Source organism: Balaenoptera physalus, assembly GCF_965194825.1.
Source record: "Balaenoptera physalus genome assembly, chromosome: X".
Lineage (NCBI taxonomy): Eukaryota > Metazoa > Chordata > Mammalia > Artiodactyla > Balaenopteridae > Balaenoptera > Balaenoptera physalus.
The window spans coordinates 121,785,594-121,857,682 of NC_138903.1; the positions used below are offsets into that span (position 1 = coordinate 121,785,594).

Genomic DNA, 72,089 nt, shown 5'->3' on the forward strand with positions numbered 1-72,089 from the left:
TCCGCGTCTTACTCTTCCGCCATCTTGCCCCTCCTCCCCAAGTTCCTGTTTTTAAAATTAAAAATAGAAATAAATATACATGTGCATACATAGAAATGCATATATATGTATGAATATTGAAGTAATATGTGCTTGTAAAAAATTGTGATAAAGAAGTATTAAAAAGAAGAAAGTAAAATTTGTCCATAATTTCCCCACCCACAGATAACTACCACTCATATTTTGGTGAATATGCTTAAATAATTTTTCTATGTTTGTGAGTGTACACATACCTTTTTAAAAATTACAGTGGGATGATACTAATATTGTTTGGTGACTTAAAAAAAATCTTAATAGCATATTGCAGGTATTTTCCATGTCAGTAAATATAGATCTATTTCAAAAGAGAAGAAAATTTATGAATGAATAACTATAGATCCATGTCAGCATTTTTGACAACAGCTTCGTGGCCCATTGTATGGGTAAACTGTCCTTTGTTTAACCACTCCTCTCTTGACAGGCCCAATTCCTTTTTGCTACTTTGTACAGATTTTCCTGCTTGGCTTGTGCTGGTTCTGGAGAGCTGTTGTTCTTATCTCTTCCCAGATTCACATTCAGTGGGGTCACGTGGTAGCTTGAAATCACCCATGGTGGGTGTATTTACACCACGGAAATTGGCGAATGTTCCATCTAGGAGATGTTTTACTTTGTTTTGTTTTCTCTCTCTCTGTGGGAGAACTGATTTACTAGCACATCGTACAGAGCTCCTCAGTTCACTCCCTGGCTGCACTTTGCCTAGCTCAGCTGGCCTGATGAAGGGGGATGGATGGGAGAAAAGGAACTGACAACAAATCATCAGTAACAACCAGTTCTCAAACGCTGATAACATAGATCCATTTGTGGCTAATGATCCTATCACAAAGTACAGGCATTGTATCTTAACAATGATGTGTAAATAAATAATAATAAGGTTTTGGAAGCTAAGTGTTTTGGCAAATAAATTAAAGCTGTGTTATCTGTTAACCTGGTAACAAGTTTCAGATTGAATAGATTACAGATGAGTACCAAAGCCAGCAATAAGATGAGTCTCAAAGAAGACCACAACTGGTGTTTTGGCTTTTCAGGGATTTTTGTTGTTTCTGTCAGGGAAAGAATGCTTGCCAGTAGAATGTCTCCTGTGATCTCCTTGTTTGTTCTGTTTATTGTGGGACTTTAAACCTGTAGGTGTGATGCCAAGGATTAGGGGCGGCACTTCTTGATTCTTTTCTGGTCAGGGTAGGATTTATCAGATTCTAGTTTTCAGAAAGAGTGAAAAAGAGGGCCAAAGAAATATGGGACTTAATACCCTTAGGGGTGGCATAGACATGTCACTTCACTGCAGCATGTTTTGCTTTCTACCTTGACAAAGTAGCAAGGGTAGAGTGTATAGGACACCTCATTAATCTGAGGGTGGCTACCGGCATCCGTTCCTGTCTCTCTGTCCCTGACACCACACAGTACCTTGAGTGCCTCAGAAACTGTGCTCTACCACATTCCGTTTCCCCCCACCCATTACCTTTAGCCCGTAGTGTGGTGGTGAAGAGTGTAGGCTCCGGAGTCTGATAGATTTTGGTGGTAAAGAGTGTTGGTTTTGGAGCCTGACAGGTCTGGGTTCAAAGCCCAGCCCTGCCACTTACACACTATGTGACCCTGGGCATGTTTCATAAAATCCACCCTCTGCCTCAGTTTCTTCAGCTATAAAATGGGGATGATAATGTGCCTGATTTGGAGTTTTGTTGTGAGACTCAATTGGGATGATACCTATGAAATGCTTGTTACAGTGCCTGGCATTTAGGACAAGTTTACTATCATCATGATTTTCCTGGATTGGTCTAGCTCTCTCCGGAAATTTTACGGAAATGCTATCAAAAGGACCCCCTGGGCTTCCCTAGTGGCACAGTGGTTGAGAATCCGCCTGCTAATGCAGGGGACACGGGTTCGAGCCCTGGTCTGGGAAGATCCCACATGCCGCGGAGCAACTGGGCCCGTGAGCCACAATTACTGAGCCTGCGCGTCTGGAGCCTGTGCCCCGCAATGGGAGGGGCCGCGATAGTGAGAGGCCCGTGCACTGCGATAAAGAGTGGCCCCCGCTTGCCACAACTAGAGAAAGCCCTCGCACAGAAACGAAGACCCAACACAGCCATAAATAAATAAATTAATAATTTAAAAAAAAAAGGACCCCCTGACTACTCTCCTGTGCCCTTCTCTCAGTGATCTTTAAAATGGTCAAGCCCCTACTCTGATAAAACTCATCTGCTGAACACAGTACACACTGTCTAGTTCATCTCAGCTTCAGCTTTTTCTCATGAAACAGCTCCTGAAAATTTTCTCTGTCCTCCTCCTTCCAATCCTGTCTCCTCCAGGGAGCCTTCCCTGATCACACCAGCCCGCAGTGCTTGCATATACCCACATAGCTGATGTTCTTCAGCAATTCAACTCCTTTTTCATCTCAGGATCATTCACTTGGCCCTAACTTGTGACAGGTCCGAAGCTGTTACAACAGAATTGCCATCTAACCCCTGTGTCATGTGATAACTGCTCCGGATTCCTAAGACACAGCAGCAAGTCCCACATCAATCCAGCTGTGCACTGGGAATAGGGTTGCCAGATTTAGCAAATAAGAGTACAGGATTCCCAGTAAATTTGAATTTCACATAAGCAATAAATAATATTTTAGTATGCATATATCCCAACTACTGTGTGTACTTATACTAAAAACTATTTATTGTTTATCTGAAATTCCAATTTAAGTGGGCGTCCCATATTTATTTGGCAGCCCTAATTGGGATTGAGGAGAAAGGCTCTGAGAAGGCAAAAGAGCTGTGACAAATCCTGGGCATGCAGGTACTCTGAGATAATTGACTCATTTAACCAATACCTCTTAACCCACTTTGTCATCAGGTTTCTCTGCCACCAGGGCCAATGTGTACAGTTGTGCGTTGGGCGCTCACAGCATCGTTTTGTCTCGGGGGCACCATGCATTCTGTTGACATTAAGATTTATTTATTTATTTATTTATAAATACCCATTTCCTGGCAGATGGCAGTCAAGTGTTTTACTCTAAAAAATCAACTTAGCTTGACAATTTTTTTGACAAATGGAATTAATCCCCTTGAGGGAGGGGCATCATTTTCTAGTTTACACCAAGGTGTCATATGGCCAGGGGTGACCCTGTATCCATCGCAGATTAACCATAAAATGTGCTGCAGCATTTTTCAAACCATGGGTTGTGACCCATGAATGAGTTGGGAAATCATTTCAGTGGGTCACAAGCAATATTAGTAATAGTAATATGATGATGACGATGATGATGGAATAGAATATCAGAATGTGCTCCATGTAACGGGTCGTCATTGGAAGTTTTGATTCTATTATATATTTGTGTCTACTGGATAAAAATATATTTCTGATTGTGTCTCACTATCAAAAAGGTTTGAAAGGCAGTAGTGATGTGGCGGTAAAGACCTTGGAATCTTGAGACCAGCAGGTCAGTGTCCAAATCCTGGTTCTGCTACAGGCTTGCCATGTAACCTTCAGCAAATAACTTGACCCTTCTGGGCCTTGATTACCCCATCTGTAGTTTGGGGATAATAATTGTACCTGCCTCAAGGGTTGCTCTGAGGATTTAATTAATTAATCCATTCAAAGCACTTCTCACAGGGCCTGGCATGTAGCAGGGGATCAATGCAGTTTTTGCTGTTATTATCAGTGATTAGTCGAGAGCTGAGAGGGTTGGAAGAGACAGGCTCATTAACTGTGGGTGAGCAGTGACAGCTGACAGCCAGATGTGCAAAGAAAGAGAATTCAGAATAATGCAAAAGCAGACGAGGTACAATGAAAGATATTCATATTGATGACCCTGAGTCATCAGGAAAAGGTTAAATTATGCCCAGAATGTTCCACTGAATAAAACAAATTTGTAATACATGTAGAAGGCTTTCCAGTGAGAATGATCTGAACAAACAGGATGAACACTTAACTGAAAATATCAGTTAATTGGACAGTTAATTTATGTGGAAGTTCTGCCTCCACTCCAAGTCCAGATAAATGAGATAATCCAGTCCTGTATTTCTCCTATAAGCAAGTCATGACTCGCAGCTCGGTTGCAGGCTCTCTGAGGGCACAGACTGAATTTTGCTTTCCTTCTGAATCCCCCACAGAGTCATCATGGGGCCAAGCACACAGCTGTTGGTCCTAGGCTCCCCATTCCCTAGGCTAAAAAGTGGGGACAGCCTCCCACCCCATATAGCAGGGCACTTCTGCAAACTGGACCAGGTACTAGCCCACAGCAGTGTGCGTGCAGGGGTGGTGGTCTTCCCTTCACCTTGCTCCTAGCTAGCTTTGGGAAATGAGAGATGGGAGCAGGGGTGGTAAGTTTGCAACCCTTCTCTGTCATAGGCATGTTGCTGCTTGCTAATACTTGTCAGATGCTCACCTGTGTGTGTGCCTCTGTGTGTGTGTGTGTGTGTGTGTGTGTGTGTATGTGAGAATGAGGGGGGGGGAATGTATTACGACTTCAGAGCTTTATTAGACTGGCCATTCATAATTCTTCTGAGTATGAAGACCACTTTTTATTTTATTTTTTTATTTTAAAATTTAAAAAATTTATTGAAGTAGAGTTGATTTACAACATTTGTGTTAGTTTCTGCTGTACAGCAAAGTGATTCAGTTATACACATGTACATTCTTTTCTGTATTCTTTTCCATTATGGTTTATTACAGGATATTTAATATAGTTCCCTGTGCTATACAGTAGGACCTTGTTGTTTTTCTATTTTATATATAGCACTTTGTATCTGCTAATCCCAAACTCCTAATTTATCCACCTCTCCTTTCCCCTTCGGTAACCATAAGTTTGTTTTCTATGTCTGTGAGTTTGTTTCTGTTTTGTAAATAAGTTATTTGTATCATATTTTAGATTCCACATATAAATGATATCATGATATTTTGAAGACCCCTTTTAAAATAATGACCATTTTTATTGAGTAAATCAAACAGCTAATCTTGAGAAACCCTTGATAAAAAAATTTTTAAAAATGGGTCAAAAATCCCTTCCAAAAACATTTTGGGTTTGTGGCACAGCAATGCAATATTCACTTAGAAAGCCCAAGGTTTCTCTCAAAGTATGGACATGTGTGAAAACCCTTTCCTAATGTTTGCAATTTCATGAGGTATCTTGTCCCATTCCATCCTCCTAACTGCCACATTGGTAATAGCTGTGCTCTTAGAATTTGGTGATTGAGAAAAAATACATGAATTCAACAGCACTTTAAATGAATCGATCATAACTACATCTATCTACATTTAAAAATATAGCCCAGGTAGGAGCAAGACACATTATTTCAATATATTGCTCTGATCGCTCCCTGCACTCTTTCTTCTTTGCAGTTGCACAACCTATAATTATTTTGCTTATTCGTTTGTGAACTAGTGTAACGCCTGTCTCCCCTACTACACTGTGAGCTACACAGGGACCACTTCAATTTCTGCTCACTTTTGTTTCTCCCAGGCTCAGCACAGTACTTGGGACCTACCTGGTAGATGGTCATTAAATATTTGCTAAATGTGGGCTTGGATGACAACGGTTGCTAATGCAGCTTCTGGGCTTTTCTGTGGTTCTGGCGGAACAAATTAGAACTGAGCTTGCCTACATTCTCCAGAAGGCAAGAGACAACACCATCACAGGTGAAACTGCACACACGTGGGTGTCAAACATTGTGCATACACTGCCTTTATTCAACAAATACAGGCACAATGTCTAAGTGGGAGGGAGATCGAGCAGGGCGCCTAAGCTAGACGCAGGGGTGAGGAGATGACTGAGCCAACATCAAGAGGGTGTGTGTGAGGGTTTTCTGGGCAGAGGGGGCTGCGCGAACCCTGGGCCTGAAATGGGAAAGCGGGGCACACGTGCTAGAGGGGCCGAGGGAAGGCTGGCTGCGTGCCTACCGAGGAGACGCCTGGTTACTCACTGGCTTCCGAGAGAGCTTGTAGGTCTTGAGATACAACACTGAATTTTTATTTCTTCTTTTGAATATAATATGTGCATATGGCACAAGATTCAAAAGGAATAACGGGGAAACAGTGAAGAGTGTATCTCCCTCCCCGCCAGTCAATCCTGCTGCCGCGGACCCGGTTCTCTCCCTTCTGCCACTCATTCTTAAGCGAACATTTCCCCTGAGGGAAGTTTTCAGGTTCCACTGGTGCAAAATAAATGCATAATAAATAAGTAAACAAATAAATGGTTTTCTACTTTTCACTCCACTTGAGATATACACCAGTAAACATTGTACTGACCATCCTATCTCACTTCTTTGTGTGTGTTTGTGTGTGTGTGTGCACGCACACAATTTTACCTAAATGGGAGTACAGAATACAGGTTTTCACTGTGGACACCTTTATTTGAAAAATGTGCAGTCTTTTTTCCTTACACTCCATAGCACTCCCACAAAGGTAACAGATTTGAATAACCCAGTACATACCTTTCCATGCCTCCCTCCATGCTTGCATAATTATGTAGAATTTACGTTTCACAGAGATAAGGGATGTTTCAGACATTTTACTTTACAGCAGTGGCAGCCTAGTATATATGCTACCACATCTTGCTTTTCTCACTTAACAATACACCATGGAAACCACCTGGTTCTGTTAAATGTTAGTATAAAAGGCCATGGTTTGGATATGCAATTCACAAACATTCCGTCCATTTCCAGTGCTTTTATTTCTGTGGACTAGATTCCCAAGAGTGGCATTGCTGGGTTGAAGTGTATCTATATTTTTAATTTTAGTAGATAATACCAGATTCCTCTCCAGAGGAGTTGTAAGGATTTATTTTTCCACCAGCAATATATGAGTACACTTTCTCCAACATTTCAGCATTCACTTTGGTAAAAAACAAATTTAGGATGACCCTTCAATTTGTTATCAGCTATTTGTTGGCTCAAATTGTGAAATATTTTGAACACTGAAAATACTTGAGTACACTCAACTTCTAAGCCAGAGCCCTGGCATAGGAAAATGCTTTGACTTTATCCATTTTACCTTAGTGCAGTGTGGGCTAGTAATCAACATGATAGCTACCAGTTGCTAAGAGCTTCCGTGGCATCCAGCTTTAACTAAGCACTCTCTCATTTAAACCTTAGAACTATTAGGAAACACTTATTCCTTCCATTTTACAAATGAAGAGACTTAGGCACAGAGAAGTTGAGAAACTTACCAAAGGTTACACAGCCAGGCAGTGACAGAATGAGTCTGTTTAAGTGCAGCTTGGGACTCTCAACTACAGTGTCATTAGACTTTGATTGGTGTGTATACCTTTGGGCTACTGGAGGTTGAAGCTAGACCTGATATTTGTAGAGGTGCACCTTTGCCCTTTATAGAGACAGTGAAGAGTTAACTGGGGATACATCCAAGGTCCCAAGCACAGCATGTTTGGACCAGGCCAACTGGATGTGGGTTACTCTGTCTTGCAGACCGTGAGAAGGTCAAGTCCCTCCTGAGGGGCACAGAGCATCCCTCAGCCAAGGAAGATCATGGTCCCAGGATGAGAGGCTGGAGTCAAAGTGTGCAGCCAGCATTGGGAAGCTGGATTTTTATCTCCTGTCCCCGGGCAGAATTTCTATCATTCAGAAACTGGAAGTCTTTCCTTAGGTGCTCTTCCTTCATGGCCACTTTGTTGCCAGAATTTTTCCAGCCTATCTCAGCAAAACAAGGCAGGCTTCTGCGGGAGAAGTCTTGGAGCAACCAATCTCCAGGCCTTGAGTACGTTTTCATCCCTGCAGCTCTGTTTCTGTGCCATCAGGACCAGATCAGGATGCATTCTTTAATGTCATTGTGATAGCACAAGTACTAATGCAAATAGATTCGCAGAGGCCATTAACTTCCTTGGCACAGAATCCCAGCCAGATCTTCCTCATGAGAGAATGTGAAGGACACATTACAATTCTACCCCAAGAGATACTTACAAAGAGTTAATCAGATGCAGATTGGTTCATCAAATAAAGGGAATCACTGATATTAATGCTTTGGCTGGAAATTATGTCACCTTGAAAGGGTAATCAAAGTAACTATCATTTATTGAGCATCCAGTATATGGCAGGTGATTTACACACATTATCTCATTTGATTTTTACCACAACCCTAATGAGGTAGGTACCATTACTGTGCCCATTTTGCAGATGAACCAGTTGGGGCTTGGGGAGGCTAAGTGGCTTTCTGTCTGAGATCTTAGTGAGTAAGTGGTAGAAGCTGGGATTGGAAACCAGGAGTGTCTTAGCCTTCCTTAGCCTCCCCCTCTACCCCCTATCCTACTCAGGCTTCTGAAGCCATCCCTTTACTTGGACAACTGTGTCTAAGCATCATCAGACATTCATAATGACAACAGTTTCCATTTATTGAAGACCTATGATGAGCTAGGCACTTCATATCTATCCTATCCACTCTGCATGACTCCAAAACCTGTGCTTTTTGTTCTTTATTCTCCACTGCTCCATCTCTAGAAGTTTCCCTCTGTAGAACAAAATTATGTGATTCATATTATTTGCAAAGATGACTGTTTTCACCTAGCCCATCACATATGGGTCTTGTGTCTGAGTCTTGTGAAGTACAAAACATAGTTAGCCATTACCTCTTGTCTGTCAGCCCTAAGCAACATTATAGAAAGTAGACTGACAGATCTGTTGACCAAAGTCCTCAAGGGAGATTCTTCATGTAGTGAAATGTAGTAATGACCATGGAACAACTTAGAGTGTAGTGGTGGGAAGTGGGAAGAAACTTGATTTTCAAGACACAGCCTCTAAAAGTCCCAGCTCTCCCATTTGTCAGCTGTGTGCCCTTGCATAAAGGAAGGTACAAAATCCTTATGAGCTCACACAAATATGAGATGATCAGAATGGGAATACGCATGTTCTCAACCAGCCTTTTTCATAGCAGAGTCAAGGGCTAAGGCCCCCCCCCCCAAACCTTGTCTTTAAGGTGAGGTTTAACCTCACCCTCTTGTATCTACTAAGCTCTATTTCTCCTTGCCTATTCTGCCTGAAATGCCCATCAATTCGTTAGTTGTACTCAGTCCTGACTGAATATTTGAATCACGTGGGGAACTTTGAGAACAAGCTGTCATTCATTAAGCACCCAGTAAGTGACAGGTGATTTATATACATTATCTCATTGATCCTCATCATAATCCTAATGAGGTAGATACCATCCTTGTGCCCATTTTACAGATTAGTCAAATGGGGCTTGTCCTCTCCCCTAGAAAATTTGATTTAATTGACCTGGGGTCTCAGAATTTTAAAAAAGCTTCCTAGGTTATTTTAATGGTAGGCAGGTGTGACAGATCCTAACTGAGAGACCGGTGGGTCCTGTTATGGACTGAATATTTGCATCTCTTCTAAATTGTTGAATTTGTGTCACTACTAAATATGTTGAAGCCCTAACCTCCAATGTGATGGTATTTGGCATTGAGTCTTCGGGAGGTAATTAGGATTAGATGAGGTCTTGAGTGTGGGACCCTCACAATGGGATTAGTCCCCTTATAAGAAGAAGAGAGCCACCCCCCTTTCTCTCTCTTTCTCAATCTCTCTCTCTCACGCACATACACACGCACATACTTGTGTTGACCAAAATCATAATTACAGATTTAAAAATAAAATGACAGGTTCAAGATGCTGAGTAAATCTCAAACAAGATAAGCCCAATGAAATTGACACCAAGGTACATTATAGTCAAATTTCTGAAAACTAAAGACAAAGTATCTTGAAAGCAGTGAGAGAGAAAAAGTACCTTCACTATAAGGAAAAGCAACTTTAATAACAGTGGATTTCTTATCAGAAACTCTGGAGGACAAAAGGATGTAGCATAGCATTTTTCAAGTGCTGAAAGAAAAATACTGTCGATCAAGGATTTACACTGAGAAAAATTATCCTTCATGAATGAAGGGAAAATCAAGACATTTTCAGATGAAAGAAAACTAAGAACATTTGTTGCCAGCATATCCTCTAAAAGAATGGCTAAAGAAAGTTTTCTAAACAGAAAAGAAGTGATGAAAGAAAGTATCTTGGAATGTTAGGAAGGAAGAAAAAACAACAGAAGAGTAAAAATATAGGTAAATAAAATACATTTTCTTTATCTTGAGTTTTCTAAATTATATTTATTTGATGGTTGAAGCAAAAATTATAACACTGTCTAGTATGGTTGTCAATGTATGTAGAAGGAATATTTAAGATAACCCTATTATAACTAGGGGAGGATGAAGTGACATAATGGGAAGTAAGTTTTCTGTACTTTGTTTGAACTAGTAAAATGATGATACCAGTAGACTGTGATAAGTTATGTATATAAAACATGATACCTAGAGCAATCACTTAAAAATCTATATAAATAGATACACTCAAAAACTCAAAATAAATCAAAATGGAATTCTAAAACATGCTCAAGTAACCCATTGGAATGCAGGGGGAAAAATAGAGAAAAGAAAAACCGAGAGAATAAACAGAAAACCGAAAATAGTATGGCAGACTTAAGCCTTAATGTATCAATAGTTACATTAAATGTAAATGATCTAAATAAATCAATTAAAAGACAAAGATTGGTAGAGTGGATTAAAAAAATACAACCCAACGATATACTGTTTATATGAAACTCACTTCAAATTCAATAATGTAAGTAGGTTGAAAGCAAAAGGATAGACAAAGATATATGATGCAAATGTGAATTTTTAAAAAGCAAGAGTGAATATATTAATATTTTATAAAGTAGATTTCTAAGCAAAATTTCTAAGGATAAAGAGGGTCACTGCATAATGAGAAAAGCATCAGTCTAGCAAGAAGACATAGCAAATGTGTATTCACCAAACAGTAGAGCTACAGCATATATGGATCAAAAACTGATAGACTGACAGACAATATTAAATGCTGGCAAGGATGTAGACAAACAGGAACTCTCATTTCATTATTGGTGGGAATACAACATGATACTGCCACTTTAGAAGGCAGTTTGGCAATTACTGGGCTGGCCAAAAAGTTCGTTCGGGATTTTTGTAGCATCTTATGGAAAACCCAAATGAACTTTTTGGACAACCCAATACTTACAAAACTAATGTACTCTTATGATACAATCCAGCAATTGAACACTTGATATGTAACCAAAGGAACTGAAAACTTACATCCACACAAAAATCTATACGTGGATGTTTATAGCAGCTTTATTCATAATTGCCAAAAGTTGGGAGCAACCAAGATGTCCTTCAGTAGGTGAATGGATAAATAAACTGTGGTGCACCCAGACAATGGAATATTATTCACTGCTTAAAAAAATGAGTTATCAAGCTATGAAAAAACATGGAGGAAACTTAAATGCCTATTACTAAGTAAAGAAACCAGTCTGAAAAGGCCACATAGGCTACATACTGTATGATTCCAGCCATATGACAATCTGAAAAAGGAAACAGTAAAAAGATCAGTGGTTGCCAGAGATTAACAGGGAGGGATGGATGAAAAGATGGAGCACAGAGGATTCTTAGCACAGTGGAACTGCTTTGTATGATACTGTGATGGTGGAAGCATGTCATTACATGTTTGTCCAAACCCATAGAATGTATAATGCCAAGAGTGAATACTAATGTAAACTATGGACTTTGGGTGATGATGATGTGTCACTGTAGGTTCATCAGTTATAACAAATGTACCATTCTGATGGGGGATGTTGATAATGGGGACGACTATACATGTATAAGGACAGGAATATATGGGAAATCTCTGTACCTTTAATTCAATTTTGCTGTAAACCTAAGATTACTCCAAAAATTACAATCTTTAAAAAACTGGGACTGAAACAAAAAGTAGGCAAATACACAGTTACAGTTAGAGACTTCAACACCTGTCTGTCAACAACTGATAGAAAAACCAGACAGAAAATCAGCAAGGGTACTGAAGAACTCAACAATACCATCAACCAACAGTATTTCATCAGTATTTGCAGAACACTCCACCCAACAAAAGCAGAAGACACATTCTTTTCATGTGCCCATGGAACATTATACCATGATTGACTTATCCTGGGCCACAAAACAAACCTGAAATAAATAATTTCTGTATCAAATCATAGTGTGTGTTCTCTAACCACAAGAGAATCAAACTAGAAATCAATACCAGAAAGACAACAGGAAAATCTCCAAACACTTGGAAACTAAACAACGTATTTCTAAATAATCTATGGGTCAAAGAGGACATCTCAAGGGAAATAAAAAATGCATTGAACTGAATGAAAATGGAAATGTAATATATCAAAATTTATGGGACAAAGTTAAAGCAGTGCTGAGAGAGAAATTTATAGCACTAAATGTACACATTAGAAAAGAAGAAAAGTCTCAAACCAATCATTTAAGTTCTCACCTTGAGAATCTTTTTTTTATTTTTTATTTGTTTTTAATTTAGGCCATGCTGTGTGACACGTGGGATCTTAGTTCTCCCACCAGGGATCGAACCTGTGCCCCCTGCAGTGGAAGTGTGGAATCTTAACCACTGGACCACCAGGGAAATCCCTCACCTTGAGAATCCTAAAAGAGTAAAATCAATCCAAAAAAACCTGATGGAAGGGAATAATGAAGATAAGGGCAGAAGTAAATGAAATTGAAAAACAGAAAAACGATAAAATCAATGAAGCAAACAGCTGGTTCTTTGACAAGGTCAATAAAATTGATGAATCTTTTGCACGACTGACCAAGAAAAAAAAAAAGAGAGAGAGAAGACAAAAAATTAGAATCAGGAATGAAAGGGGGGACATCACTATAAAACCTGCAGACATCAAAAAGATAATTCAGAATAATACAATTACAAATGCATACATTTGACAAGATGAAATGGACCAAGTCCTCAAAAAACACAAACTATCACAACTTTCACCCAACATGAAATAGATAACGTGAATAGTCTTATAATTATTAAGGAGATTGGATTCATAATTTAAAGTGCACACACAAAATCTCCAGAGTCAGATGGTTTCACTTGAGAATTCTACTTTGCATATAAGAAAAATCAATAGCAATTCCTCACAATCTCTTCCAGAAATAGAAGGAAACACTTCTCAAATCATTATATGAAGCTAGTAGTACTCTATATCAAAATCAGACCAAAAACAAAAAGATAAAGAAAAATACAGACTGTTATCCCTCCTGAAAATAGATGCAAAAATTCTTAACAGGGCATTGTGAAATAGAATCCAGCAATATATAAAAAGAATTAAACACCTTAACTAAGTAGATTTTATCCCAGGGATTCAAAAATGGTTCAACATCCAAAAATCAATTAATGTAATCCATTACTTCAACAGGCCAAAGAAGAAAAATCACAAGATCATATAAGTTGATATAAAAAAGCATTTCACAGAATTCAACCCATTTATGATAAAAACTCTCAACAAATAAAGAATAAGGGGCAACTTCTTTAACTTGATAAAGAACATCTGCAAATCTCTAGCTAATATCAGACTTAATAATGAAAGGGAGACTGCTTTCCCCCAAAGATGGGAATAAGACAAGGATGTCTGCTTTCAACACTCTTACTCAACATAGTACTGGAAGACCCATCCAACTCAGTAATGCCAGAACAGAAAATATATGGCATACATATTGGAAAAGAAAAATAAACTATCCTTGTTTGTAGTTGATGTGATGATCTACACAGAAAATTTCAAGGACTCTACATAAAATCTCCTAGAAGTAAAAACTGAGTTCAACAAGTCACAGGATCAAGATAAACTTACAGAAGGTCAGCAAGATGGCAGAATAGGAAGGCCTGGACCCTCCTCTCCGTGGGTCTACTGATTCAACAGCAATAGATGGATCAATTCCCTTTGTGAGAAATCTAGAAACTAGTTGAGAGGCTCCTGCACTTCAGGCAAGTGAAAAACCAGCCACATCAAAACTGGTAGGAAAATTTGAGACACCTGCTCACAACAGTCCTCACACCAGGTACAGCAACATAGGATTGGGAGGACACCCTCAGCTCCCAGCTTCTTCCTGGGGAGGGAAAGAGCTAGACTATGTATCAAATGTTCCAACTTTTCTAGGTGCTGCCCTAGGGACTGGCTTCTCTCTCACATGTCTTGGGACACTGACAGGGCTTGATGTTCACGAAACCCCTGGGGGCTACAGAGAAGAAAGGCAGTGGTTTGAACTGTTGTGTGGGCACTTGCCACAGCTCCTCACCCAGTGCAACACAGAGCAAGTAGGCAAAAAACTCCTGTTTCTCTCTGGGGAGAGAAAGAGTTGGTCCACACAGCTAACATTCTAACTTTTCCAGGTGCTGCCTAAGAGGCTGACTCCTGTTTCTACTGTCTTGAAGTGCTGACTGGACTCAGCATATATTAGACCCCAGGAGGTTACAGCAAACAATGGTAGCATTTTGGACTAGGGTGTGGGCCCTCACCGCAGCTCCTGCCCCTGGCTCAGTGCAGAGTGAGCAGGTGGAAAAAAACATTTCCCGGCTTCTCCCATGTGTTGGAAAGAGTTGCACAGCATATCTAACATTTCAGTTTTTCCAGGTGCTTCCTGAAGGACTGGCTTCTATTCCACCTTTCTCAGAGTGCTCAGGGACCTGGCATATGCAAGACCACTGGGAACAACAGATAACAGAGACAACCTTTTGAATTAGCATGCAGGAACTCAGCACAGTTCTCCCCCACCCCAATTAGCACTGAGCACGTGGGAAAAACCCCACAGCTCCCAGCTTCTCCCTGGGGAGGGAAAAAGTTGCCCTGCACATCAGTCATTACAACTTTCCTGGTGGATGCCTGAGTGACTGGCTTCTGTCTCACCTGTCTCAGAGCAATGACAGGACCTAGTGTATTCTAGATGCCCAGCAGTCACTGACAACAAAGGCTGCTTTGAACTAGCATGCAAGTACTTGCCACAGCCCTTCTACCCTGTCCAGTACAGAGCAAGTGAGAGAAAAACCCCTGTTACCAGCTTCTCAATGAGGAGGGAAAGAGTTAGAGTGCACATTCAAAGTTCCAACTCCTCTGAGTGCTACCCAGGGGACTGGCTTTTGTCTCACTGTCTTGGAGCACTGATGGGACAGACCTGGCATACTCTAGATGCCTGGAGGTGGGGGAATACTAAGAACAAAGATGGTGGTTTGGTTTGGACTAGCACAAAGTTCTGAGGGACTCACAGACTATCTGACCAGGCTGATTGGTAAAGGCTTTCTTCTGTATGTGGCCAATCCATGAAGACTGAGAGAAGTGGTGGTTTTTTCTAATGTGTAGATATCAACACAAAGAGTCAAGGAAAAGGTGGAGGTGATCCAAACAAAGAAACTAGGTAACACTCCAGAAACTGACCCTAATGAAACAGAGTTATATAAATTACCTGACAGAGAGTTCAAAATAAGTCATAAAAATGCTCAATTAAGAAGAGCAATGTATATACAAAATGATAATTTCAACAAAGAGAAAGTTTAAAAAGAACCAAATACAAATCTTGGACCTGAAGAGTACAATAACTAAACTTAAAAATTCACTAAAGGAGTTCAACAGCAGAGTAGATCAAGCAGAAGAAAGAATTAGCAAACTTGAAGACAGGTAATTTGATGTTATCCATACAGAGCAGCAAAAAGAAAGGAGAATGAAGAAAGTTTAAGGAATTATGGGTCACCATCAATTGGGCCAATATATGCATTATGGGACTCTGAGGAGGAGAAGAGAGAAAGGATCAAAAAGTTTATTTAAAGAAATAATGGCTGAAATCTTCCCAAATCTGGAGAAAGAAATGAAGACTCAGATCCAGGAAGTCCAAAAACTTTTAACTAAGATGAATCCAAAGAAAACCACATTGAGACACATATAATCAAATTGCCAAAAATACAAAGAGAATTTTTAAAGCAGTAAGAGGAAAGTGACTTGTCATGAACAAGGGAACTCTTACAAGTCTATCAGTGGACTTCTCATCAGAAATCTTGCAGGCCAGATAGGAGTGGGAAGATATATACAAAATTCTGAGAGAAAAAAGAAAAGCATACCAACCAAGAATACTATACCCAGGAAAACAGTTATTCAAAAAAGAAAGAGGGAGGAAGCCTTTCTCAGACAGACAAAAGCTGAGGGAGTTGATTACCAGTAGATCTGCCTTACAAAAAAATGCTAAAGGGAGTTCAAATTGAAATGAAATGATGCTACATGATAGCATGTGAAAATATAAAACTTATTTGTAAAGTTAAATATACAAACAAATACAGAATACTGTATTGCTATAACAGTGGTGGGTAAGTCACTTGTAATTCTAGTATAAAAGTTAAAAGGCAAAACTATTAAAACAACACTAACTATAAAATATGTTAATAGATACACAATGTAAATAGCTGTAAATTGTAATACTGATAACATAAAGTGTGGAGAGAGCGTAAAAGTGTAAAGTTTCTGTATATGATTGAAATTAAGGTGTTTTCAGCTTAAAATAAACTGTTATTAATATATTTTATGTAAGCCCCATGGTAACCACAGAAAAACACCTATAGAAGTTGCACAAAAGAAAAAAAGAATCAAAGAATATCAATACAAAAAATTAATGAAAGTTGAAGACAGCAAGAGAGGAAAAGAGGGACAAAAGAACTATAAGACAGAGAACAACCAAGTGAACATAGATTTTCCCTTATCAATAATTATTTTTTTAAACATCTTTATTGGAGTATAATTGCTTTACAATGGTGTATTAGTTTCTGCTTTATAACAAAGTGAATCAGTTATACATATACATATGTTCCCATATCTCTTCCCTCTTGCGTCTCCCTCCCTCCCACCTCCCTATCCCACCCCTTTAGGTGGTCACAAAGCACCGAGCTGATCTCCCTGTGCTATGCGGCTGCTTCCCACTAGCTATCTATTTTATGTTTGGTAGTGTATATATGTCCATGCCACTCTCTCACTTTGTCCCAGCTTACCCTTCCCCCTCCCCGTATCCTCAAGTCCATTCTCTAGTAGGTCTGCATCTTTACTCCCGTCTTGCCCCTAGGTTCTTCTGACCATTTTCTTTTTTTAAAAAAATATATTGTAGATATATTGAAAGCAGTCTTAAAGCTCTGAGAAGAAAATTCAGAATACCTGCACTTGGGAAAAAATAATCTACTATCACTTCAGAGAAGGAAGACAGTAACCAAGACACAGCAGAATGACTAAGCTAGGCCCTAAGCAGTTTTCTGAATGAATACAAGATTGCTTCTCATTAATTTTTTTTAACAGTTTACCCTTCCCCCTCCACTTAGTGTTTAAACAGCAATCTGGAAGCAAATAACACAGAGAAGCATACACATACACACTCACAATAAGAGAAAAAGGAAAACAAATGTATGTATAAAAAAAATGAAAGTGAGTAACCAAATCAATAAACAAATCTACCAATGATAATAAGCTCTAAATACTAAACTAAGACAAACATAAAACCAGAAACAAATTAGATGCAGAAAGGAAACCCCAAGTCTACAGTTGCTCACAAAATCCACCTCCTCAATTTGGGATGATTTGTTGTCTATTCAGGTATTCCACAGATGCAGGGTCCATCAAGTTGATTGCAGAGCTTTAATCCGCTGCTTCTGAGGCTGCTGGGAGAGACTTCCCTTTCTCTTCTTTGTTCGCACAGCTCCCGGGGTTCAGCTTTGGATTGGCCCCGCCTCTGTGTGTAGGTCGCCTGAGGGCGTCTGTTCTTTGCTCACACAGGACGGGGTTAAAGGAGCAGCTGCTTCGGGGGCTCTGGCTCACTCAGGCCGGGGGGAGGGAGGGGTACGGATGTGGGGCGAGCCTGCGGCGGCAGAGGCTGGCGTGACGTTGCACCAGCCTGAGGCGCGCCGTGCGTTCTCCCGGGGAAGTTGTCCCTGGCTCACGGGACCCTGGCAGTGGCGGGCTGCACCGGCTCCCGGGAAGGAGGTGTGGAGAGTGACGTGTGCTCGCACACAGGCTTCTTGGTGGCGGCAGCAGCAGCCTTAGCATCTCATGCCCGTCTCTGGGGCCCGCGCTGATAGGCTCACGCCCGTCTCTGGAGCCCCTTTAAGCGGCGCTGTTAATCCCCTCTCCTCGCGCACCAGGAAACAAAGAGGCAAAAAAATGTCTCTTGCCTCTTCGGCAGCTCCAGACCTTTTCCCAGACTCCCTCCCGGCTAGCCGTGGCGCACTAGCCCCTTCAGGCTGTGTTCACGCCGCCAACCCCAGTCCTCTCCCTGGGATCCGACCTCCGAAGCCCGAGCCTCAGCTCCCAGCCCCGCCCGCCCCGGCGGCTGAGCAGACAAGCCTCTCGGGCTGGTGGGTGCTGGTCGGTACCGCTCCTCTGTGCGGGAGTCTCTCCGCTTTGCCCTCTGCACCCCTGTGGCTGCGCTCTCCTCCGTGGCTCTGAAGCTTCCCCCCTCTGCCGCCCGCAGTCTCCGCCTGCGAAGGGGCTTCCTAGTGTGTGGAAACCTTTCCTCCTTCACAGCTCCCTCCCACTGGTGCAGGCCCCGTCCCTATTCTTTTGTCTCTGATTTTTCTTTTTTTTTTTTTGCCCTACCCAGGTACGTGGGGAGTTTCTTGCCTTTTGGGAGGTCTGACGTCTTCTGCCAGCATTCAGTAGGTGTTCTGTAGGAGTTGTTCCACATGTAGATGTATTTCTGATGTATTTGTGGGGAGGAAGGTGATCTCCACGTCTTACTCTTCCGCCATCTTGAAGCTCTTCCTCAATAATTACTTTAAATGTAAACAATGAATTAATCAACCAAAAGCCATAGAGTGGCTGAATGGATGAAAAAAATAAGAGTGGGGTTATGGGTTTCTGGGAGGAAGACTGCAGAGGTACAGTGCCATTCTTATCAAATCATACCAAAGGTATATACTATTAATATGACTTATCACTGTTGATGATGACCTTAAATCTCGCTAAGGGAGTGTTTGTCAGGTTTCTCCACTGTAAAGTTACTCTTTATTTTCCCTTTCCATACTGTACTTGAAAGGAAGTCATAATGCACAGCTCATACTCAAGGAATAGGGATTTATGCTCTACCTCATTGAGGGTGGAGTATCTACATAAATTATTTGGAATTTTCTGCATTGGATGTTTATTTCTTCTTCTCCATTTAATTATTTATTCATTGATTTATAGCAACATGGACTCACTGACTATTTTTTGTTCTTGAGCATATAATTCAACATACTTTATTTTGTTGCTCTAAGTATTCCAGCTTTGGCCATTGGGAGCATTTTCTATTGTTGTTTGCATACCTTTAACATATCCTTTTCCTTCCTTCCTTCCTCCCTCCCTTCCTTCCTCCCTTCCTTTAATATAGGTATGTATTGTAAAATGGTTACCACAATAAGGCTAGTTAACACCTCTATCACCTCACACAATTACTTTTTTTTTTTTAATGGTAAGAACATTTTAGATCAGTCTCAGTAACCTTCAGGTATACAATACAGTATTCTTAACTGTAGTCACCATGCTGCACATTAGATCCCAAGAACTTAATCATCTTAAAACAGGAAGTTTGTACCTTTTGACCAAAATCTTTCCATTTCCCCCACCCCACAGCCCCTGGGAACTACCAATCTACTCTCTGTTGTTATGAGTTCAACTATTTTAGAGCCTACATATAAGTGAGATCATACAGTATTCATTTTTGACTGTCTGACTTATTTCACTTAGTATCAATATAATGCCCATATGTTTTCATAAATGGCAAGATTTCCTTTTTTATGGCTGAATAATATTCCATTGTGGAATATACCACATTTTCTTTATCCATTCATTTCTTTGCAGGTACTTAGTTCGCTTCCATGTCTTGGATATTGGGAATAATGCTGCAATGAACATGGGGGTGCAGATATCTCTTTGAGGTGGTGATTTCATTTTTTTGGATATATACCTAGAAGTAGAATTGATGAATCATATGGAAGTTCTAGTTTTAATTTTTTGAAGAACTTTCATACTGTTTTCCATAGTGGCTATACCATTTTAATTTTCAACCAATAGTGCACAGGGTTCTCTTTTCTCCACATCCTTGCCAACACTTTTTATCTCTTGTTATTTTGATATTAGCCATTCTAACAGGTGTGAGATGACATATCATTAAGGGTTTTTTTTTGGTATTTTATTTTCTCCTTCCAGTTTTATTGAGGTATAGTTAACACACAGCACTGTATAAGTTGAAAGAGTACAATGTAATGATAATGTAATGATTTGATTTACATAATAATGAAATGATTACCACAGTAAGTTTAGTGACCATCCATCATCTCATATAGATACATTAAAGAAACAGAAAAAAGTTTTTTTCCTCATGATGAGAACTCTTAGGAATTACTCTCTCACCAACATTAATGTATAACATACAGCAGTGTTCATTATCTTTAATATGTTGTACATTATGTCCCTAGTACTTATTTATCTTATAACTGAAAGTTATATCATTATGGTTTTGATTTGCATTTCCCTGAATATTAGTGATGTTGAGCACTTTTTCATGTACTGTTGGTGATTTGTATGTCTTCTTTGGAAAAATGTCTATTCAGGTTCATGCCCATTTTAAAAATTAGATAATTAGGTTCTTTGCTATTGAGTTGTATGTATTCCTTATGTATTTTGGATATTAAACTCATCAGATAAATGATTTGCAAATATTTTATCCTATTCTGTAGGTTGTGCCTTCACTTTTTTGTTTGTTTCTTTTGCTGTACAGAAGAGTTTCAGTTTTATGTTGTCCCACTTCTTTGTATTTTATTTTGTTGCTTATGCTTTTGTTGTCCTATTCAAAAAATCATTTCCAAGACCAATGTCAAGGAGCTTTTCCCCTATGTTTTCTTCTAAGAGTTTTATGGTGTTAGGTATGACATTTAAGTCTTTAACTCATTTTTGAGTTGATTTTTGTGAATAGTGTAAGTTAGGGGTCCAATTTCATTCTTTTGCATGTGAATATCCAGTTTTTCCAACACTCTTTATTGAAGAGACTATCTTTTTTCCATTGAGTATTCTTGGCTCCCTTGTCAAAAATTGACTATGCATGTGTGGGTTTATTTCTGTACTATCTATTCTGTTCCATTGGTCTGTGTGTCTATTTTTATGACAGTACCATACTGTTTTAATTACAATAGCTTGGTAATACAGTTTGAAATCAGGAAGCGTGATTCCTCCATCTTTGTTCTTTCTCAGGATTGCTTTGGGTATTCTCAATCTTTTATGGCTCCATACAAATATTTTCCATTTCTGTGAAAAATGCTCTCAGAATTTTGATAGAAATTGCATTGAATTTATAGATGGCTTGGGTGATATGTACATTTTGACAATATTAATTCTTCCCATCCATGAACACAAGATATCTATTATTTGTGTCTTCAGTTTCTTCCAACAATGTCTTATAGTTTTCAGTGTACAGGTCTTTCACCTCCTTGGTTAAATTTATTCCTAAGTTTTTTACTATTTTTGATGCTATTCTGAAAGGGATTGCTTTCTTTATTTCTTTTTTCAGATATTTCATTGTTAGTGTATAGAAATGCAACTGACTTCTGTATGTTGATTTGTATCCTGAATTCATTGATTAGTTCAAATTTTGTTGTTGGTGGTGTCTTTAGGATTTTCTAAATGTCAGATCATGTTATCTGCAAACAGAAACTTGTTTTTTAACTTTTAAGCTAGATTTGAAAGTGATTTATATACCACCATTGTTACATTAGAGAACTTGAATTTGACTATATATTTACCTTTATCATGAATTTTACATATTCATATTTTTTACCTTGTTAATTAGCATCCTTTCATTTCTTCTTGAAGAACTCCCTTTAGCATTTCTTGTAAGGCAGATCTAGTGGTGATGGGAAATTCCCTTGGCTTTTCTTTGTTTGAGAAAGTCTTTATCTTTCTATTTCTGAAGGACAGCTTCTTATTCTTAGCTAATAGTTTTTTTTTTCTTTTAGCATTTTGAATCTATCATCCCAATCTCCCCTGACCTTTAAGGTTTCTGCTGAGAAATCTGCTGATAGTTTTATGGGGGCTCCCTTGTATTTTTGGTCACTTTTTCTTGCTGCTTTCAAATTTTCTCTTTGTCTTTGACTTGCGACAATTTAATTAAGATGTGTTTTGGTGTAGCCTTTTTGAGTGCAACCTATTTAGGGATCTTTGGGCCTTGTGAATTTGGATGTCCATTTCTCGCCCCACATTTTTGATGTTTTCAACCATTACATTTTTTCTTCAGTTTTATTGAGATATAATTGAAATACAGCACTGCATGAGTTTAAGGTGTACAGCATAATGATTTGACTTACATATGTCATGTAATGATTACCACAAGTTTAGTGAACATCCATCATCTCATAAAAATACAACATTAAATAAATAGAAAAAACAGTTTTTTCCTTATGATGAGAACTCTTAGAATTTACTCTCTTCACAACTTTCGTATATAATGTGCAGCAGTGTTAACTATATTTATCATGTTGTACAATACATCCCTATTTTTAAAAATAGTCTTTCTGTCCCTTTCTCTCTCTCTCTTCTTCTCTGGAATTCCCAAAATTCATGTTTCTCTTGATGGTGTCCCATAAGTCCCATAGGGTTTACTTCACTCTTTTTCATTCTTTTTCTTTTTGTTCCTCTGACTGGATAATTTCAGATGACCTATTTTTGAGTCCATTGATTCTTTCTTCTGCTTGGTCAAGTCTGCTGTTGAAGCTGTCCACTGAATTCTTCGGTTCAGTCATTGTATTCTTCAATTCTTCAGCTCTAGATTTTCTGTGTTTTTTTTTTTTGATGGCTTCTACTTCTTTGTGGATCATCATTTTGTTCAGGCATTGTTTTCCTAATTTTGTTTAGTTATCTTTTGTGTTCTTGTAGTTTGCTGAACTTCCTTAAGTTTAGGATAATTATTCCGAATTCTTTGTCAGACAATTCATAGATCTCCACTTCTTTAGGGTCAGTTATTGGATCTTTATTAGTTTCCTTTGATGGTGTCATGTTTACCTGATTCTTCATGATCCTTGTCTCCTTATGTTGGTATCTGTGCATTTGAGGAAGTGGTCTCTTCTTCCAGATGTTACAGGATCATTTCAGTAGGGAAATAACTTCACCAGTCAGCTTACCTTAGGTTCTGGATGGGTCATCTGGCAGCATCTGCAGGAAGGTGGGGTTTTCTGTCAAGGTCTCTGGTTGGATGAGGCTGGTTCCTGTGATCTGAGGTCAGGTGGTGGCTGCTGGTTGGGCTCTAAGGTCACATGTGCCTGCTGGCTGGGCTCTGCCTTCAAGTGGGGCTGCTTGCTGGTTTCCCTGGTTGGGCCTGGTTGCTGGCTGGGCTCTGCAGTCATGCAGGGCAACTAGTTGGACTCTGCAGTCACCTCTGATTGACTGGAGTTGCAGGCTGTGTTTCCTGACAGGGTAGTTCTGCGGGCACCATGGTCAGATGGGGCTGCAGACAGGGTTCTGTGATTGGATGGGGTCTCAGTCTGTGATCTGCAATCAAATGGGGCCACATGCTGTGCCCTGCATTTGGGCAGGTCCTCAGGCTGGGCTCTGCAATCAAGCAGGTAGCTAGCTATGCCCCACTGTTGGTTGAGTTTGCAGTCTGAGCTCCCTGGTTAGGTGGGGCCTCCAGTTGTACCTAGAAGTTGGGTGGTGCTGGAGACTCTGTTCCATGGTTGGGTGGGGCTGCTTTCCAGGCTTCCTGGTTAGGTGGGGGCATAGGCTTTGCTCAGCAATTGAGCAAGCTTTGCTGCTGGATGGGCCTGTAGGCTGGGCTCTGAGGCTGTCAAGGGTCACTGTTTGGACTCCCTGCTCAGGTGGAGTGAGAGATTACGATCTGCAGTTCATTGTGGCTTTTGGCTTGGCTCTCTGCCCAAGTGGGGCTGTAGGATGAGCTTTGCAGCTGCCCAGCATCTCTAGCCAGTCTCCCTGGTCAGGAAGGCCCAGAGACTCTGCTTAGCAGTTGTGCATGGCTGCTGTCTTGCCTTCCTGCCCAAGTAGGGTTATAGGATGGGCTCTATGGCTGCTTGGGGGGTTTGGCCAGGCTTCCTGGTTGGGCAGGACTGGAGGCTATGCTCTGCAGTTGTATGCAGCTTCGGGATTGGCTCTCTGCCAATCCAGAGCAGAGCTGTAGGATGAGCTCTATGGCTGGTACGGACAGTTAGCTTGGGACCCAAACCAGGCAAAAGTGCCAAATGAGCACTCTGGCCAATTATAGACAGTGGTTTGGCTCTACAAATAGGCAAAGCTACTGGCTGAGATTTCTGCATAGGTGCTTCTTGTGGGAACATAGTCCATCAAGATCCATGGGCTTGTTCCTGTAAGCCCCACCCCCTTCTCCATCTCTGATCCCCAGTGATCCCTGTGAAGAGAGAGCCATTTGGGTCTCCTGGGGTGCATCCTGCAATGCTGGGCAGCTGGATGTCCACTTTGGGCTCTCTTTTTCCTAGTGGAGAAATCATAGGCCCAGGGGATCCCTCTTGGTGCAGTACTGTGCCATCCTGGGGAGGGGCAATGCAGTCAAAATGAATTTGCTCCTCTTACCCATCTAATACAGCCCTTCTTGGTTTCTGTGGCCAAAGGGGTTCTTCAGGCTCACCTCTGGGTTCTGAGATTTTCATAAAGGTATCTTTGCTATGGATAGTTGCTATTTGGTCTTCTTGTGAGGGGGACTGAAGTCAGAAATGACCTATTCTGCCATCTTGATCTCTTCCTTTCTTTCTTCCTTGTTTCCTTGTGCTTACAAGATACTCCAGTCTCATCTTAAATGTTTCCTTTTCCAGTTCTAGAATTAGCCATTTCTCCAAGAAGCCCTCGTTCCTTATATTGGAGAATGGTATTAGAAACCAAGATCTGCATGCTGGATATGCTTTTTGCTACTAGGACATTATTCTTCTAGGCTCTCTGAGCTAACAGAGCAAGGAAACACATGTGTATATAGTAACCCATGTATATACACATATGTATAAATATTTCTATATGTAACTTGCCACTTTCTGCTAAAATTTTGAACTTTAGGTACATCAAACTGCTCTAATCTCACCCTAAACTTACCCTGCTGGTTGTCACCTCTGGGCCCTTGTTTATGCTGTTACCTTGATTTGCCTCCTCTAGGAAGTATTCCCTGACATCTCCAATTTAGGTTACGTGATCTTCCTCTGTGCTTCCACGGCACACATGCATTCCTTTATCACTGCACTACTGTGCAATATTTGAATGACACTGCCTCTTTCCTCAATAGATTTTGAGCTCCTTGTGGGAAGCGAATGGGCCTGATCGATTATTACGTATGCAGCACTTGTCTCAGGGTTTGTGTGTTCACCATCTCACACAAAGGAAGGTGGATGATTAGAATTTTGTTAATGGATTGATTCCTTCAAACAAGGAATTGCATTTATTTGAATTAAATGGTTACTATATTTAAATATCTGAGGTGGAGAGTTGTTTTGGCATTGCTTAACTGGGATCTAATTAGAGAATCCTGACTTTCAATATCAACAGAGGCAATGTAAAGTTAAAATTAGTCTCAAAGGAAAGAGAATCCATTGCATAGTATTCCAGTTTCCCTCCTTCTCGTGCCCTGCTACACATCTAGCTAACAAACAACCAACCCAATTCCTCCCTGATGCCAGCAGTCAGCCCTAAATGTTTCTCTCTCCTATGCCAGGTCTTGGAGAAGCCTTTGCCTCATTATTAAGAAAAAAGAGATCCTTACCCTCTTTCCAGAAACTCTGCGTTGGGCTTTGCAAGGAGTTCCAATTACTTTGCCCTTTTTACATCTTCATGGAAATAGAGCTTAGCATTATTTTCTCTAACTTTAATCAGTTCTGTAAAGATTAATACCAATTAATGCAGCAATATTCTCTTATCTGTCATGCTGAATGTTGACTAGACAAAATAGGAGATGGCTCCAGCCAGGCATTTTTGGTTGGAAGCATTCTGTTCTGAGGCTCCTTGACTAAGGTGAAGCAGGCTGTGCAATCATCTGCTTTGATGACGAGCCTGGGGCTGACCTGGGTCAGGGACTTTGATACGTGCCCACTTTCTAGCAGCAACATCAGGCGATAAGCCTCTCTAAAGATGCTGGCAAGGATTTCCCCTCAAGTTAGCTTGGCATAATTATATTTTTTCAAACCAAAACATATTGGAGCTATTTTAACTCTGATGTTAATGTTTCCAGAAATAATACTGAGAAGAGTGTTTTGAAAACCTGCTTTTTGGAGAGTTTTATGTCTTACATAACTGATGTGACCAATTTATAATACAAAAGACTTCAGCAATCAAATGGTACCAACAGATTTTCCTCTAGCAGTTCCCTGTGTGAACCTTTTGTGAGAACTGATGAACAATAGATTACTATGTAGGAATCAATAGTACTAATGAGCAAGAATCAGTTTATTCTTATTTTTAGTAGAATCAAAAGAGAACTCTCCTGATCTTAAAGGAAATGCTTTCAGCTTTACACCATTGAGTATGATGTTAGCTGTGGGTTTGTCATAAATGGCCTTTATTATGTTGAGGTATGTTCCTTCTATGCCCACTTTCTGGAGAGTTTTTATCATAAATGGGTGTTGAACTTTATAAAAAGCGTTTTCTGCATCTATCGAGATGATCATATGGTTTTTATTCTTCAGTTTGTTAATGTGGTATATCACATTGATTGATTTGTGGATATCCTTGCATCTGGGATAAATCCCACTTGATCCTGGTGTATGATCCTTTTAATGTAATGTTGAATTTGGTTTGCTAATATTTTGTTGAGGATTTTTGCATCTATGTTCGCCAGTGGTATTGGCCTGTTATTTTCTTTTTGTGTTTTATCTTTGTCTGGTTTTGGTATCAGAGTGATGCTGGCCTCATAGAATGAGTTTGGAACTGTATCTTCCTCTGCAATTTTTTGGAATCATTTGAGAAGGATAGGTGTTAACTCTTCTGTAAATGTTTGGTAGAATTCACCTGTAAAGCCATTTGGTCCTGGACTTTTGTTTGCTGGGAGTTTTAAAATTCCTGATTCAATTTCATTACTGGTAATTGGTCTGTTCATTTTTTCTATTTCTTCCTGGTTCAGTCCTGGGAGATTGTACCTTTCAGAGAATTTGTCCATTTCTTCTAGGTTGTCCATTTTATTGGCATATAGTTGCTTGTAGTAGTCTCTCATGATCCTTTGTATTTCTGTAGTGTCAGTTGTGACTTCTCCTTTGTCATTTCTAATTTTATTGATTTGAGTCCTCTCTTTTTCTTGATGAGTCTGGCTAAAGGTTTATCAATTTTGTTTATCTTCTCAGAGAACCAGCTTTTAGTTTCATTGACCTTTTCTATTGTTTTTTTAGTCTCTATTTCATTTATTTCTGCTCTGATTTTTATGATTTCTTTCCTTCTACTAACTTTGGGTTTCGTTTGTTCTTCTTTCTCTAGTGCCTTTAAGTGTAAGATTAGGTTGTATATTTGAGATTTTTCTTGTTTCCTGAGGTAAGCTTGTATCACTATAAACTTCCCTCTTAGAACTGCTTTTGCTGAGTCTCATAGGTTTTGGATTGTCATGTTTTTGTTTTCATTTGTCTCCAGGAAGTTTTTGGTTTCCTCTTTGATTTCTTCAGTGACCCATTGGTTATTTAATAGTGTACTGTTTACCCTCCATATGTTTGTGTTTTTGCAGTTTTTTTCTTGTAGTTGATTTCTAGTCTCATAGTGTTGTGGTCGAAACAAGACAAGGAAGTCCACTCTCGTTTTTATTCAACACAGTTTTGGAAGTCCTAGCCACAGCAATCAGACAAGAGAAAAAATAAAAGGAATCCAAATTGGAAAGGAAGTTGTAAAGCTGTCACTGTTTGCAGATGACATGATACTATACATAGAAAATTCTAAAGACGTCACCAGAAAATTACTAGAGTTCATCAATAAACTCAGTAAAGTTACAGGATTCAAAATTAATACACAGAAATCTGTTGCATTTCTACACACTAACAACAAACTATCAGAAAGAGAAATTAAGGAAACACTCCCATTTACCATTGCACCAAAAAGAATAAAATACCTAGGAATAAACCTACCTAAGGAGGTAAAAGGGCTGCACTCAGAAGCTATAAGACACTGATGAAAGAAATTGAAGACGATGCAAACAGATGGAAAGTTATACCATGTACTTGGAGTGGAATAATTAATATTGTTAAAAATGACCATACTGGGACTTCCCTGGTGGTACAGTGGTCAAGACTCTGTGCTTCCACTGCAGGGGGCACAGGTTTGACCCCTGGTCAGGGAACTAACATCCTGCATGCCTCGTGGTGCAGCCAAATTTAAAAAAATGATCATACTACCCAAGGCAATCTACAGATTCAATGTAATCCCTATCAAAATACCAATGGCATTTTTCACAGAGTGAGAATACATAATTTTAAAATTTGTATGGAAACACAAAAGACCCCAAATAGCCAAAACAGTCTTGAGAAAGAAGAACAGAGCTAGAGGAATCATGTGTCCTGACTTCAGACTATACTACAAAGCTGCCATAATCAAAACAGTACAGTACTAGCACAAAAACAGACACATAGATCAATGGACCTGGATAGAGAGTTCAGAAATAAACCCACACACTTATGGCCAATTAATCTGTGACAAAAGAGGTGAGAATATACAGTGGAGAAAAGACAGTCTCTTCAGTAAGTGGTGCTGGGAAAACTGGACAGCTTCCTGTAAAGAATGAAATTAGAACATTCTCTAACACCATATACACATACATTTAGTCAAAATGGGCTAAAGACCTAAATGTAAGAGCAGAAACTATAAAACTCCTAGAGGAAAACATACGCAAAACACTCTTGGATATAAATCGTAGCAATATTTTTTTGGATCCATCTCCTAAAGCAAAGGAAACAAAAGCAGAAATAAACAAATGGGACCTAGTTAAACTTAAAAGTTTTTGCACAGCAAAGGAAACCATCAACAAAACGAAAAGACAACCTATAGAATGGGAGAAGATATTTGCAAATCATATGACCAATAAGGGGTTAATACCCAACATATATAAACAGCTCATACAACACAATATCAAAAAAACAAACGGCCCAATTAAAAAATGGGCAGAAGACCTAAATAGACATTTTTCCAAAGAGGACATGCAGATGGCCATCAGGCACATGAAAAGATGCTCAACATCACTAATCATCAGGGAAATGCAAATGAAAACCACAATGAGATATCACCTCACACCTGTCAGAATGGCTATCATAAAAAAGAATGCAAATAACAAGGTTGGCAAGGATGTGGAGGAAAGGGAACCCTCGTACACCATTGGTGGGAATGTAAGTTGGTGCAGCCACTGTGGAAAACAGTTTGGAGGTTTCTCAAAAACCTAAAAATAGAACTACCAAATGACCCAGCAATTCCACTCCTGGGTATATATCCCCCTCCCCCCAAAAAAAACCCAAAAAGCACTAATTTGAAAAGACACATGCACCCCAGTGTTCATAGCAGCAGTATTTTACAATTGCCAAGGTATGGAAGCAACCTAAGTGTCCATCAACAGATGAATGGATAAAGAAGATGTGGTATATATGTGCAATGGAATACTACCCAGCCATAAAAAAGAATGAAATTTTGCCATTTGCACAGCATGGATGGACTTGGAGGGCATTATGCTAAGTGATGTAAGTCAGAGAAAGTCAAATAGTTTATGATATCACTTATATGTGGAATCTAAAAAGTACAACAAACTAGTGAATATAGCAAAAAAGAAGCAGAGTCACAGATATAGAAAACAAATCGGGGGGAGAGGGAAGGAGGGATGAACAATATAGATGTAGGGGGGAAAAGGGTTATGGGATTATTTGAAATCATGTGTGTGAAATTTTTAAAAATTGTAAAGCACTATAGAGTTTAAAGACTCTTTCATTCAATAAAAAAAGATATGATGTGAGTTCATTAAAATGCTAATTAAATCTAATCCTAAATTAGAAAAAGAGAGAACTCTCTTCTGAAGGATTTACAAATCTATAAATTATATACCAAAATCAGCCAATGAGTTGTTGATAAATGACTGGTACTCAGTAACTCTGTCACGGCAGGACCTATTTATTATGGGGGAGGAATATCCACCTCCAGTATTTTGCCTTCAAAAGCTACATTTAAACTCCTTTATGAAACAACTCCAGTTGAGGAAAACAGATTGGTATAAGTGTTGATTGTGTTTTGCAACTGGCTGTCAAAATTTGACCCTTATGGGAATGCAGAGAAAACTAGCTTTTTAAATAAAGCACCAAAATCTGTAAGCTTCTGCAGGCCATCAGTTGATTCTTATATGAATAGGCTGAGAGGAAGGTTACTCAACCCACACGGACTAAGGCAGGTTGCGAATTTACAGGAAATTAGGTGCTGCGTGTGCGTGTGTGGATGTGCGCGTGTGCACGCGCACGCGCGTTGGGCAAGAAGGAATGGAAAATAATTGCAGCAAATTCCTTTACTTGAGCTTCTCTTCTTAGACCCTCCAAACATTATCTCACCATATTCTGCTTTCCATGGCTTTACTGTACTTGTATTGTTCTCTGCTCATGTCCCAGTTCTAGGCCAGGCCCGATTCTCAACAACTTCATTGGACAACTATGATAATAGTTACGTGTATATTGAGCAATGTACATGTGTCGAACTCTATGGTAGACACTTTACACACATGATAACATTTATTCTTCATCACAAATTGTAAGATTGGTGGAGAGTGTTAGGGGATGATTTGGAGAAATGAGCAAGAACCAGATCAGATAGGGACTTGTTGGCCATAACAGGAGTTTAGGTTTTATTATGAATGTGAATGGACATCATTGGAGGGTTTTGAGCCAAGGAATGATACAGTCTGATTTACACCATAAAGTGAATCCTCTGGATGTCTGATAGAGTATTGACTGAATGGGGTCAGGAGCAGAAGCATGGAAATCAGTAAGGAGGTTATTGAAATGATCCAGACAAAAGAGAATGGTATCTTTGACCACAGAGATAATGATGGAAGTGGTACGAAGTGCCTGGATTCTGGATATATTGTGAAGAAGAAAGAGTTGACAGTTCTTGCTGTTGGGTTGGATGTAGGGTGGTGAGTGAAAGAGGTTTAAGGATGACTCCAACGTTTTTTTGCCTGAGAAACTGAGTAAACACTGGTGCCATTTATTATGATGAGGAACACTGGGGGAAGATTTGGAGTGAGAGTAAAAATCAAGAGTTTAACTTTTTAGGCACATAAAGTTTGAAATGCTTATCAGACACCTAGAGGAGAAGTCAGGTAGGTAGCTGGATGTATGAATCTAGAGCTCAGGAAAATTTAACTGCTACACTTCCTCTCAGTGCCAGGGGCTAGAACATTATAGGAAGCTATTAGCCTAGGGTGGTAGGAAGACCAGCGATCAACTTTTGTTATGAGGAACTAAATCAAGCTGCCACTGGCTGTGCTATATCTTCAATATCACTATATGACAGAAATCTTTAAAATCTATAATAAGACCTGGTTCTGCACTACAGTCTTGGGAGCCCTGTAGGAGCAACACAAAATGCCAGTAAAAGGAAGCATGGAACCTATAAATTGTGGGAGAGGAATACAATTATATTCTATTCAAAATGAGCCTCCACACCAAAATTTCAAAACATATGAAAAAATCTACACTGAGAAATATCACAATGGAAATAAACAATCAGAATGTGAATTCATTCAGGATGAAATGATTTAATGGTAAGGTCTACCAAAGATTTTTTTAAAGTATGTTGATGATGCTCAAAGAGGTATACAAACAATTTTCATCAAAAATATCAGGAAATTATGAAACAAGCAGAAACTAAATAAATGAAAATGAGACCCAATGGATATGAAAGAACCAGTTAGAAATCTTGGAAAGGAAAATAAAGTCATTTAAATGCAAATTCAAGAGAGTATAAACTTGGGATTGGACATATAGAGAAAATAGCAAAGTGAAAGACAGTACTGAGGAATTCCAAATGTAGTGTGGAAAGAGAAGGATATTTTTAAAATATAATATAACAGTGAAGAGAGATTGAGAAGCTTCAACAAATATCCTGCAGGAGTTCCTGAAGTGGTGAAGAGGATTTCAGCGAAATAGTATTTGCTGATACAATAACACAAAAATTCCAGTACTGAAGAAACACCTGAGTCCTCAGTTCTGGAGTATACTTTGAGTATTGAGCAGTATAAATGAAAATAAATACACAGCTATACACATCAAAGTAAAACTGTAGAATATGAAAGATTAAGATAATACTTTAAAAAGTACCAGAAAAATTGATTACTTATGAAGGAATGGCAATTAGACTCAGAGTAAAATAAAGCGTTACCTTCAAAGTGCTAAAGAAAAGTAATTCTCAAGAGTGAAGGTAGAATAAAATAATTTTTAGGTATGCAAAGACTGAGTAAGTTGAGAGCCCAGAAACCATCACTTCACTAAAGGAACTCTTAAAATAAATACTTACCAAGAATAAAGGGAATGTTTAGGATACAGAAAAATGAGAAAAAAAATGATTGAGAAAAAATCAAAAAGAGTATTTCATGACATGAAAATTATATGAAATACAAATTTTAGTGTCCATAAGTAAAGTTTTATTAGAACATAGATACACTCATTCATTTAAGTATTTTCTGGTTGCTTTCACCTACCACAGAGTTGAGTAGCTGTGATGAAGACTGTACAGCCAGCAACACATAAAATATTTATTATCTGTTCCTTTACAGAAGAAATTTGTCAACTCCTGCTCTGTTCTGTTCCATCTATTTGCTTGTCTTTATGCCAATACCACACTGTCTTGATTACTGCAATTTTATAAGAAGTCCTAAAATGAGCCAGTGTAGCTTATTCAACTTTGCTCTTCTTCTAGAAGATCATTTTGGCTATTCTAGGCCATTCACATATTCATATAAATTTTTGAATCAGCTGTTCTATGAATATGAGAGCCTGATACTATTTTACTGCGATGGTGTTTAATTTATAAATCAATATGGGGAGTTTACCAGTGTTGAGACTTTCAATCTGTAAACATGTTACAACTCTCCCCTCATTTAGGTTAATTTAATTTCTGTCTGCAATGCTTTTTAAATTTTCAATACACAGCTCTTATACAATTTTTGTTAAATTAATTCCTAAGTAAGCGTGTTTGTGTGTGTGTATTTTTTAGTCAAGTGCAGTAGTAAGAAGGGGGGAAAGAGTACAACAAGGAGTTCAATCTCTAACTGACTATGAACAATCAATTGAGATAACTTACTACCTTTGGACCAGTCTGTATTTTATATTTTGGTGCTGTTGTAAATGGAGTTGTCTTTAAATTTAATTTGTGATTTTTTGCCAGTATTTAAATTATATGGAAATGAAATTGATTATTATATATGGAACTTGCATCCTGTGACCTTTTAAATTTTACTTATTGGTTCTAGTAGTTGTTTTGTAGTTTCCTTTAATTTTCTACCTAAACAATCATGTTGTCTGTGAGTAAATACAATTCTACTTCTTTTCTTTGCCACTTATAATTTTTATTGCCTTATTATACTAGGCTATACCTTCCAATGCTGAACATGATTGACAAAAATTGACCTCTTTGCATTGCTCCTGATCTTAGAGGGAATGTAGTAACTATTTCACCATTAATTATACTATTGGTTATAGAATTTCTTGTTGACCTCCTTTATCATAATTAAGAAAGTTCCCTTTCACTTCTCATTTGTTGAGAAGTTTTTAATGAATAGGTATTGAATTTTGTCAAATACATTTTCAGCACCTTTCTAACCATATGTTTTTCACCTCTATTCTATTAATGTGGTGAAATACATGAACTGATTTTTAAATATTGCAACAAACTTGCATTCTTGCAATAAACTCCATTTGGTCAAGATGTATAATTTAAAAAAAATAAATTGTTGTATTTGATTTGTTAAGATTTTTTGCATCAATTTTCATGAGTGATTTTGGACTATAGTTTTCCTCTTTTTGTAATTTCTTTGTCAGACTTAAACATCAAGGTCATGCCGGCCTCATAAAAGCAGTTTGGAGGAACTTCCGCCTCTATTTTCTGAAAAAGTTTAAGATTGGCATTTTTTTTTCCTTCAGTATTTGGTAGTATTCACCAGTGAAGCCATCCACTTTTGGAACTTCCTTGTGAGAAGGTTTTGCATTTCAAATTAATTTTGATATTTGCATTATTCAAAATTCTAGTGTTGGGTTGGTTTTGGTAAATTGTTTTTCAAAGAATTTTTCCATTTCATCTAAATTGTTAAATTTGTTAGCCTGAATTTGTGCATAATATTCCATTCATAGTTTTTAAATGTCTGTATCATGTGTAGTGGTGCCACCTCTATAATTCCTAAAACTGGTAACTTGTGTTTTGTGTCTTTTTTTTTTTCTTGATTACTTCTAGCTTAGCTTTTTTTTTTTAAATTTATTTATTTATTTTATTTATGGCTGTGTTTGGGTCTTCGTTTCTGTGTGAGGGCTTTCTCTAGTTGCGACAAGTGGGGGCCACTCTTCATCACGGTGCGCGGGCCTCGCACTATCGTGGCCTCTCTTGGTGCGGAGCACAGGCTCCAGATGCGCAGGCTCAGCAATTGTGGCTCACGGGCCTAGTCGCTCCGCGGCATGTGGGATCCTCCCAGACCAGGGCTCGAACCCGTGTCCCCTGCATTGGCAGGCAGAGTCTCAACCACTGTGCCACCAGGGAAGCCCCACTCTAGCTTAGCTTTTATCAATTTTATTAATTAAAAAAAAAAACTACTTTGGGCTTTCTTGATTTTTCTATATTGTTTTGTCATTTTCTATTTCATTGATTTCTGCTCCTTGTCTTTATTATTTTTTTTTCTATTTAACTTGGATTTCGTTTGCTCTTCTTTTTATAGCTTCTTAAAGTGGAATCTTATATAATTCATTTTAAACCTTTTGTCTTTTCTAATATAAAAATACAACTATAAATTTCTTACTTAGGACTACTTTAGCTGCAACTCACAAAATTTGATACCTTGTGTTTTCTTATGCAGTTTGATTTATCTTCTAATTTCACTTGTCATTTCTTTTTTAACCATGAATTATTTAGAAGCATGTTGCTAATTCCCAAATATTTGCAGATCTTCTGGGTATGCTTTCTTTTTAATGGAAGTATAGTTGATGTACAGTATTATATAAATTACAGGTGTATAATATAGTGATTCACAACTTTAAAGGTTATGCTCCACTTATAGTTATTATAAAATATTGGCTATATTCCATGTGTTGTACAATATATCCTCATAGCTTATTTTATACCTAATAGTTTGTGCCTCTTAATCTCCTACCCTTATGTTGCCCCTCCCCCTTTCCCTTTCCCCACTGGTAACCGCTGTATCTGTGAGTCTGCTTCTTTTTTTGTTTTATTCACTAGTTTGCTGTATTTTTTAGATTCCACATATAAGCAATGTCATATGTAATTTCTCTGTCTCTGTCTGACTTATTTCACTTAGTATGATAATCTCTAGGTCCATCCATGTTGTTGCAAATGACAAAATTTCATTCTTCTTTATGGCTGAGTACTATATATACTATATAGTATATATATAGTATATATATATATAGTATATACTATATAGTATATATATACTATATATATATCTCACATCTATATATGTATATCACATCTTCTTCATCCATTCATCTGTTGATGGATACTTAGGTTGCTTCCATATCTTGGCAGCTGTAAATAATGCTGCTATGAAAATAGGGGTGCATGTATCTTTTCAAATTAGTGTTTTTACTTCTTTCAGAGATATATCCAGAAGTGGAATTGCCGGGTCATATTTTTAATTCTATTTTTAGTTTTTTGAGAAACCTCCCTACTGTTTTCCACAGGGGCTGCACCAATTTACATTCCCACCAACAGTGTACAAGTATTCCCTTGTCTCCACATCCTCATCAACATTTGTTATTTGCGTTCTTTTTGATGACAGGTGTGAGGTGATATCTCATTGTGGTTTTGATTTGCATTTCTCTGGTGATTAGCGATGTTGAGCATCTTTTCATGTGCCTGATGGCCATCTGCATGACCTCTTGGAAAAATGTCTATTCAGGTCTTCTGCCCATTTTTTAATTGGGTTGTTTGTGTCCTTGATGTTGAGTTGTATGAGCTGTTAATATATCTTGGATATTAACTCCTTATCGGTCACATTTGCAAATATTTTCTCCCATTCTATAGGTTGTCTTTCATTTTGTTGATGGTTTCCTTTGCTGTGCAAAAGCTTTTAAGTTCAACTAGGTCCCATTTGTTTATTTTTTCCTTTTATTTCCTTTGCTTTAGGAGACAGAGCCAAAAAATATTGCTGTGATTTATATACAAGAGTGTTCTGCCTATGTTTTCCGGTCTTATATTTAGGTCTTTAATCCATTCTGAGTTTATTTTTATATATGGTGTTAGAGAATGTTCTTTTTAAAACATTTTTTATTGGAGTATAGTTGATTTACAATGTTGTGTTAGTTTCAGGTGCACAGCAAAGTGAATCAGTTATACATATGCATATATCCACTCTTTTTTAGATTCTTTTCCCATATAGGCCATTACAGAGTACTGAGTAGAGTTCCCTGTGCTATACAGTAGGTCCTTATTAGTTATCTATTTTATATATAGTAGTGTGTATATGTCAATCCCAATCTCCCAATTTATCCCTCCCTCCCCCTTAACCCCTGGTAACCATAAGTTTGTTTTCTACATCTGTCACTCTATTTCTGTTTTGTAGATAAGTTCATTTGTACCCTTTTTTTAGATTCCACATATAAGCGATACCATATGATATTTGTCTTTCTCTGTCTGACTTACTTACTTCACTCAGTGTGACAATCTCTAGCCATCCATACTGCTGCAAGTGACATTATTTTGTTCTCTTTTTTGACGGAGTGATATTCCATTGTATATATGTACCACATCTTCTTTATCCATTCCTCTGTTGATGGACATTTAGGTTTCTTCCATGTCCTGGCTGTTGTAAATAGTGCTGCAATGAACACTGGGGTGCATGTATCTTTTCGAATTATGTTTTCCTTCTGATATATGCCCAGGAGTGGGATTGCTGGATCATATGGTAGCTCTATTTTTAGTTTTTTAAGGAACCTCCATACTGTGCTCCATAGTGGCTGTACCAATTCATATTCCCACCAACAGTGTAGGAGGGTTTCCTTTTCTCCACACCCTCTCCAGCATTTATTGTTTGTAGATTTTTAAAATTAATTAATTTATTATTTTTGGCTGTGTTGGGTCTTCGTTTCTGTGCGAGGGCTTTTCTCTAGTTGTGGCAAGCAGGGGCCACTCTTCATCACGGTGCGCGGGTCTCTCACTATCGCGGCCTCTCTTGTTGCGGAGCACAGGCTCCAGACGCGCAGGCTCAGTAATTGTGGCTCATGGGCCTAGTTGCTCCGCGGCATGTGGGATCTTCCCAGACCAGGGCTCGAACCCGTGTCCCCTGCATTAGCAGGCAGATTCTCAACCACTGCGCCACCAGGGAAGCCCCTGTTTGTAGATTTTTTGATGATGGCCATTCTGACTGGTGTGAGGTGATATCTCGTAGTTTTGATTTGCATTTCTCTAATAATTAGTGATGTTGAGCATCTTTTTATGTGCCTTTTGGCCATCTGTATGTCTTCTTTGGAGAAATGTCTATTTAGATCTTCTGCCCATTTTCTGATTGGTTTGTTTGTTTGTTCGATATTGAGCTGCATGAGCTGTTTGTATATTTTGGAGATTAATCCCTTGTTGGTTGTTTCATTTACAAATATTTTCTCCCATTCTCAGGGTTGTCTTTTTGTTTTGTTTATGGTTTTTTTTTTTTTTTTTGCTGTGCAAAAGCTTTTAAGTTTAATTAGGTCCCATTTGTTTATTTTTGTATTTATTTTCATTGCTCTAGGAGGTGGATTGAAAAAGATCTTGCTGCAATCTATGTCAAAGAGTGTTCTGCCTATGTTTTCCTCTAGGAACTTTATAGTATCCAGCCTTAAGTTAGGTCTTTAATCCATTTTCAGTTTATTTCTGTATATGGTGTTAGAGAATGTTCTAATTTCATTCGTTTATATGTAGCTGTCCTGTTTTCCCAGCACCACTTATTGAAGAGACTGTCTTTTCTCCACTGTATATTCTTGCCTCCTTTGTCATAGATTAATTGACCATAAGTGCATGGATTTATTTCTGGGCTTTCTATTCTGTACCATTGCTCTATGTATCTTTTTTTGTGCCAGCACCATACTGTTTGGATTACTGTAGCTTTGTAGAATAGTCCAAAGTCAGGGAGCATGATTCCTCCAGCTCTGTTCTTCTTTCTCCAGATTGTTTAGGCTATTCAGGGTCTTTTGTGTTTCCATACAAATTTTAAAATTATTTGTTCTCATTCTGTGAAAAATGCCATTGGTATTTTGATAGGGATTGCATTGAATCTGTAGATTGCCTTGGGTAGTATGGTCATTTTAACAATATTCTTCCAATCCAAGAACACAGTTATCTTTTCATCTGTTTGTGTTGTCATCAATTTCTTTCATCAGCATCTTATAGTTTTCTGAGTACAGGTCTTTTACCTCTTTAGGTAGGTTAATTCCTAGGTATTTTATTCTTTTTGATGCAACAGTAGGTAAATGGGATTGTTTTCTTAATTTCTCTTTCTGATAGTTTGTTGTTAGTGTATAGAAATACAACAGATTTCTGTATATTAATTTTGTATCCAGCAACTTTACCCAATTTATTGATGAGCTCTAATTGTTTTCTGATGGCATCTTTAGGATTTTCTATGTATAGTATCATGTCATCTGCAAACAGTGACAGTTTTACAACTTCCTTTCCAATTTGGATTCCTTTTATTTCTTTTTTTTAAAATTAAAAATATATTTATTTATTTGGTTGTGCTGTGTCTTAGTTGCAGCAGGTGGGCTCCATAGTTGTGGCATGTGAACTCTTAATTGCGGCATTCATGTAGGATCTAGTTCTCTGACCAGGGATCGAGCCTGGGCCCCCTGCATTGGGAGCACGGAGTCTTATCCACCAGGGAAGTCCCTATTTCTTTTTCTTGTCTGATTGCTGTGGCTAGGACTTCCAATACTATGTTGAGTAAAAGTGGCAAGAGTGGGCATCCTAGTCTTGTTCCTGATCTTAGAGGAAATGCTTTCAGCTTTTCACCATTGAGTATGATGTTAGCTGTGGGTTTGTCATATATGGCCTTTATTATGTTGAGGTATGTTCCCTCTATGCCCACTAATGTTGTATATCACACTGATTGATTTGCAGATATGGCAAAATCCTTGCATCCTGGGACAAATCCCGCTTGATCCTGGTGTATGATCCTTTTAATGTAATGTTGGATTCGGTTTGCTGATATTTTATTGAAGATTTTTGCATGTAGGTTCATCAGTGAAATTGGACTGTAATTTTCTTTTTTGTGTGATATATTTATCTGGTTTTGGTATCAGGGTGATGCTGGCCTCATAGAATGAGTTTGGAAGTGTTCCTTCTTCTGCAAATTTTTGGAATACTTTCAGATGGATAGGTGTTAACGCTTCTCTAAATGTTTCATCCAATTCACTGTGAAGCCATCTGGTCCTGGACTTTTGTTTGTTCTTCCAGGTGTGTTTTTGTTATTGATTTCTAATTTAATTCTGCTGGGGTCAGAGAACATAATTTAAATATTTTAAAATGTATTGAAACTCATTTTGTGGCCCAGAATTAGGTCTGTTTTGGTGTAGATCAAAGTTGGTTGATGTAGGTTTCAAATATTATATATCCTTACTGATTTCTTTGTCCTCTTAATTTATCAGTCAAGAAGAATTATTAGAAGAGTGTTTGTATCTACAACTATGATTGTGGATTTATCTGTTTCTCTATTTTTGTAAATTTTTGCTTCATGTGTTTGGAGCTCTATTATTGCCTACTTAGTTACGATTGTTATATATCCTTGATGCATTAACCCTTTTATCATTGTCAAATGATACCAATTTCTGGTAATGCTTCTTGTTTTGAAGTCTACTTTGTCTGATATTAGTGTACTTACAACAGCTTTCTTATGCTTTGCATTTGCATTGTATATCTCGTTCCATCCTTTTACTTTCAAGCTAGCTGTGTTTTTATATTTGAAGTGTGTTTCTTGTTAAGGACATACAGTTGGATGTTAATTTTTTGAGCCCATCAACCTCTGTCTTTTAGTTGGAGTGTTTAAGCCATTTATATTTAATAAAATTATTGATATGACTATGTTTAAGTCTGCTCTCTTTCTGTTTGGTTTAAATTTGTTCCTTCTGTTATTTGTTATAGTCTTCCTTCTTTCTTGTATTCTTTTGGCTTAATTGAGTATTTTTTGTGTTCCATTCTATTTCCTCTATTGGATTTTTAGCAATATCTTTTTGTATTTTTTTTTAGTTGTTGTAAGATTACTGTATGCATCCTTATCACATTTTACACAGAAATAATAACATTAAATATATAGTATTCTATAATGTAATTACATTTACATTTATCCTGTTCTTAGTTCTATTATTGTCATATATTTTACTTTTATTTAAAGTATAACAGCCATAATACATTATTTTTTGCTTTCAGTATTCAATTGCCTTTAAAATTTTTAAAAAATATTTCTTTAATTAATTAATTAATTAATTTATGGCTGCGCCAGGTCTTAGTTACAGCATGTGGGATCTTCATTGCGTCATGCGTGATCTTTTGTTGCAGTGTGCGGGCTCTTTGTTGTGGCATGCGGGCTTCTCTCTAGTTGCGGCACATGGGCTTCTCTCTAGTTGTGGCATGCGGGTTTTTCTCTCTCTAGTTGTGGTGCGCAGGCTCCGGAGTGCGTGGGCTCTGTAGTTGTGGTGCGTGGGATCCAGAGCATGTGGGCTATGTAGTTTGTGACACATGGATTCTCTAGTTGAGGCATGCGGGCTCAGTAGTTGTGGCATGCAGGCTTAGTTGCCCCGCAGCATGTGGGCTCTTAGTTCCCTGACCAGGGATCGAACCCATGTCCCCTGCATTGGAAGGCGGATTCTTTACCACTGGACCACCAGGGAAGTCCCACCTTTAAAGTTTTTAATGAAAGAAAGAAAAATAATGTTTTATATTTACTACCGATTTAGCATTTCCATTGCTCTTCATTTCTTACCTTAGACCTGATTTCCATCTTGTATCAACACCCTTCAGCCTGAAAAAAATTCTTAGCATTTTCAGACAGTGAATGTGCTAGTAACAGATTTTCTCAGCTTTTGTTTTTATGAAACTGTTTTTATTTTGCCTTGATTTTTGCAAGGTATTTTTACTGGACATAAATTTCTACATCAACAGAATTTTCTAAAATTTCAGCACTTTAATGATGGTATTCTTTGATTTTCAGACCTCCATTGTTTCTTTCTTTTTTTAATTTTTAATTTAGTTTTTGGCTGCATTGGGTCTTTGTTGCGTGCAGGCTTTCTCTAGTTGTGGCGAGAGGGGGCTACTCTTCATTGTGGTGCGTGGGCTTCTCATTGTGGTGGCTTCTCTTGTTGTGGAGCACGGGCTCTAGGCATGTGGGCTTCAGTAGTTGCAGCATGTGGGCTCAGTAGTTGCGGCACATGGGCCCTAGAGCGTGCAGGCTTCAGTAGTTGCGGCGCGTGGGCTCAGTAGTTGTGTTGCGCGGGCTCTAGGGTGCACGGGCTCAGTAGTTGTGGCTCATGGGCTCTAGAGCGCAGGCTTAGTAGTTGTGGTTCATGGGCTTAGTTGCTCCACGGCATGTGGGATCTTCCTGGACCAGGGGTCGAACCTGTGTCCCCTGCATTGGCAGGTGGATTTTTAACCATGGCACCACCAGGGAAGTCCCTCCATTGTTTCTTATTTGAAGCCATCTGTAATTCTTTTTGTTTCCCTGTTCATAATGTGTCTCTTTTCTCTGATTACTTTTAACATTTTAAAATTTATCTTTTCAGCAATTTGTCTATGGTGTGTTTAGGTGAGATTTTCTTTAGGAGTTTCACTAATTTTCCTGAATCTATGGGTTGTTGTTTTTGGTCAAACTTCAATTTTTTTTTTCCTGACTCATTCCTCTGGTATTACAATTGCATGTTTCTTAGAGTCCTTGATTTTGCTCCAAAGGTAACTGAGCCTCTCAGTTTTTTTTCGGTATATTTTCTCTTTGCGCATCATTTGGGATAAATTTATTGAACTATCTCCAAGTTCATTGATCCTCATTTCTGTTGTGTTCCAATCTACTATAAAATTTTTTAATCCAATGATTTTTTGATTCAGATATCATATTTTTCAGTTCTAGGATTTCCATTTGTTTTTTTTTATAGGTTCTGAATCTCCCCTGAACTTCTCCATCTTTTAATCCATTATATCCATCTTTTCCTCTATACATTTTTTTATTGACATAAAATTCACAAAAACGAATTACCCATTTTAAAGTGTACAGTTTAGTGGCATTTGGTACATTCACCATGTTGTACAACCATAACCTCTGTCTACTTCCAAAATATTTTCATCACCCCAAATGAAAAACCTGTAGCCATTTGGCAGTCACTTCCAACGTCCCCCAACACGTAGAAGCCACTAATCTACTACAGATTTGCTTACTGTAGATATTTCATATAAATAGAATCATACAATACATTACTTTTGTGTCTGGCTTCTTTCATTTAACGTAATGTTTTCGAGGTGCATCCATGTTATAATATGTATGAGAACTTCATTCCTTTTTATGGCTGTATAATTTTTCTTTATATTTATATACCCCATTTATCCATTCATCAGTTGATGGAGGCTTGGATTGTTTCCAGCTTTTGACTATTGTGTATAGTGCTGCTATGAATATTTATGTGCAATTTTTGGTTTGAATACTTCTTTAAAAAATTTTTTGTTATATACATAGGAGTGAAATTGCTAGGTCACATGATAACTCTATGTTCAACTTTTTGAGGAACCACCAAATGGTTTTCCACAGTAGCTGCACCATTTTACATTCCCATCAGCAATATATGAGGATTTCAGTTTCTCCACATCCTTGCCAACATTTGTTTTTGACTGTCTTTTTGACTATTGATATCCTAGTGGGTGTGAGGCGATAGCTCACTTTGATTTGATTTATATTTCCCTAATGATTAATGATGCTGAACCTCTCATGTGCTTATTGATCATTTGTATATTTTCTTTGGAGAAATGTCTATCCAAGTCCTTTGCCTATTCTAAAACTGGGTTGTTTGTCTTTTTGTTTTTGAGTTGTATGAGTTCTTTATATATTTTGGTTACTAGACCCATATCAGATATATGATTTGTAAATATGTTCTTCCATTTTGTGGTTTGTCTTTTCACTTTCTTGATAGTGTCCTCTGATGCACAAGAGTTTTAAATTGTGATAAAGTCTAATTTTCTATTTTTTTTCTTTTGTTGCTCATGCTTTCGGTGTCACGTGTAAAAATTCATTGCCAAATCCAAGGTACAGAGATAATATCCCTATCTTTCCTTCTTAGAGTTTTATGGTTTTAGCTCTTATATTTAGGTCATTGATCCATTTTGAGTTAATTTTTGTATATGGTGTGAGGCAGGCTTTCAGCTGTAGCATTAATTTATTTATTCAGATTAAATTGGTAGCTGCTAGTGTTTCCTGGGAGGAAAAAAAGTTTTTAAACCTTGAGAACTGACATAACCTCCATCTTCTGCTACAGCTTTGAAGATATCTCAACCCAGCTGAAGAAAGAAGAGCATAAGAGCTCCAAAACCCCTTGGCTTTACATTTGACATCCTTAGCCATCTAACACCAACCTGCTTTTTCAGGTATATCTCTTGCCTTTTCTCTAATTAGACCCTTCAAGCTGAGCAAATTGTCCCTCCCTACCTCAACCTCAGCAGCCCTTTCTTTTGTAAGTATCTTGCTAGAGCTATGTCTGTCTCATTGACCACTGTATTTCCAGCATCTAGCATGATGCATGGCACACATAGTGAAGTCGCTCCTTACACATAAAACAGGTCCTAAAGTCAGCACATAAAATGAAAATCACATGGTTAAAATTACTTTTGATGATGTCTTAAGAAGGTGCCACATTGGAGAATGACATCCTTCTCTCAGAAAGTCCAGCATGACCAGCCTTTTTTCCAGTGTGGATTGCAGATCACTGGGTTGTTCTTTTTGTTTGACCCCCAGATTAAGTAGTTGGCTTGCACTAGTAGTTGGCCATACTATATGAAAAATGTATATCTTTAAACAAAAGAATGACACTCAGGAAAGTGAGGTGTTCACACTAGGAGACAGAAAACCAGATTCTTGCATCTTGTCTCACAGTAGCTTCAGGGTATATATTAATTGAGTGTAATGGTAGGAGGATTTGCCCATACTATTTCTCTCCTAGTGTGTATTGCTGAGTTCACGTAAATGAAATATGCCTATGCATGCCAATGTTGTAGACATTCAAAAGTTTCTTTGCATGAGTGACTTAATTAATTGATGCTGTTCTCTCTACTTGAACGTCTTCCTTTTGTCTCTGCCTATCAAAACCCTTTACGTTTTTCAGAGCCCAGCTGATGACCCACTTATCCCCCCAAGAGGCCAATTATTTCATTTATTATGTGTCTACTCTCCAGAACACAATGCAAAACACCTTATATGCTTTGCCCTCCTCTAATGCTCACAGCAATCCTATGAGACAGGAATAATAAATATTTTTCCTGTTTTAAGGATGAGAACATGAGATTTAGAGAAGTTAACTATCTTACTCAAGGTAGGAGGCATCTACCTTGCTCACTGCTGTCTCTCCAAGAACAGTGTCTGGCATGTAATCCATGTTCAAAAAATACCACTGACTGCATAGAATGACTGTCAGACCCCAAGCCTATATGCTTAGCCCATCTGCCAAGGGCTTTTTGATGTGTTTCAATTAATGGCCCCAATCATACTTTCTTATTCTATTATCTGCATATTGCTCCTGCCAAAAATATACTGTGGATCTTCATTTGCTTTAAATTTGTATTACAAAAACTATAGATATCATAAATGTTTTTTCAAACTCCACCCACTCCTGGAGAGTCGGATATGCTTTCCAACTCCTATTCCCTTCTCTTTCCTCATATCTCCCACAAGATATAAGGTCTGTACCATCCAAATCATATTTAACCAAATATTGCTTTTTTTGGCAGGGGCTTGAATACACACCTCCCCTCCTCTCTTAGATGCTGACTGAATAGTATCATTCTGAAGCATTCATTACTGAACCCTAGTCTTGATAAGCTACGTGTCTAGAGATAATTGCTTTTCTGCCAGCATGTTCAATACCCTGACAATCTGGACTGAAGGGGATGTTCCTTGCAGGCCTCCTGGTTTCCCTCACATAAGTGTCTTGCTGCCCGTCCTGACAGAAGCTGGTCGAAGGATGATCATGCCTAAGTCTGCCTGGTCAGGTAACTGGCAATTTTGACGCATCATAAATTTACAAAATGCTGATTGAATGTACAAAAGAGAAGGGAGAAGGATGACTTCTTAAATATTGATGTGATCTATTTAGAGCTTCTGATTTATTAATGATGTAGACATGTCTGCTCCCATGGCTTCACGGAACCCTTGGACCATTCTGAAGTTCCAGTGTAGGAACAACCTTAGCTTTTATTAATCAGAAAAACAGAGACACAACGATAATCATCAACCACAAACTCTCATCTTTTTAAATAAACAGGCTTATGGTGAGATTTGCAAACACAGAAATCATGGTTAGTTGGGACCATATAGTAAAAGGATCCAAGTTTCCATTCAGAAAATTATAAACAGCAAAGTATTTGTGTGAATTGGGTAGAAATGACTTAACTAGATTTCTAACAGAATTTTTCATAGGCCGTACCAATGTCATTCCTAGGCAATCAATCATTTTAATTACTGTAGTCAGGAGAAACGAGTGGATAGACAGATTTGGGCATTGTATAATAAGGGGTTACTGCATGCCAAGTCCTTTAAATGTATTAGCTCATTTGATTCTCATAACTCTGGGATGTAGGTACTGTTTTCATTCCCATCTTACAGATGAGGAAATTAAGGCTCACAGATTGTGAATTGTTTGTGATTAGAGCCTGTAATGGCAGAGCTGGGATTTGAATTCAGATACTGTGCTCATTTTACTATACCACACTGCCTCTCAGTAGTCCCTATTAACCTCTGATAATAATAGCCAACATTTATTGGTAACTGTAAGAACAGAAGAATGGAAAAGTGGATACAGTCCTTCTGCTTTATAAATAATAGTTAGCATTTACTGAGTGCTAGACATGGTGATAGGGGCTTTACATGTAATAACTCATTTAATCATCAAACCGTGCTATGAGATAGGCATTAGTGATATCTCCATTTTACAGATGAGAGTGGGCAGGTGTTGGGTGGTTAAGTAACTTGCCCACAAGAAAGAAAGTTTCGGAGCCAGATTTCAAACCTGTCTGTCAGATGCCGGAGCTAAGAGCCCATATACCACTAGTTCAAGAATCAGCTGATGAGGTTGTTAAAAATATGGCTTCCTTGGCCCCATCCCCGAGAGTCGGATTTGATAGGTCTTTTACCTGTTGTTTTAGACCACTAAGTTTGTGGTCATTTCTTATGTGGTGATAGATAACTAATATGATGGCATAAAATAAAATTGAAATGGTTATAATATTTAAAAAGAGCCTGTGATATAATACTATGTATGCTTCTTTTTTTATAATTTTATTGGAGTATAGTTTATTTACAGTGTTGTGTTAGTTTCAGGTGTACAGCATGGTGATTCAATTATACATATACATATATTCATTCTTTCTCAGTTTCTTTTCCCATATAGGTTATTACAGAATATTGAGTAGAGTTCCTTGTGCTAAACAGTAGGTCCTTCTTGGTTCTCTATTTTATATATGGTAGTGTGTGTACATTAATCCCAAACTCCTAATTTAGTATTTCTTATATGGCAGGTCTGCTAGCAATGAATTCTCCAGTTTTTGTTTATCTGGGAATATTTTTGTTTCACCTTCATTTTTTTAAAATTATTTTTTATTGGCATATAGTTGCTTTACAATGTTGTGTTAGTTTCTACTGTACAGCAGAGTGAATCAGCTCTATGTATGCTTCTTTATTAATGCATTAAATAACCAGATCTAGCAATGGATCTAATATTTGCCATTATTTAGAAGTAGTTATTAACATTAAATATATTTCAAGGTATCTGCAACAACAGTAAGTGAAATAAAGATGTGTGATTGCTTTTGCTGAAAGAGGTACAAGTACTGTTAATACTATGGATTGTTGCCACATTCATACTTGAAAGAACTGCTAAATTTTATTTAGAGGTAAATGAAAATAAACATTTAAACTATTTTTTTTATTGAAGTACAGTTGACTTACAATGTTGTGCTAGTTTCTGGTGTACAGCAAAGTGATTCAGTTATACATATATACATACATTTTTTTTCATATTCTTTTCCATTATGGTTTATTACAGGATATTGAATATAGTTCCCTGTCCTATCCAGTAGGACCTTGTTGTTTATCTATTTTATATATAGTAGTGTGTATCTGCTAATCCCAAACTCCTAATTTATCCCTCCCCTACCCCCTTTCCCCTTTGGTAACCGTAAGTTTGTTTTCTATGTCTGTGACTCTATTTCTGTTTTGTAAATAAGTTGATTTGTATCATTTTTTTAGATTCCACATATAAGTGATATCAGATGATATTTGTCTTTCTCTGGTTTACTTCACTTAGTATGATAATCTCTAGTTCCATCCATGTTGCTGCAAATGGCATTATTTTATTCTTTTTCATGGCTGAGTAGTATTCCATTGTATATATGTACCACATCTTCTTTATCCATTCCTCTCTTGATGGATATTTAGGTTGCTTCCATGTCTTGGCTATTGTGAATAGTGCTGCTACAAACATTTGGGTGCATGTATCTTTTCAAATTAGAGTTTTCATCTTTTCTGGATATATGCCCAGGAGTGGGATTGCTGGATCATATGGCAACTCAATTTTTAGTTTCTTTTAAGGAACCTCCATACTGTTCTCCATAGTGGCTGCACCAATTTACATTCCCACCAACAATGTAGGAGGGTTCCCTTTTCTCCACAACCTCTCCAGCAGAAAATAAAGGTTTAGATTTTCCCTCTCCTAAATTACTCAAGCTCTCTGCATTCTATTCACAAAACCTCCGAGGTTAAAACCCCCTGATATAGACCCATTCTTTGCAAGAGCCCTCTGTCTTTTCTATTCCTGTTTAAGTAGCCTCTCCACCCTGGGTCATTCTGTATCCCAATGTCCTGTGGGACATGCCATCAGGAGCAAGCCTTTCCTAACATGTCAGCTGGAAGTTTTCTCTCTTTTGCCTGAACTTTAAGGGTCGGGTCTGTGGGTACCAATTAATTGAAATTAATTACAACAAATGTAATCTCTCAAAATTTTAAATGTACATAACACTTCATCCAGAAATTCTGTTTCTAGAATTCATCCTGCAGGTGGACAAAGATAAATGTAGAAGGATATTCATTACAGTGCTGTTAGTAATGTTACACAAATGTACATCAATAGAAATCTTGTATAAATTACCGTAACCATGCAACTATTTAAAAAAACACAAGGAATTTTATGTACTGCTGACAAATTATCTCCAGGGCTTATTAAGCAAAAGAACAACAACAGCAACACAGATCAGGACAGCAGGTATAGTGTGTTTCCATTTGATTATGCGTAGAAATTTTCTGGAATTATATACGAGAACCATTAATACTGTGTACCCATGGGAAACAGAAATGAGGTCTGAAATTGGAGGGACATGTAATTTTCATTATATACCTGTGGTTCCCAAACTGTGCACCAAGTTGCCCTGAGGCACTGGAGGATAATTTAAAAATTTAAGGCAAATAAAGTGATACTAGAAATCTGTTGTACATTGTGAAAACTACTGTCAAGTTAGTTCATAGTTTCAACATTATTTTATGATATATTCGTTTCAATGATGTTATATCTTTGCAAATTTGGGTTTTTGGCAGTTGCTATGATAAACTACCAAATGACCTTGGTGGGTCATCTAAAAGGTACCCCATTACAATTCAACTTATCTTCATCCTGAACTGACTGAAGAAGCCCTGCTAGTTTTGGTAAAAAGATCTAGAAGATATTATCATTACTAAACAAGGAAAACCTTCTCCAAACCCCCAGACTGGAGCAGCTCAGTCTTTCTGGTTCATCCCCTTTGATTGAAAGTGCCTTCACTAGACTGACCAGGTTTCTTCATTGCTCTGTCCTCAGGCAGAAGCACTTCCTCTAAATATATCAAAGCCAACCACAGGAAACCAGGCATCTCATGGTCTGGCTCTTTTCTTCCCTTGAGAGTTGTGCACGAACCCTGGTTCCAGAGACTTGACTGAGGTCACCCATTAAGACTGTGGCTCAGCCAGGACTTGAAAGTAGGTTCTCTGGACTAAGTTCAGTGCTTTGTCGATTCCATGTCACCACCTCCAATGTAAGTAAGAGCATGAGGGACTGAAGTTTCATACTTTGACTAACTTTAAACTTAGGAAGTTCAGCAGGTGTAATGTTAGTCTAATTGTGAGACTTCTCTAACCCTCAATTTCCTCACTTGTTTGATGGGGATGATAATAATGTATACCCCACAGGATTTTGTGACAATTAAGTGAGATAATGTGGATAAAGCACTTAACGTAGTGCCTAGCTCAGGGTAAATTTTCCAGTAAATGTTGACCTTTACTCTTGGCTAAGAGCTTCATCTCTGGAGTCAGTAAGGCATGGTTCAAAGCTCAAGTTCTACCACTCTTTAGATGTGTGACTTTGAGCTGGTTACTTAATCTCTCTGAGCCTCAGTTTCCTCATCTGTCTCATAGGATTGTTGTGAGGATGCAGTGAGATCATGCATGTAAAGCAGTGAGTACAGTGCCTTTCACAGAGGAATTAATCAACATTGGATAGTGTTGCATGATTATTAATGGTGGGGGCACTAAGAGAAATTTGATGTGAGTTCCTTGTCTGGAACAATCTTGATTGTTTAATGGAGAAAGTCTACCACTAAAGCTTGTGTTTGGGGTCCTCCATATTCTATTTTTCCTCTTCTTCCCTCTTTTTTTTTTTTCGGCCGCACCGCGTGGCTTTTGAGATCTTAGTTCCCTGACCAGGGATTGAACCCGGGCCCTCAGCAGTGAGAGCGTGGAGTCCTAACCACTGGACCTCCAGGGAAGTCCCCCTCTTCTTCCCTCTTGTACCCTCCATCCAATCCCATTCACAGATCCTTCCTTCAGACTCAGATATAAAGGGTCAACAGCATAGAACATTGCTCTCAGTGGGATTTGCATTTCCCAAGGGACCAAAATCCTAAACTGGAAGAAGGAAGCCCTAATGGTGCAAGTCTCAGCCCTGCTTTAGAGCAGGGTTTTTCAATCTCAGCACTCTTAACATTTGGGGCTGGATAATTGTTGTAGGGGACTTTCCTATGTATTGTAGCATGTTTGATAGCATCTCTGGCTTCAACCCACTGGATGCCAATAGCACAACAACCCCTTCTTAGTTATGACAGCTAAAAATATCTCTGGACATTGCCAAATGTCCCCTGGGAAGAAAAATTGCCCATAGTTAAGAACTGTTGGTTTAGAGGATTGTGTGGAGGAAGTGAGGCCTTTCAGGATATCTTAAAAAAAAAATCACACCAGGGGTCATAAGTGTAAATGCCTTCTGGGGCCAGGCAGAGATGGAAATGCAAAAAATCAGAGGAGTATAACACAATAAGGAGTGGTGGGGCTTGTGGCATAAAAAGATCTCTGTGAGCCAAACGAAGCCCATGTGAGGATTGCAATGGGCTACCAGTTTGGAGCCCCAGATGCAGGCTGTCCCTCAAGATGGCTTATGCGCTCTTATTTTGGGCTAGTGACTCCCCACCCCAGGTTTTGCTCTTTCCCCCCTCCCCTTCCTACCTTCAAAATAAGGATGTCCCTAAATCATCAAGGCATATTAGGTCATCCTAAAACATAAAAATAATTTTAAATTCCAGTAAAACTTTGAAATGAACAAATTTCAAACACTATTCAGTTATTTGAAACTGCCAGTATGTTAAGTGGACAGGGCAGTACCATGTAAGAATCGTAAAGGCAGGAAGGAAAATTCACCAAAGAACACCAGAAAAACAGAGATCAAAATGCTAACAGGGATTGTGTCTGGATGCATTTTTCCTCCTCATTTTTGCTTTCCCATATTAGACGCAAGGTTAATGTTACACTGGGAAAAGTCAACACTTGAAAGGAGAGCTCTAGGCCATCCAGTACTTGTCCGGGTGGGGAAGGTGTCATGAAATCAAATCAATGATACAGATTCCAGTGGCTAAGCTAGCCCTCCCCATCCCCGCACTGTCGGAGGTGTCCTGTCTGCTGCATAACCAGAGAACCTGGAGTTCCCCGCATGTGGTTATTAACATTAATAATAATTGGAACACTGATCTCTGACCACCGCGTTCTGTTCTCCAGTTGCTTTCTGCTGCTTTTTAATGACGCGCTTTCGCTTTTTCCCATGTACTCCGCATTATACACATGCTGTACCGCTCTACCTTCCCTCGATTTATGCATGTCTCTAGCAGATGGCTGGGCCAGTCCACCTCCGGTGCTTGTTTAGCATAACAGAGAGCTCAACTCCTGCGGCCGCTCACAGGGTTTATCTTGCATTTCTGGATCCTGGTGGGGTAAACACACAGGGTTAAGGCCAGCACTTGCCATCTCTGACCTACCTTCACAGCAATTAGGGATGGGTTTTCCTTTTTGCTTTTCAAGGGTTGTTTTTCCTCTCTCCCTTTATTCCATCCCCACTCAATCCTTTCCCTTGGGCTTCCCTAGATTTCTATGAGACTTCCCATGGTGGCAATGGGGACAAGGAATTTTCCAGAAACAAAATGCCACGTTGAAAACCCAGGATTGGGAGTCCCTGCCTAACCTCTGTTTTTGGTGACTGAGTCTCGGCGAGGATTGGAGGGTCACCCCTCACTGGCCCATTCCTCTTCCTTTTTAGAGGAAGGTGTGCCACCTCAACAATGCAGTCTCCTCGGTGTGGTAGGACTTTAAGCACGTGAAGATATGAGCTATTATAGAAATTGGGATTGACTCAAATAGCACGCTTCCAGTCTCTTGAAGCCTGTGGAGTAGTTCAAGTCACCTCCCAGGAGGTTGGCCTTCTGGCTGCCTCAATTCAGAGCTACACTTCTCCCCATGCTCTTAGCACGTTGATTTTAAACTCCTGCTGGTCTCAGGAGTACTTATGGTTGCTTCTTATGGCAAAACAAGCTTTATTCCTTTTCATCTGATCTGTGTCCTAAGATCTTCTAGGCTTTTATGTGTGAAGGAAAAAAATCTCATGGTAAGGACACCTAAGGAGCTGAAGGTTGTCATTGTTCTAGGATGCTACAAGGTTTGCCTTAACGACTTAAGATGCACACAGCTTGAGATGAGAGAGCTATAAAGTGCCAGCCTGAAGTTGACTGTAATATGTTATTTCCATGTGGATGGAAAAAATTGATTTCTAATTCATAAAGTGTATCCCCAGATGCCAGTCATTACGTACTTTTCCAGTTTCAGCTTAAAAGTACTGTGAGCAGTGTATTCACAGAAGGCAGAAAAGGGGAGTTGCTTTCTTCTCACCCCAGGTGAAGAAGGGCAAAATAGAACTTTGTGGAGAGGAAGCCAAGAAAACAGTTGGGGTGGTGTGATTGTTGGGGGAGGAGCCTGGATAAATGGTGGTCTCCATATATTTTCAGGACGGCTCTTTTCTCTCCAGAGCTGGAGGAAAATCAATATCTTGTTTTCAGATGGGTAAATGGAGTCGTCTCTTTAAAGTGCCCCGGTCAGTTCACCACACGTCGGGCAGCTGCTGCTTTCCAGGCTGCCCTGCGATTCCCAGGCTAGGAGGATTGACAAGGCAATGATAAACTAACGTGCCCCCTCAGCTCTGGGTGTGCACCATTGTTCCCGCAGCTGAGACCCTCTGCTGCTATTTGCTTTCTCCCACATACATTATTCAACAGCCCAGGAAAAGGCCAAGAACCTCTTTCATTCAGGAATTCTGTATTAAAATAATCAATTTCAAACTGAAGCCGGGAAGGCCAGCTTGCTGCAGGGAGAGCCTATTAACAAGCCACCAGTCCTTTCCATTTGCATTGAACTCATGCTCTATTGTGGTAATATGGGATTATTTTTTTTTTTCGGTTTCCTCCAAGAAACTAAACATCACATTGGTTCTCCTGCTCTTTCATACGGAGCATGTAGAAGAGCTTCTTCGTTTGATCCCATCATTAATAGAACACCAGAGGCCATATTTGTACCTGCTACTCTGTGCTGGCTAATTCTGATTTTGAAAGTACTTTAAAAAAGCCATTAACTCTCCATGAAATGGAGCAGGAAGAAAAGTTTTCAAGTGTTTTGTTTTCCATTCATTGGCCTTACATTTCTTGTCTTGCCTCTCCTGCCCCCTGCCTCTAACCATCCCCCCACACGCAGGCACGCAGATACACACACAGAAGTTGTGCTATTCAAGCACCAAGCCAAAAAATTATAAACCTTTCATACATAAGTCAGGATAAGTTTTAAGTGCCTTCTTCCAGCAGCACCATGAAGTGCTCTCCCAAATGAGTGAGCTTTTCTGGTTTGGTTAATAAAGGGTTAATCAGAAACTCCCTTTTTGTGGCTGGCTTATTGTCAAAATTCTTTCTAAGTTGACATTGGTCCTTTTTCATGCATTTAAACAACTCAGTGACCAAAAGGTAACTATTAATAATCACCCTTATGTAATCAGTTCAACAAACATTTATTGAACACCAATTGTGTATATAGGAAGTCCTCAGGGCTTTAACTTGATTCCCCAAGTGTCGTGTGAAATATAGATTCTTAATAGGGTTGCCAGATTTAGCAAATAAAAATACAGGGCACTTAGTTTAATACAAATTTTGGAGCAAAAAATAATTGTTTAAGTATGTTTCATGCAATATTTGGGACATACTTATACTAACAATATGCATTGTGTATCTGAAATTCAAATTTAGCTGGAAGTCCTATATTATATCTGGAAGCCCTGCTTTTGAAAGGAATTCTTGACGTGACCTTGAGGGTTTTGATGTTTGCTCTTTTCTACTTCCCCCTCACCTCCAAAGCTTAGAACAGAGAGAAATTGATTCACCAAAGGCTTAGTTATTAGGGTTCAAATGGATCAAAATTTTACTTTTCCATGTAAGGTGAAGCTTTTTCAACCAATTTAGAGGGGTCCATTTTTCTTTTTTTTGTTCAACAGGTGGCATAGATTTTTTTCAAATTTGTGTGATAAAATAAATTATTAAAAGTACTAAACTATTTAAAAGTAATTCTAAAATAACTCATAAAAATAAACACTACTATCCCAGTAGTAGATTGATATCATAAAGAAAAGTTACTCAGAATAATTCACTGTCTGTCCTATACTGTGCCAAGGACTGCTAAGCATTAGAGAGACAAAGCAGAGGCGAAGGCATCCGTGAAAGAGCCCAGGGCAGGATACTCGGTGAACAATAGCTACAGTGGTCCATCCCGGAGAACAGAGGACTCAGCCTAGATTTGCGAAGTAAGACAACTTAGAACTGCCAAAGCACATGGCTACTGTCTACAAGGATGAGCTCTGATTAATCCTTTATTAAGGGTGATCTAGGTGCCGAGGGAGCTGAGGCACAGTTACTGCCCTTCAGGAGCTCAAAGTAGGCTCACAAAAGGCGCACATAGCGCATACACGACAGAATAGATAAGTGTCAAGAGAGCAGATATAACAGCAGCTACGCTTTATTAATAGGCGTGCTATGTGCCAGGCACTGTGCTAAGTGCCTTACATGCCTTGTTTCCTTTATCCTCATAATATCCTCTTTTTAAATTTAAACTTTTTATTTTACATTGGAGTATGGTTGATTTACAATGTTGTGTTAGTTTCAGGTTTACAGCAAAGTGCTTCACGTATGCATATACATATATCCATTCTTTTTCAGATTCTTTTCCCATATAGGTTATTACAGAGTATTGAGTAGAGTTCCCTGTGCTATACAGTAGGTTCTTGTTGATTATCTACTTTATATATAGTAGTGTGTTATCATCACAGTATCCTTTTGAAGTCACCCATGTTCTTCTTTGAGGGTCTCAAAAGCGGGAGAGAACTCTGAAAATTTGGTCTTTCAATGCAGCAAGTATATGATTCTCTTTTCTGTACCATTTATCTAATTTGTCTACTCCAGTGCTAAGAGTATGTTGATTTCATTAGAGTGTAGTGGCTTTTTAAAGTGTTTGGATATCTGGTGATACAAAATGATAATTTTATTTATTGAGGAAAAAGGTGATTTAATAAATGATAATACATCTAATACCTTTCAAGGGGAAAATTACATTGCATGGGCACTATCTTTCATCATATATTAAAATAAATTACAGATGAAGACTTAAATATAAACAAAATAGTAAAAATCTTGCAGGAAATTCCTGAAGACTACATATATAAGACAGGGGACAAGACTGGATACTCTCAGAATCTATAAAAGAAAAGATGGGCTTACTGGACATTATATGAATTAAACACTTCTGTATCACAAAAGAACCATAAACAAAGTCCGCAGACAAATAATAGACTTAGCAATTGTTTGTAATGAAAAGGACAGACAGAAAGTATAGCTACAATATACAAAGAGCTCTTGCAAATTAAATAGAAGGGGACAAATACCCTGAAAGGAAAATCGGCAAAGGATGTGAAGAGACCCTCACACAAGAGGAATGCAAAAGGCTAAGCAAACTTATGACAAGATGCTCAGATTCAGTAGTGGTCAAGGAGGCTCAAAGTCAAGTGATAACAGCTTACACCCATCAAACAGGCAAATTTTTAAAAAAGTGATACTACCTCTTCCTGAACAAATATTGAAAGATCCTGCAAGGTGCTTTACTTCAGCAATCTTGCTCCTGAGAATATGTCCCATGGAAATAAAAGCACAATACACAAAAGTCTATATACAAGCATGTTTATTGCAGCGAACGCGCACACATACCCAAATGAAAACAAAGAGAATGTTGTAAATAGTGAGGATGCTTGAATAAGTTGGTAATACATCAAGGCAGTGGAGTATTACACAGAACTCAAAAAGAATGAAAGGGAGCTCTACCGGGGATTTGGAAGGATTTACATGAGAAATTGTTCAGTATGAAAATAAGATGCAGAAAGATGTGCTGACTATCTCATTTTTAAAATAAAATATGTATTTTAAAGTGTGTGTAATTTGTATATAATTATTTGGCCATGAAGAAAAATACAAAATGATATGTATAGAGTTGTTGGTACAGGTTAGAAGGGTAGAGTAGAGAGGGAGATGGGAACTAAAAGATGTGGGGAGAGGAGTGGGTCATGTAAAAAGGGGAAAATACAAAGATTGCACTAAAGAGAAACTCCATGTATGTGTGTATTCTTCTTTAAGAAAAATCTAGGAATTTTTTTCTGCAACATCTTTTCTGTGTAACCCTAAAGGAGGTAATTATTAGGTTTATTGCTGGTGACTGCAGCTGTCAGCATGTGTGTAAGGCAAGCTCCCTTGCTGAGGAAGAACATTCCAACTGCTGTGAAGTGGAACCTTCACTAGAGCGCGGAGACCGTGGTTTTGCCCAAGACCACTAAAACTCAGAGGGTTCATCAACTTTAAATAATACTTTTCCAAGTCTGACTCCTAGTTAGCAAGACTCGCTAGCTAAAATGGGAAGCTCTCCTGATGTCCCACTCATTGCAGTATAACCCATCTCTGGGTTGCCTCATGAATTATGAAATTGACTTGAGGGTTGTTCCTCTCTGCCTCTGTGCCAAAATTGCTCTGACTCCTAGCAATCTGGTTCCTCAAACTTCCTCTGGCTAACAACATCCCATCTCAGTGATATGCTTCTGGAAACTGTGTGGGCTGTCTTTTAAATAAAACTAAAGTAAGAGAATATACCCTGGAAGAGTTCTACGATATCTCTGCTGCATTTCTAAGAAGGGGCTCGCAGTGGTTAATGGGAAACTTCCCACTTCCAGTTCCTACAGCCAAGGAGGAGGCTCATCCCACCAAAAAAATCAATCCAATGCAAAGATGTACGATGCAGCCTTCTTCATCTCTCCAGGAAAAAAAAAATGACAAGAGCCTGAGCTGAGGCTTTGGCAGCGGGTGTGGAAAAGACAGTCCGCTTCTCAAAGCCAAGTGAGTATTTTGCAGGGGAACTTAGGTGGTACTATTTATAGAAACAGACAAGTCTGTAAGAAGAGTAGGTTTGGGGTGGTGAGAGGTCCACAAGTGTCCCATGCTAGGCATGGGGATGGTAAAGGTTGAGCAGGGACTTGGAAATTTGAGACTTGAATTTAGGAGAGAGGTAAGGTCTGAGAGAGGTAGAGGAAGGAGAGCCAGGAAAAGATAAAGGTGTTGGTGAGAGGTGAGGGGGGAAGCTGGAAGTAGGAAGGGGCAGTGTCTATTACCACAGCTATGGTTTCATGAAAGAGCTTGATGGGCACTGGCAAATGCAGCCTGGGGGTGGAGATGTTAAGGGCTCCTGGGAAGCACTTGGAGTAGGCAATTAGAAGTGGTGATTTGATTGATTTGAAAGGCAGATTGTGAAGGTTTAAGGAGTAGTTGGTAAAGAGGCAGAGGAAGTAAACGTAGACCACACTTAAAAGATGTTCTTGGTGGAAGGAGGGAGTGGCAGAATGAGCCCAGGTTTAAGTGAGAGTGATTTGGAGCTAGTAGGAATGTGATCGTGTGTAAGGGCGGAGGAAAAGGAGCCCATGAGAAGGGAGAGAAACAGAGCTTTCAAAAGAAGATAGTTAGTGATGACCCTTGAAAAAGGTGGGGGTTAGGGGCGCTGCCCCCCTGTGCAGTCAAAAATCCACTTTACAGTGGACCCTCCCATCTGTGGTTCTGCATCTGCAGAGCCAACCAACCGTGGATCATGTGGTACTGTAGGATGTGTTCATGGAAAAAGTCCGTGTATAAGTGGACCTGCACAGTTCAAACCCATGCTCTTCAAGGGTCAACTGTAATTGACCTTGGTGACAATGGAAGTAAACCTAGGACAGGAGAAGGAATACAGGTTTCTTTAAGACTTGAAGGAAAGAGAGGGAAAAGGGAATGAGTAGGTGGGTGGATAGATGGATGGATGTAGAGAAAAACATTGAAATTATGTTTGTGATTCTTTTAAATTATAAACATAATACATATCTGTTTTAAAGAAGTTGGAAAGTGCAGAAAGTTAAAAAGAAGATAAAAGTAACCTGTAGTCCCATCTCTCGGGTAACATTTGGTTATATTTCCATCTATATTTTTTTTCTATGCAAATATTTACTTTTATCTTAAAAATTGGGATCATAGGACTTCCCTGGTGGCACAGTGGTTAAGAATCCGCCTGCCAATGCAGGGGACACAGGTTCGAGCCCTGGTCCAGGGAGATCCCACATGCTGTGGAGTAACTAAGCCCGTGTGCCACAACTGCTAAGCCCGCGCACCTAGAGCCTGTGCTCCGCAACAAGAGAAGCCACTGCAATGAGAAGCACGTGCACCACAATGAAGAGTAGCTACCGCAACTAGAGAAAGCCTGCGCGCAGCAACGAAGACCCAACGCAGCCAAAAATAAATAAATAAAAATAAATAAATTTTAAAAAATTGGGATCATAGTGTATAAGTTTGAATGCCCTCTCTTTGACTTTTGCTTAATGTATTTGAGCATTTCCCCATTCCCATAGATATTCTTGGAAAACCCCACTATTAATCTGCACAATTGAAAGACACATTTGTTTAACTATTTTTGTCTTAGTGAGCAGTCCTGTGGTATGCGGTTTGTCAACATTATAAACACTAGTATTCTTAGGAAGGATTCCCAGAAGATAAATTAGCAAATAAAATTGTGAATTAAAAATATTCGATAGAGTGCTTCCCAGGAAAGGTGTATCAGTGTATACTCCCAGCAGGAGGATTCAGTGTCACTGTTTCATCTCATCCTCGCCAAATGTGGACTTTATAATAAAACACACACACAAATGTCTTGTTATAATGAAACACACAAAACAGTCTTTCTAATTACTAAGCCAAAAACATTTAATTTGTATTTCTATTATTACATATAGCGTTTAGCATTTTAAATATCTTGATTAGGCTTTATGTTTCATTTGTGTAGCATCTATTTATTGTCTTTTCTATTTTTTTTCTATTGGGTTGTACGTTTTCCCTACTCCTTTTTATGATCTCCTTACATAATCAGAATACCTACCAACACTTTGTTATGTTGTTTCAAAAGAAAAATCTTAGTTTTTAATTGTTCTTTTAATTTTGTTCATTGCATGTTTCACATACAGAAGTTTTCAATTTGAATATGGTTGACTCTATTATGTTTTTCTCTTTTTGTTTTTTTTTCTATTGCTTGTATGTTAATAAAGTCTTTCTCTAGCACCAAGATATTTTAAATATTCACTTTTAGTTTTATCTATGCATTTGTGCTTTCCTTTTCTCCACTAACTCTCTAAATCACAAAATTTTATTTTGGTGTGAAATAATGAAGAAAGGATCCAACTTTATTTTACAATAGTTAACCAATTTACCCAACACCGTTTGCACACTACATTTCATTTTCTCTCTGATTTGGGGTACAACTTACTCTTATACTAAAAAGCATTTGAAGATATGACAGTCTTTTTCTGGGCTGCCTACTGCATTACTTTGATTTGTCTTTCAACTCTAGTTCTGGAACTGCACTGCTTTAATTACTGTAGCTTTAAATTGTGTTTTAATATAAGAAGATAATTATTAGTTTCTCTAGCCCATTGCTTTGTAAATGAACTTAGAATCTCTCAAGTTCTACTTGTAAAAATCCTGCTGGAATGGTTATGGGAATAGCACTAAACTTGTAACTTACTATGGGAAAATAAACATCTTTGCACTGTGGTGTATGAGGCATCACACGGCTTTGGTGAAGTGCTCAGCCTTGGGAGTGCTTGAGTTCAATTTCTGGCATTGGTACTTCCTAGCTGTGTGGCTTTTAGAAAGTTACTTAATCTTTCTGTGCTCTAGTTTCTCTATCTGTAAAATGGGGATACTAATAGTACCTACTTCATAAGGTTTGTGTATAGATAAAGTACATTAACCCATGTAAAGAGGAGCTTAGAACAGCACATGACACATAGTAAGCACTAAGTAAAAGTTAAGTTTGGTGTCTTTCCATTTATTAAAGTATGTTGGGGCCCTTATGTAAAGTATGGGCAATCCTTTCTTTGCATGGTTCCAATATTCACGAATTTCAGTTACTATGATTTATTAGATAATATCAGTCCTCCAACAACGCAGTTGGAATTTCAGTCACCACGGTATATTAACTATGAGTAATTGCATAAAGTACAAACTTCGGTGCTATCTCTTCAGTCCACAAATTTACTACGTAAATAACGGAACGATTAGTGACCAACCACATCACTTTTTCAAAGTCTGTTGGTGATTGGCCACTGTGCAAAATGTGTAGTTGTGTTGCCTCTTTGTCTCTCAGTGATAAACTCCTTAACATTTTACAAAAATGGATAATCAAAAGAGTGAATTGGCCAACAAAGATGATAGTGCAGCAAAGAAACGAAAAGTGATAGTGCTAGAAGTGAAATTAGAATTGTATATAAATGAAGTTAAAGAAATAGCTAACCGTGGGAATTTTGTCACTGCTGCATTTCTAGAGATCCTAGAAATGCGGTCCAAGGAATTTAGTGAGGGTGACATTATCTACATAAATGTTGTTATGAAAAGTTGTTGTGATGAAAGGGATGAAGATGTCCCAGAGACAGTGATGCCAGTAAAAACCTACCCAGTGAGGGAACTCTTGGAGATATTTCATGACATTGAAAATGCAAAGGAAAAAATACTGAATGCTGATCCAGCACTTTAAAAGGAGTATGATAATTCATCTAGGCATAGAAAATATGCTTGCATGCGTTGTAAGTTATACGAGGAGAAGAAGGCAAGCACTGTCAAAATGAACATTGGTAAGTTTTTTACAAAGTAATACAATGCTTTAATTCTCAATGTTTTTATGTTTAAACGAGAGTGTACTAAATAAATAATAATTTTATTATTTTTTCATTCCCCTGTATATTTATAATGGAATGGACAGCAAGAGAATTTTTAGTGTTTTGCCAAAATTTTTTAAAGGTCACAGAACAATCGTAATTTTTCCCATTGATTATTAAGATTGGTTTGCGTGATTTCAGCATTTCTGGTCTTCTTTACAGTTATGTACTACCTTGCTTGTATTATCATTTTCTTCATATAGCCCATCTCATACATACAGTTCTTAGGATTATTCTTAGTTGTTTTAAATTTATTGTCGCTGCTGAGAATGGGATTCGTTTTTATTATTTTCTACCAAGATACTTCTGCTAGATAAGGAAGCTCTTGCTTTATCTGAATACTTTTAATTCTTACTATTTCTAAGAGGTTCTCGGTTCATTCGGTGTCTGTCCCTGGGAATCGTGGCTCTAGATTTTACATAGAACAGGCGTGTTAAAAAAATTAAAAAGTCTTGTCTAATTCAGAGAGAGGGTTGCTTGTCCTCTTCTGCATCGGAGATGGGTCCTTATTTCTGACGTCATAGCTCAGTAGGCTTGTTTCCAAAGCCATCTTGGTGGCATGGCACATTGCCCTGAGTTCAGACATCCAATAGCCACATACTCGCTGTGTGATCTAAACCTGTGTGAACTAAACCTTACTGAGCCTGTTTTCTCCTTGGGAAGTGAAAATAATAGTATTTACTACATGAGATTATTAGAAGGATTAAGTGAGATATTGCATGTCAAACACCTCCCTGGGAGTTGGCACAAAGAACAAACTACGTCAAGTATATATGTCAAGTATTATTATGTCATCGTTATTTGGTAATATTTTTTATTGAGAAATAATTGACATATAACATTATATTAGTTTCAGGTGTAGAACATAATGACTCAGTATATGTATATACTGCAAAATGATCACCACAGTAAGTCATTCATCACCACACATTCTTAGACAAAATTTTTTTCTTCTGATGAGAACTTTTAAGATCTGCTCTCTTAGCTTTCAAATATACAATCAGTATCATTAACTATAGTCACCATGCTGTATATTAGACCCCCAGAACTTATTCATCTTATAACTGGAAGTTTGTAACCTTTGAACATCTCTCCATTTCCCCCACCCTCTGCCCCTGGCACCCACCAATATACTCTCTGTTTCTGTGATCTCACCTATAAGTGAGATCATATGGTATTTGTTTTTATTCATCTGATATCTCATTTAGCAAATGTCCCCAAGTTCATCCATGTTTTTGTGAGTGACAGGATTTCCTGCTATTATAGCTGAATAATATTCCATTGTGTGTGTATATATATATGTACATGCCACATTTTCTTTATCTTTTCTTATTGCACAAATTATTATTACTTAGGAGCAACTTCTTCCTTCCCAGCCCAGCTATGCTGCTTCGGAGCCCACCTATGCTTTGCTTAAGGACAGTTCTGCCAGGGCTATGGCAGATGTGGAGGCAAGTTGCTGGTTTTCAATCGCGCTGCACCTCTTTATCTCTCTGTGTTTTCTTATGTATTTAAATGAGGAAGGTGGCTTCTCTTTTAACCCCAAAGTCAATAAGATGAAGTTTTTGAGCTGGAAAGAGGGTGTGGCATGGATCTGTCTTCTCTGGTTCCTCCCGGATTTATTCGGTTGATGAGTCCTGTGAGCCCCATCTCCAGTATCCACCATTGCCCTTCCCTTTCCGTTCCCATTGTCTTAACGTCTGGACCTCAGCTTGCACTTGAACCTCTATAATAGCTTCTAAACAGATCTTTCTGCTTCTCCTCTCTCACTGCCATTACTTAGAACTTGCACCAGGAAATTCCTTCTAAACCACAGGAAAAAAAAAATCATGTCTTTATTGATTAAGGACCCTGACCACACCGTCTCACTGTTGCTAACACCATTAGCAGCTTCACCTCTAGACACACACACCCAGTTACTCCCCATTCCCCGAATATATTCTGTGCTTTTCTGCTTCCCTGTGTACTCACATCGTTCTTCCAGCCTGCAGTTCTTTCCTCATCCCATGTCCGTCTTTTAAAACTCTGCTCATTGTCGCATGCCATGCCTTCATGAAACCCTTCTTGATTTTTCTTTTCCCACCCTCTCCCTCAGAAATCAGAGTGAATCTTTTCTTCTTCCGTGTTGCAGACGTACTTGCTTGTACTTTGTGTCCTTACGTTGAGTTTATCTTTCTTCTTAGAAGTAAAGTAGGTCTCTGTAAACTGAAATTTTCTCAAGCACAAGAGCCATGTCTTAAGCATCCGGTAGGCACTGGAGGACCTCCACATCATATTGTATCTGTCTGCTTGTCATTCACCCATCTCCCCACCAGCCCCCATAACAGGAGAAGGGTGAGAACCATGTCTTGTTCACCACTGTATCCCAAGTGCCTGACCCAGAGCCTGGCACATAGTAGGTGCTCAATCAAAGCTTGTGGAATCAAAAATAGCTCTCCCATTTCCTTGACCCCTTTGACCTCATGATTTGGGCCTTCGATCGTCTTCATCAGCCACTGCTATCACTTGCAATCGCCTGCTCCCCCTCTTAGATCTTGAACTCTGAAATGCCTTCCAGTTACCAAAACTTTCCGTCTTTCGCCGTGACTGATGGCCCCCTGACCTCTCCCTATTCTTGCAGTCAGTTCCTCTCTGACTTCCCTCACCTCTCTTCCCAGCTCAACATTCTGTTCTGTTCTTTTCAGAGCCCTGGCTAGGGTGGGGTCACCGGGGCACAGAAATTTAGAGGGCACCACATTTTTCTCCCATCACCTCTCTGGTCTCTGTTGGAAGCCTCGCCCTGGCCCCAGGCCAGCCCCGTTGGCAGTCGCAGAGATGGATGGAGTGAGAGGCCCGAGGTCAAGGGCTGGGAGCGCACCAGCCAGGGGACCTTTTGTGCACAGGGCTACCCCTCCCCCTGCCAAGAGCAGCTTCCATTGAAGAGAAGGCGAGTTTCACGCTGCTTGCCCCGGGCGCCAAAAATGCGAGTTAGGGCTCGGGTTCTGTCCTCCTTTCCCTCGCCCCTTGACACTGTGCCAATCTCACGCTGCTTTCCCTGCTACAGCCAGCCCTGTCGCTGGGCTTCCGGGGACCACCACCAGGTCCAGCTGTCTGCCCTTGGTGGACGCTTGATGGCTGCTCAGCCATCTTTTTAACTACTATATGTTGAATCTTGGGGAATATTTGTATCGGGGGATATTTGTGTTGTAGGATGCATCACACACACACACACACACACACAGAACCTGAGGCCAGGATATATAGGACTGACCGAAGAGGCAGCAAGTCCCTTCACCCCTCTAAGTCTCTGCTACCTCATCTGTAAAATGGCAGTGATAATAGTATCTACCTTATAGTGTTGTTCTGAGGAATAAAGTGCATAGCAGAGCGCCCAGTGCATATAAGAAGCACTCAGTAGGTGTGAGTTCCTTTCCCTGAATTTTGAATTATCATCCTGCAGTTACTCGTTCCAAGAGTGATGAGGATTAGATAAGGAAACGAGAATGCACCTGCTATGTAGACTTAATCAATGTTAGTTAAGACCAACTCCAGAGGCCCGGCAGCAGCTCTTCTCCCCTTAGTGTCCCCCACTGCACCTCTGCCCCCATCCCATCGGTGATCTGAAATGCTGAAGGGCTTCTAAGAGAATTTCCCTTTCAGGACCTAGAAACTCAAAACTTTTTGAGCTGGTGCCAAGAATGTTCACTGCAGTCAACTTTGTCTATCATAAAGAGGCCAGCGTTGGGTTTCAAATTCTGCCACTGTGTCGGTCCTCTCCTTGAGTGCAATGGGAGATTTAAGTGCAGTTGAAATCAAAGCCAGCTCTTTCTTTTTATCAGTGGGTTTTAAAAACTCGGGGACATTTTTATCCATGTTTTTGAAATTGCAACCAACTCTAAGGTCAGAATTGCGAAAAGTGAGGCTGCTGTGAAGTCCTTTACTGACTTTTACCCAAATGTGTTTCTTCTTAATGTGCCTGTTCATTATATGTTGTTTCCAGCTGACTTACCCTTTAGAAAAGTCACAGCCACAGGAAATGCACACCCTGGAGGTGAATCAGGACCTACAATAGCACATCTCCTGCGTACTTAGCCTCCAAGGAAAGTTGGCCGGTGGACTCACCACTCCACAGAAACTAAACCAAAGTCTCTATTTGCTACATCTGGAAATATTTGATCACGTTCACATTTTGTTTATTTATTTTTTATTAGAAGAATTATGTTTTAATGCTAGCTCATAGCATTTTCAGAGCAAAGTATCTTAATCTCAACGAGTCCAATTTTTCAATTTTTTTTTCTTTTATGGTTTGTGTTTCTGGTGTCAAATATAAAAACCCCTGATCCCAAATATTTTCCCCTATGTGTTTTTTTTTTCTGAAAGTCACATATTTTGCCCTTAAGTCTGTGACCCATTTTGAGTTAGTTTTTGTATAAGGTGTGAGGCTTAGGCCGAGGTTCATTCTTTTGCCTACAGATGTCTAGTTGCTTCAGCATCACTTGTTGAAAAGACTATATTATCTCCATTGAATTGCTTTTGCACCTTTGTGAAACATCAGTTGGGCACATTGGTGTGAATCTATTCCTCGTTTCTCTTTTCCATTCCAGTGATCTATGTGTCTGTCTTTCAGCCAATACCACACTGTCTAGATTACTGTACGTAAAGAGTAACCCTTATTATCAGGTGGAATGATTCCTCCCACTTTTTTCTTCTCTTTCTTCAATAATGTTTTAGCTACTTTAGGGCCTGTAACTTTCCATATAAATTTTAGAATAAGCTTGTCTATGTCTACCAAAATCCTTGCTGGCATTTTGATAGGAATTGCATTAAACCTATAGATCAGTTAGGGAAGAATTGACATCTTGACTATGGTGAGTCTTCTAGTACATGAACACAATATATTCCTCCATTTATTTAGTTGTTCTTTGATTTCTTTCATCAATGTTTGGTTATTCTAAGCATACAAGTCCTGTACATGTTTTGTTAGGTTTGTACCTATTTCATTTTCCTTAAAGTGATTGTAAATTACATTGGTTTTATTTTGATTTCCAGATGTTCATTGTTAGCATAAGGAATGCAATTGATATTTATGTGTTTATCTTGTATCCTATGACCTTGATGAATTCATTTATAAGTTCTAGGAGTTTTTCTGTCAATTCCTTGGGATTTTCTAATTATACAGTCATGTTGTCTGCAAATAGGGACAGTTTTATTTCTTCCTTTCCAATCTATAGTCCATGTATTGCTTTTTCTTGCCTGTTTCAGGGCTAGAACTTCTAGTACTATGTTGAATAAGAGTAGTGAAAGGTGCCAACATTGCTTTGTTTTGGATTTTAGGGGGAAAGCATTCAGCTTTTCACCATTATGAATGATGTTAGCTGTAGGTGTTTGTAGAAGCTCTTTATCAAGGTGAGGTGTTTTTCTTTTATTCTTAATTTGCTGAGAGTTTTTGTTTTTTAAATTATGAATGGTTGTTGAATTTTGTTAACTACTTTTTTTCTGAACCAATTAACATGATCGTATGATTTTTCTTCTTTAGCCTGTTGATATGGAGGTTATATTGATTGGTTTTTAATTAATTGATTTTTGAATATTGAACCAGCCTTGGTTAAATAAATCCCATTTGGTCATTGTTTATAATTCTTTTTATACATTGCTGTATTCGAGTTGCTAATATTTTTTGAGGACTTTTAATCCAAATTCTTAAGTATTGGGCTGCAGTTTTCTTTTTGTCTTTTTCTTGTCTTTTTTTTTTTTTTTTTTGGCACTGTGTCAGTTTGTGGTATCAAGGTAATACTTGCCCCAGAAAATGAGTTGGGAAGAGCTTCCTCTTCTATTTTCTGGAAGAATTTGTGTAAGATTGGTGTTAATTCTTTAAATGTTTGGTAGAATTCTCCAGTGGAACCATCTGAGCCTGGATATTTTCCTTTGCGGGGGGAGTTTTAAATTATATATTCAGTTTTCTTTAATGGTATAAGACCATTCAGGATGCCTATTTCAGCTTGTTTGAATTTTGGTAGTTTGTGGTTGTCAAGGAATTGTTTCTATTCTAAGCTGTGAAATTTATGAGCCTTAAGTTGCTTGTAGTGTTCTCTTATTTTTCCTCTAATGGATACATGTTCTGTAGTAATATCCACTGCTTCATGCCTGATATTGTTTATTGTGTGTCTTCTTTCTTTTTATCTTTGTCAGTCTTTTACTGATTTTTTTCGAAGAACCAGTGCTTTGTTTCATTGATTTTCTCTACTCTTTTTCTTTTATTCAGTTTTACTGATTTCTGCTTGCACCTTTATCATTTCCTTCCTTCCTTCTTCTTGCTTTGGGTTTATTTGGCTTTTCTTTTTCTAGTTTCTTGAGGTAGGAACTTAGATTATTGATTTGAGATTTTTCTTATTTTCTAACGTTAGCATTTAGTGCTATAAATTTCCCTTTTCACACTGCTGTGGCTGAATCCCACATATTTTGACAGGTTGTATTTTCATTTTCATTCAGTTCTCTATATTTAAAAAAAATTTGAGACTTCTTCTTTGATCCGTGGATTCAGTTTGTTGTTTAATTTCCTAATGTTTGGAGATGTTTTTGGTTGTCTTTCTGTTATTGATTTCTAGTTTGATCCCATTGTGGTCAGAGTACATACTCTGAATGATTTCAGTTCTTTTAAATAGCTCATAGTGTTTGAAACTCTGTGAAATAGCATTTTTCTATATTTGAGGCCTTTGGGGAGCAGAGTACTTCACGAAGAGGTGCACAGTTCTTTTTGTTGGGGAACAGGAGGTTATCACTTCTTGAGTACCTACTGCTCACCCCCTCACTGAGTGCTTTACATACATAATTTCATCTAACCCTCTTAGTAACCCTCTGTGGTCACTACTATTATTAATTCCATTTTAAATATGGGAAACCTGAGGCCAGAGAGTTTAAGTGACTTGCCTGATTTCACTTGGCTAAGATGGAATTTGAATTTGGGTCCTTCCATCTCCAAAGCTCTTTCCACTAGAGAGTTACAGATGAAAAAACTGATGAGGACATGAGGAATGGAGCATACTATGGGACCACGTCCTAGAAAAGCAATCGGGCAACCAGTTATCCAATACCTCTCTTGTCATTGCTCCTCTATGATGGTGTTTATGTACCGACATCTATTTGATATTTAATTTTAAAAGTCTTAATTCAGGTGATATGGATTTTCTCAGCCACACAATGTCAAATAATTGGTTTGACTAAAATTTCATTTCTTGACCTAAGTTTATGGAATAATGTTGAGTTTAATGGCAGAGTCACTTAAGATAGGTCTACACTATTGATATATTTGTACAACAGTGATGAAAATACCTACCCCAAAGAGTTGTTGTGGCACTGAGATAAGGGATCTGAAAGTGTTTTCACCATCAAGCACTATACAAATATATGGAATTATTATTATGATAAAGGAGATGATACTAGTGTTTCTCTAGGAACCAAGGCCCCTGTCCATCATGTAGAACAAATGTTTTTGGCCTTGAGGCCACGGACCTCATGGGGAGGCTTCAGGGTTCTCTGAAATTGTATATAAACAATATGGGAAGGTATGTCTGGGGGAGGGAGACATATCATCTCCTTCCCAAAGATATTTGGAACTGACTAGCTGAATGGATGAATAAATGAAACGGGAATATCTGACCTTATGCTACAGGAAATAGCACAGTCACTGACCTGTGCATACTGAGGTGGCTCTGTCAGGTGTAGCCAACTTGGAGAGTGTTTCTTTTCTTATCCCCAGGCTTGAATGGCCTATATGCTACTTCCTACCTGCACTGAGTGTAGCAAGAAGCATGTTCACGAGAGAGAGAGAGGAGTGTGTGTATACCTGGATAGGAAGCTTCAGGCATTTCACAGATGGAACAGTCTTCTTTAAGGTTCCGTTTTGAATGGGTCTGTAACACTAGCCAGTTAGGAACTAGGATAGCTAGCTTTGCAAAACTAACTAAGATGATTCTAACATTCTAAGATGGGACAATTGAGGACACAGAGACTGTGAAATCTCTGTAATTAGCTTAAAAGTCTCCAAACAACAAAGTGGTCTTAATACTGTAAAACTGGTCTGGACCAAGCAACACACTGTAAGGGGTACAGAAGAAGCTCAATGAGTGACTCAGAACCCAGGTGACGAAAGAAGATTTAGGCAGAACTGGGAGAGACGTAACTGCTTTAGCCACATTTGGCTAAGGCATTGCATAGCTCCAAAGATAGGAGGTGTTGGAGATGACATTAGGGCTGACCAGTTGGTGTTTGTGAGGCCTGAGTGAGCCTAGCACCACTGCTAGATCTCGAGGGCCCGTTTACGTGGAATGTCTTGGAGCACATGAAATGCAAGAGAAAAGAGTCGTGGTCCCAGAGGAAAACTGATATAAATATCTTTGTAGTATCAACCATTGAGTCCGAGCAACTGTAAACTTGCCAAATAAAATACAGGGTGCCAATACTGCATGGGAAATACATATATTAAATATTATTTGTAGTTTATCTGATATTCAAATTTAACTGAGCATCCTGCATTTTTGTTTGCTGGATCCAACAACACTAGATGAGTGACAAGTCATTTTCAAGAGATAAAGGAGCAGGCTAGTGCTTCTCAGACTTTAACGTGCATACAAATCACCTGAGAAGTCAGCAGGTCTGGGATGGGCCCAAGCACTCGTATTTCTACAGTGTTCCCAGGGACTTCCCTGGTGGCGCAGTGGTTAAGAATCCACCTGCCAATGCAGGGGACACGGGTTCAATCCCTAGACCAGGAAGATCCCACAGGCCACGGAGCAACAAAGCCCGTGCGCCACAGCTACTAAGCCTGCGCTCTAGAGCCTGTGAGCCACAACTACTGAGCCCGTGTGCTGCAACTACTGAAGCCCATGTGCCTAGAGCCTGTGCTCCGCAACAAGAGAAGCCACCGCAATGAAGAGTAGCCCCCGCTCGCCGCAACTAGAGAAAGCCCACGCGCAGCAACAAAGACCCAATGCAGCCAAAAATAAATAAAATTAAATAAAATGTTCCCAGGTGACTCCAATGCCACCGGCCACAGACCATACATTAAAGAGCAAGGGGTAACGTAGTCGTTTAGGTTAATGCTTCAGGCACCTTTCTTGTTCCATAGTAAAAATTCCATCATTATCAGTTAACTCTTCTGTCATTACCCTAAGCCCCAACTAAAAGAAAGTCTTCAACTATGCTGCAGATAGGTGTCTAGAGGTGTCTAGAGCAGGTGAAGCATTTGGGGTCCAAACTGGGTGGACCAAACAAGCAGAAACTCTAACAGAATGAAGAATTAATAGGACTCCTTGCTCTAACCCAGTAGTTCCCAAATTGTCTGCACGTTATTATCATGTTTTAAAAAATTCCAGAGCCTAAGCCCCACCCCCGCAAGAGTAATGAAATCTCAATCTTTGTGGGGTGGGTGGGTGGGAAATAAGCACTGGTATTTTTGAAGCTCCCCAGGTGATACTTACGTGCAAGACAAATTTGAAAACCACTGCTCTACTGCTGGTACTGCCAGTGAGAGAGCTTCGTCAAGAACAAAAAGGGTTTTATAGTTCTAAAAAATGAGCTGGTGTGGTAGAACCAAGCATATGGGCCTAAGAAACCTTCTTTGGCATAAAAGAAGCATAAACTCTCAAGTAGTTTGGAGAATAGCTACTTGTATGGCCCTGTCTTGGATGTTCTGATCAGAGATTTCTGGAAGCTCCAAGGCCTGATTTGGAATTGTCAAATTTCTGGCCCCTCTCAGACTACCTATTACTTTAAATTTTCCCTGTCACCAAACCTTCTACCTGACATTGAGTACAAATATTTGCAACCGTGGCAAACTATCTGCTGATGCTACTGGATGTGAAAGCATGTGAAAAAAAATTCAACACTATGTAAACACAAGGTAATTATTATATTCTCCCCTCTTGCTAAAACAAACAAAAACAAAAATATAAAAAAACCCTCCACCTTTGCTTTCTACAGCACTGGACCTCAAATTTGGCTTCACATAGGGATTAACTGGGGAGCTGGAAAAATACTGATGCCTTGGTCCCACTCCCAGAGATTTTAATTTAATTGATATAAGGGGGGAATGGGCTTTTGGTTTTTTAAAAGATCCCTTGGTGATTCTAATGTTCAGAATGTTTGAGAACTACTGGGTAAAGCAATTGGCTTGGTCTTGTGTTCTCAGACCAGCAGTATCAACATAACCTGGGAACCTGCTGGAAATGCAAAATCTTCAGCCCCACCCCAGGCCCAGCATCAGGAATCTCTGGTGTGGTCTCAACAATCTGCTGTCTAACAAGTCTGAAACTTAGTTTTCTTTAAATTCATTCTTTAATTGTGAGCTAAATCTATGCCTTTTGTAATGCTCAAAACAGTGACACTAGCTTTGCAAGTCACTGTCAGGCTGAGGGGCGTTTGGGCTGCGCCCTTTCCCTTCCTGATGATGGTGAACGTGCCCATCAGCTAGTAGCAGTGATGAGCCTTGGAAGGGAACTGCCTATGGTCCCTCTACAATAGTGTGATGAACAGTGTTTGCTGTAACTGTGAACATGCTGCGTTATTTGTTTGAACCAAGTCTGTTGAACCCCAAACTCTAAGATGGTAGCGACAGACCCCACGTGCATGACTTTCCCATTTGAGTGGGGATGTGGCTCTGACTCTTGGCACATGGTCTTCGGGATTGTAATCTCGAAATCCTTTTCTCCCATCCAAGAGGCACACTTTTGGGAACTCTTTTTATCACGGGGTGGGTTGAAAGTCCCGTCTGTACGTGTTTTCTGTGCTAATCTGAGAGCTGGACTCAACCCCAGGACTTGGGTCACTTACACACAGAGATCTCATTGTGAGGGGGGAGGAAAATGGCAGCTCCTCAGCTGCACTTCGAAATTCTGCATTAAAAAAAAAACACTAAGTATTCATAAGCCTCTTATTTAATGAATGAATCCCTTTGTGTTTACATCCTTCACAACTCAGGGAACAAATAGGGTTTAGTTGCTAGAAAGTGAAAACTTCAAGCTCCTCAGAATGGGGAAAATAGTAGGCAGTTTAGATGAACAGTGGAAATGGCTCCATCCC

The 72,089-nt window shown here is 38.9% G+C and overlaps 1 long non-coding RNA gene across 1 annotated transcript; it reads left to right on the plus strand.

The window, feature by feature from the left end:
- Window positions 1–23,804: 23,804 nt before the first annotated feature.
- LOC309652036 lies at window positions 23,805–45,825 on the plus strand. Its single transcript, XR_014258526.1, has 3 exons — window positions 23,805–24,415; window positions 24,456–43,719; window positions 45,248–45,825. It is a non-coding gene; the product is annotated as an uncharacterized lncRNA (long non-coding RNA).
- The last annotated feature ends 26,264 nt before the right edge of the window (window positions 45,826–72,089 follow it).